Source organism: Durio zibethinus, chromosome 6 (genome assembly GCF_047325235.1).
Source record: "Durio zibethinus cultivar Kanyao isolate XHJ-2024 chromosome 6, ASM4732523v1, whole genome shotgun sequence".
Classification (NCBI taxonomy): domain Eukaryota; kingdom Viridiplantae; phylum Streptophyta; class Magnoliopsida; order Malvales; family Malvaceae; genus Durio; species Durio zibethinus.
This window is the reverse complement of record NC_143167.1, coordinates 8,852,995-8,925,083: the sequence shown is the minus strand read 5'-3', so window position 1 is coordinate 8,925,083 and position 72,089 is coordinate 8,852,995. Positions and strand designations below refer to the sequence as shown.

The 72,089-nt window shown below is 29.6% G+C and overlaps 2 protein-coding genes and 1 pseudogene across 8 annotated transcripts; 2 read left to right on the top strand and 1 right to left on the bottom strand.

Annotated features, from left to right (window-relative positions):
- Window positions 1-19,763: 19,763 nt before the first annotated feature.
- On the top strand, window positions 19,764-21,486 carry LOC111284311 (uncharacterized). Its single transcript, XM_022873019.1, has 3 exons — window positions 19,764-20,552; window positions 20,751-21,290; window positions 21,388-21,486. The coding sequence occupies exons 1-3, from the start codon at window positions 19,764-19,766 to the stop codon at window positions 21,484-21,486; spliced, it is 1,428 nt and encodes a 475-aa protein (XP_022728754.1).
- Window positions 21,487-42,047: 20,561 nt separating this feature from the next.
- LOC111284310 (uncharacterized) lies at window positions 42,048-44,018 on the top strand (annotated as a pseudogene).
- Window positions 44,019-46,009: 1,991 nt separating this feature from the next.
- LOC111284978 (NAD(H) kinase 1-like) lies at window positions 46,010-61,271 on the bottom strand. Of its 7 annotated transcripts, none has more exons than XM_022874155.2 (12): window positions 60,776-61,271; window positions 59,010-59,178; window positions 58,791-58,910; window positions 56,497-56,634; window positions 53,575-53,786; window positions 53,089-53,202; window positions 52,815-52,909; window positions 51,504-51,610; window positions 49,524-49,597; window positions 48,815-48,893; window positions 48,338-48,645; window positions 46,010-46,584 (listed from the first exon to the last, which is right to left on the bottom strand). In XM_022874155.2, exons 1-12 carry the CDS (start codon window positions 60,800-60,802, stop codon window positions 46,276-46,278), a joined length of 1,752 nt encoding a protein of 583 aa, XP_022729890.2. In that variant the 5' UTR covers window positions 60,803-61,271; the 3' UTR covers window positions 46,010-46,275. The 7 variants fall into 7 exon arrangements, with proteins under 7 accessions (XP_022729890.2, XP_022729891.2, XP_089618208.1 ...); XM_022874156.2 differs by having other exon boundaries at window positions 60,985-61,141; XM_089762082.1 differs by having other exon boundaries at window positions 56,497-56,656; window positions 60,985-61,099.
- Between the last annotated feature and the right edge of the window lie 10,818 nt (window positions 61,272-72,089).

The window sequence follows — 72,089 nt, the reverse complement described above, 5'->3', positions numbered from 1 at the left end:
AAAAAAATGTAGACACCCAATTTTGTCTAGCCCGACGCGAATTTATTTGATTTTTAAATTTAATTTTAACATTTCAATTTGAGCTAACTTAATTGAATTTAATTAAATTAAACTCATTCAGGTTTGTGCTAGATTAATCATTTTCAAATCAATTTGCATAATTTGAAATTCACCCTAATTCAAATCAATTCAAAATTTGATTATTCGAGCTTAAAGGCCCAAACTTCAATTTTAAGTCTGAATTAAATTTCAAAGCCAATTTTTTTTTATTGTTTTATTTTTGCTATTGTTCTTATCTTCTTTATTTATTAGATTAATTAAAAAATGAAAAAAGATTAAAAAAAAAGGGTAAGCAAACAAAGATATAGAACAAAAGGAATGGCTGGTAGTTTGCTGCCAGAACAAGCGAAATTGCCTAGTGTCTTTCTCCACTGCCCTACATTCTAAAAATTTTAGATGATTGTTACAAGTGACCAAATAAAAACTAAGGATGAAAAAACTAGAGTGGGGGAAGACCATTTTTTTTTTGTAACTTCATTCGTAAAAATCGAATCCACATGCACTAGCCCCGACTGACCCCCAACATGCACCACTAGCCTTTGGCCTACCTTTTCTCACCGAGCCGAGCACCTTGCCTACTCCAGAACCCCTAGCATGGTCCTTCTATTCCAATGATTTACCCTGCACACCCATTGTCCACCTTACGCACACCTCTTACCCATCAACATTCAAGCACCAAACGGCCTCCAACCAATTATTATACCCTCCCAAGCCAACCCTTGGAGCACCAACACCAGACCAGACTAACCAACAATAGCCTCAAATCGCCCAGCTTTATTGACAACACTAAAGCACTGCATCTTTATAGTCCTCTTCATTTCACTTGACCCACCTTCCTTTACCAGCCCCAAACACAAAAAACCACCTTATTCACTGCCAGTAACCTAAAAACACATAATACCAAACAACAACAAACGAACACCATAAAAAAAACCACCAGCTTTAAAGTTTCCTACCCTTAGCTAATGTCCACAATCCACCAAGCTCATTGCCAAACCAAAAATACATAAAAAAAAACCCTAATTGAAGCCAACCCTAGCCACCGTCATCAAATAGCACTAGTAGTGGCCACTCCATAACCCATTTTTCAAGCCTCACCACTATTTGAACTACTTACCAGCTACCAAGCCATCATCTATAACCAGAAGCTTTCCCCAAAAACAAATACCCACTATTAAAAACTAAATAATTAGCATAAAAAAACCATAAAAAACCCATCTGCAACCATTCAAAGCCAAAAAAAATAAATAAAAAAAGAGCCATAGTCCTCCTCTGACGGAGGAACCCAACGCCAATGCCACCTTGCGAAAAAAAACAAAAAAAAATCAATTTCAATTTATACAAAAAAAATCAATTTCAGTTTATACAAAAAAAAATAGAGAAATGAGATCTAGTAAAGAGGAAGTAGGGAGAAGCTATATTGCTAACTAAAAAAGAAAAGGAAAACCATCAAAGGTGGCGCTTGGGGTCAGTGGCTAAAAGGGTCTCTTGGTTGAGACTATCGAACCAAAAAAGAAAAAGAGAAAAGAGAGAAGAAAAAAAAGAAAGAAAGAAAAAAATGGAGAAAATAAAGCTTCAATGGCCAATGGTAATTGACAAAGTGGCAGCAACGACAAAAGATTGGCGATGATGATTCCTTTGTTAGAAGGTAGGCTGGGAAAATTTTTCTTTTGAAAAGAAAGTTTAGAAATTTTTTTAGAAAAATGAGATGATGAAATGATTTCATAAAAAAAATAAGAAAGCTTTTATAAGTAAAAAAAAAAAAAAAACAAGCAGTTAGGTCAACCTGTGTTTAACCTAGTGGATCTGGCTTGAATCCGCTTTAAAATTTCTTGTCTAAATTGGAGAAAGCCTAACTTGCCTAGGCTCATTTTTTGTGGTGGTTGGGTAGGCCCTTTTTGAGGGTTGTTGGACTTTAAGTGTGGAGGCCGTTTTCTAGATCTCTAATTTTGGGCTACAACATCAAAACCTTGTTTAGGTAATTTCTTTACATTTTTGGGTTTTTGATTGGAATATTTTTTCACACTACTCATTTTAATAATATTTTTATAAAATATGTATGTTTGAAATAGTTAATAATGCTTATGAAAATAAATACTATGGATAATTATATATATATTTGTGAGATCTTCTATTATTAAATGTTCATAATAAATAAAGATGTTTTTGATGATGAGATTTGAGAAGTCTGAATAGTAATTTTTGAGATTTTCCTAACCAAGAAAAAATTTATAAAAATTACCAAAGTATTGGAATATGTAGAAACTTTTTTTAATACAAAAATATTTATTTTACTTTAATTTGAATAATTTCCATCGAAAAAAAAAGATAAAAATATAAAATAGTTACAAGAGTATGCTTTTTTTTTAAGAAATAAATTTATAGATAATATTATTACATAACTTTCAAATATTAATAATTATTAAAAAAAAGTAAATGAAAAATTTTCAAGGGTAAGATCCAAAAGAAATCTAAATTGCGATTCTTTAGGAATCTTTAAGTGAGATTCCTCATTTAGAATAATTTATTGGAGCATTTAGAATAATTTTCAATAAAGATTTCTCATTTTTCTAACAAATAGAACAAGAAATGATTTTTCTAAAATATTATCGAGTTTAAATCATAGTTATCATATTTTATTACATGCATTAATTTTGAAGATAAATATGAACCACTGAAGATGAGACTTTTGAAAAATCTAAGTAGTGATTCTTAAAGAATCTTTAAGTGAGAAAGTTTCTTTTAATATTGATAAAATATTAGAATATTTTCAGGAATTTTTCAATAAACAAGGTTCTTATTTTTTTTTAAACTAAAAATAAAAAAAAATATTTTTTACAATAAAAAATAAGAAAATTAATTTTTAAATACGAAAATTAAGACCATGTTAGTAGAAAGTAAAGAATAATTCATAATTAATAGCTATCATTTTAAAACAAGTACTATAGGAGTGCTAATCTTTTTTCACGCGTAACCAACTCTCGAACCTAAACTATTCCGTAGATCCAAAAATATTATTTTTTTAATAAATTTTAATGGGTGACCAATCACACTTATCTAAAAAAAAATTGACGGCGACTCCTTTTAAATTTCAAATTCGTTTAGTAGCTCAAAAAATCATTACGACGATTTGACGACTCTACAAAGGATGTTATTTTTTTAGAGTCAGGCCAAAAATTAATTAGGTGTTATCTTCAATTTTGATTTAGTGGTCTTAATTGGTATCTAACTTTAATTTTTTAGATATTGATTTCATTTTTTTTAAATAACAATAGTAATAAAAAATTTATATGCATTTCATTTAAATTATGTCATTTGTCCATATTTTTTTTTATACATATTATTCTTAATAAATTGTGGGGCATGTAGGATAGAAATTGCGATGTTATTTTCTCTCACACATATAATGATACATTTTTTTATCATGCATGAGCTCTATACTTGGGCTTCGTCCTTTTTAGGAGAGAGTAGAGTACTTATGCTTTTGTAAGATGATAACTTCCGTAATGACAAGCGAAATACTCTCACTCAAATAGAACATTTTTCGTTCGTAGCCTATAATATGTGGGGATTAGGGTGCCTTACTAGTTTTATATGGATGCCAATTAGGAACAATTTAGGAACCTTTAAATGTATAAAACCTCACTCAACATATAGTGAACTTTAAAGACCAACCCTCGATAAAGTGTTGCCAACATTTTTGTAGAAATGACCTAAATATGTGTTAAAATATGAAAAAAAAGAAATAGATAACAAAAGAAAAGTATTTTCTTAAAAAAAAAAAGAAATAAAAAGAAAACATTTTTTGAAGGTGTTGTAAAATGAAATGAAGAAATCAAGTGGTTATCCAAAATTTACGTTTTCAGAAGGTGTTGTAAAATAAAATGAAGAAATTTTTTAGCATTATCCAACAAACATAAACAAACAAACAAACAAAATTTTCAAGCAAAATTAAAGGTTTTTCTTAAATTATTTGTTTATTGACCAAATAAAAATTAATTAATAAAAAAATCTTTAAATCATAATTATTTTGTGTGATAAAAAATGTACATTATTGAATTTTTTTTCTTTTCCTAAAAAAGAAAAAAATAAAAAGAGAGAAGTTTAAGTTTAAATGTTGTTTCATCTTTCACATTTTCATTTAATCTTTTACATACATTTTTATCATGTTTAAAAAAAAAAGAAATAATCGAATAGTATATACATCTCCATCCCATGCATAATAAAATAATACATGCATTCAATCTCATCTACATTAATAGATAGTATATAATAAAATAATACATGCATTCAATTTCATACACATGCATCTCATGCACATCTTAATAGATAGTGCATGCATTCCATCTCTTTATATATTTTAAGGCTGTATTAACCTCATTATGCCAACACGACATGTATTACGTTTGATGTAGACATATCTTATACACATGATAAATCAGTGCATTCCATACAAGTACATGGCATTATTCATAGGTATATATCTCATCACTCATGTAGTATGTTGTTGCATTTCATGTGTATGGATTCATGAATTTTAAGGTTTTATAAAACATGCCTTGCATCCCTTGCATACACATTCATGGATGATGATATTTTTATCATTTAAGGACTGTACATATAAAAATCCATTATCTTAGGCATATATGCATTTCATGATATTCTTTGGTCATCGTATTTATGTATTCATAAACATGCTTTATATGTCATGTAAGTTAGAAATTGTTTTTGTGGCATTCATTCAATAAGGGTAATAATATAGAATTTTTTGTCTAAGTCTTGAAATAAAATGTCTGTCTTGATGGGAATCATAATGGCAAAAATGAAAGATCAATTGGAAGCAAGAATTAGTACATTGGAATTGATTAAGAGGAATTTTGGTACAAGCTTCGAGAGATGAAATAACATATTGCTTAATTGATAGAAATGGTTAAAGATAGTGGTATGGTTAAGTTTGTTGCTCCTTAAGAGCCGTTATCACTTTCGATTTCATCAAATCAAGATTAACAGGCTCTTATTGATCCCAACACTTTTTTTGATATATTAAGGCATTGGGTGATCCGAATAGTGACTAAAGTTAACGCGAGCTCAAGAGAGATATGGGTGAATCAGCCACACAAATGACTAAACTCAAAAGTTTGATTTGCAAGATGGAGTCACCAAGCTTCAAATAGTCATCACTAACTATCCTAAGTCCAAATCCACACTTAAATCCTTCTCATGATTGCCTTCGACCTCTTTTCCAACCACCTAGGATTAGGCCCCCAAATTTCATGCAACCTGCGAGAATTCCACACTTGAATTCATGCCCACCACCTCACATTTCACAACTACTTGTTCAGTATACTATCCCATCACCACCTTCTCAACCTAATTTTTGACTTAGAGTTTCCTAATTCACTCTAACACCAACTATACCACCATTTTCTAGCAAAGCAACCCAACTATAAAATAGAAAAACTCTCGCATTACCAACACCAAAGGAAGAACCTTTATTGACCCAATACACATGTCTTACGTAGATTTATACCCACCGTTCTAAAAAAACTACCTTATTGCCCCTATTATTATTAAACCCTTCAAACCACCTTATCCTAAATGGTATGACCCTTAATGCCCGATATGAATACCATTTTGGCTTTATGGGCCATTTTTTGAAAGATTGCACATTTTTAAAATACAGGGTACAGAGATTGATGAAAGTTGAATATTTGGGTTTGACATCGAAATAAAGCCAATTGTTTACAAAAGTCTTTTATCGATCTATGTCGAGATAGTAAGCAGTGCTGTAGGCAATAGTCAAATTGGGCAAGACAATGAATAAAAAGTATAAGCTTTAAAGCAAAGGGTTATCCCCATCAGTAATCATAGTCAACCTTTTTTTTATTTTTTAGATGAGGCAAGAAAGAGTATGAGTGAATCTGACACTTCATAGCCCTAGTCCTAGGATGGCTTAGGATGTATAAATTTGAAACTATTGGGAACGAATAAAAACTTCTCTTGACTTGAATTTCTTATGGATAAACGTCTATGTTTGCATTTCATTTTTTTAAATAATGGTACACCTAAAGGAGCTCATGAAAAAGAAAGGCAGTTGTAAGTATGCTTTCATTAAACTTTTGAGACAAAAAAATGTCTTTAAATAAGCTGACTTGAATATAGGATGTGACTTAAGCTCTTTCTCAATAATAATAATAAAATTTGACTTGCATATAATGCATTATTCGTTTGAATTCACTGTTTTTCATGCCAGCTAAGGGCCAAGAATGGTGCTTGCGAATATACTTTCGTCAAACCTTTGAAACAAAAAGATATTATTGAAAGTTTTAATAATAGAATTCATGTCATGCATTTATGACTTTTGATAATAAAAGGTTCAAGAATAATGCGTCCCAGAAAACAAGAACTATTAATTTTGTGCATTTACTCAAGCCTGTACTAGAATCATGAAAAATAAAAATGCAAGTCGGATGGATAAATTGGAAAAGGCCCATGAAAAGATCAAGAAAACGGATACAAGAATGCAACAGAATATGAATCGAAAGTTGATAAAATTAAAATAGATGTTAGCATGCTTGACAAAAGGAAAAAATATTAATGAAACACATGGGACAAGGGAGGAAACAACTGTTAAAGAACCATCACATCCACATGGGTTCACATATCCATATGTTCGAGACCCTTATATGTCATAAGCACCTCCAGCATCTCATCAACCTTATATTGACACTTCCAGGTTATTTCCAATTCAAATAAATGTCAATCTCGAGCCTAGCCTCTATGATCCCATTGTGATACCCAACCTAGATGATCCAAAAAAATAGAAGAAGTTGAAAAGGATTTTTGAATGGGTTGAGATAACCAACATAAAAGACAAGTATAAGTTGCTGGAAAGAGACTCAAGGTAGTGGAAGAAAGTGATGTCTTTGAGAATATTGATGTCAATAAGCTTAGCCTAGTTCTTAACTTGGTTATCCCTACAAAGTTTAAGATTCTTGACTTTGACAAGTATGATGAAACGAAATGTCCCTTGACACGTATCACCATGTACTGTCGAAAGATGCAAGCCACACTTATGATGATAAGTTGTTGATCCATTACTTTTAAAATAGTTTCATCAAGTATGTAATAAAGTGGTATACCTAATTAGACCAAAGTAAGATATACTTTTGAAATGATTTGGCTAGGGCCTTCCTAGCACAATACAAGTATATTAAAGATATAGAGCTAGATAGGTTGTCTTTACAGAACATGGAGCAAAGGTTAACCAAAACTTTTAAGGAATATGCACACAGATAGAAAGACACGATAGCCTAAGTACAATCACTTCTATCAAAGAAAGAAATCATTGTTCTATTTGTCAATTCTTTGAACACTCCCTATTATAAAAAATGATTGGAAATATCTCTAAAAACTTTGTTAACATGGTGATTACTGGGGAAATGATAGAAAATGCAATCAAGAATGGTAAGACTAAGTTGAAAGATGCAACTAATGTTGAAAAGAGAAATGCATCAGAAAAAAATAAAAATGAGGTGTAAGTAGTCACACTTGAAATGCATTTACCTAAGAACTTCATCCCGTGCAATCCTTATCCTCTTCATCAACCTCATTTCTATGTTTTAGACAATATCTCTCAAAGCTCATATATTTGTAAATCGAGCCAGCATTTAGGTTTTATAGTGAATCCTCATCCTCATATGATTGTTCATGATCTTGTCCCTACACTTGAGCCTACCAACCGATCAACAAAGAACCAAAAAAGACTAAGAAATGATCGAAAAAATTTCTAATATTTTTTTCTCATCTTTTACATTTGCTAATAGAAAGCCGATACCTCACTTTGATGCCTCCAAAAACAACACCAAATCCATCGACAAGGAGTTATGATCCTAATAACAAATATGATTATTATATGAGAGCAATTAGTTATTTAATTGAAAAATACAGACAGTTAAAGGAAAAAATTGAGAATATAATCAAGAGTGGTATTTCGACTGTAAAATTGATAGAGTAATGGAAGTAGACTCTATCCAATTATGAAATGTGAAAAGGTGAAATGCGGAAGGAGGTCTTAAGTTTTGAAAAATCAAGATAGGATTATTTTCTTTTGAACCTTTGACCTTTTGTGTATGACATGTGTATGGTGTCTTTAGGAGTTATTTGAATTAATCTTGTTAAAATTTATTTTGGAAAAAATGAATGCTTTCAATTTTTTTATGAAAATTTATTTTTATGCATTTGTTTGAATAAAAGTCCCACATAATTAATTTCCAAAATCATAAAATGAAAAGTGTTTTACAAAAAAAAAAAAAGATTCGCAATTGTTTGAGAATAAAGTCCCATGTAAGCAGTTTTCAAGATCATCAAAATTTTTGAAAAAAAATAGGCTTTTTAAAAAGGAAATGTGTGTTTTTTTTTTTTTTAATGATGAGAATCTTGAAGTAATTGGTGATTACTATTAAAAAATAAACTCACTCAATACCTTCACACCTTTCCTTGACCACTCCCATGCTTTAATCATTTTGAATAACTTCATTCACCAATCAAAATCCTTTTAGAGGCATGGGTTTGAACTTACGAACCTTGTCATCATTTGATATATTAAGATAATGATCTTTTCTTGGGCAATGAACAAAAAAGGCCAATTTTGAAAAATTCATTTTGAATTTTGAAAATCAAGCAAGATACTATTTCAAATTTTTTAATTGGTAATTCAATGTGTCAAATTTTGACAATATGATTGAACTATCCAAAATTTTTCAATGACCATAGACACGAAAAATGCCTGAACTTTCTTTTTCAAGTAGCCATTATTTCACATCTTAAGGCATATTGATTAAAAGAAGCAAAATTCCTTCTCTCCTAAGACAATTTGTTTCGTGCATTAATACATTTTTCCCTCATTTTACCACTAATGCCTTACAATTTGAAACCAAACTAAGCCTTTTTGTGAACTGCGTGATCAAATTTAAGACATCTCATACAATCTAATTTTTATCGTCATAAGAACTTTGAGTGAAAAACAAGATGGGGCATCAATCACGCAAAAATAATTGATGGTTATAACAAAAAAGTAAAGTAAAATGAAACAAAAACAAAAAGAAGCCTTTGATCTCTTTATTCAAATAATTTACTCTTTTAACTAAGTTATCATGTTTAAAATGATGAATTGTCATCTTTCTTTATCCTTCGCATATAAAAAAAAAGGGAAAGAAAAAAAAAGAGCAAAAAAGAAAGAGCAAAGAAAGAAAGACATGTACATTGAAGATGAGAATTCGAGACAAAAAGTGAATATAGCTTAAGTTAGAATCCCAAGTAAAAATTCAAGAAAGTAGAATGCTAAAGTTGAAGTTAGATGTTTTCAAAAAAAAAAAAAAAGAGTAAAGAAAGAGAGACATGCACTTAGAAAATGAGGATTTGGGGTAAAAAATGAATGAAGCTTAAAAAAAAAAGATAAAATTCGAGAAAGTAGAATGCTAAAGTTGAAGTTAAATGTTTCCAAAAAAGAAAGAGTAAAGAAAGAAAGACACATGACTTTTCATCTAGAGAATGCTCTATAAGATCCTTAGCCTAATTATCTCAAATAACATATTTTGAGCCTATTTATCCATTCTTTCAAAATCCTGAACTTTGGCCTACATTACATACCTTGGAAGGCTTATTTTGATTAAATTTGGACACTTGAATTGAAGAGTTATGTCCTTGAAAGTTTTTATATACCTATTATTAATTGGCAAGATTTTAGCAAGTTTTTTATTGTTAGAAAATATAGCTCTAAGATAAAAGCCCAAAAAGAGCAGTTTAGAACTAGAACCACTTTTGAGCCCTAAAAAAATTTTAGAGTTCCAAAGTTATATCCAAAATAAAAAGTCACGATGCAAAACTTTTTTTAAGGATTAGTACCCATTAAAAACATTACATTTCACCAAAGAGTGAAAATAAAAAAAAGCCCCGTCTTTTTCTCTTTCCAAATCCTTTTCAAAAAATAATAATTATTTTTGATGCACATTAAAATATCATGTTTTCAATAAAAAAAAAAGAGTTTTAAAAAAATTATCTCTTTCATAAGCCCAAAAGAAATCCTTGCAACCCTCATTAATCTTTTTTTGAGAAATGCCCACTAGTGAAAAGAATTAAATTGTCAATTACCCTTATCCACAAGCATTTCAAATAGTAATCATCAATTTTCAAGAGATTCAAAAGTCACAAGTTTTTAACTTTTCTCATTGATTACAAAGATACTTTATGTGGGGTAATTTTGTGATCACTTTTGAGAAGCTCAAAGATTATTTGAGCATTTTGTATAGAATAAGATCATTATTAATGAAGATTTGAATATTGAAAATTTGAACAAAGACCTTTTGAAAAAAAAAACAAAAAGAGTTTTCTCGTTTGCATCACTTGCATTCATATTTACATTTGCATCACGAGAAATATATTTGACCTGTATGCTACAAAAAAAATGAAAAAAAATCGCATTTACATCAATGACATCTGCATCATAAAAAAATATTTGATATGTATATTGCAAAAACAAAAAAGACATTCACATTTGTATCAGTTACATGTGCATTATGAAACTGATTTTGACCTGCATGCTGCAAAAAAAAATCGTATTTGTATCAATTACACGTGCATCATCAGAAAGACATTTGATTTGCATATTGCAAATAACAAAAAAAAAAATTCGTATTTGTATCACTTACATTTGCATTGATATCTGCATCATGAGAAGGATTTGCATGCTATAAAAAAATAAAAAAAAAAGACATTCGTATTTGCATTACTTGCATTTACACTTGCATGTGTATCATAAGAAAGGCATTCGCTTTCACATCTACATCAGAAAAAGACATTCATAATTATATCACTTGCATCTGTATCATGAGAAAGACATTTGCATTTACCTCATCTGCATCATAACTAAGACATTCACTTTTGCACCATAAGAAAGATATTTGCATTTGCATCATGGCATATACATCAATAAAAAAAGTATTTATATGGGCATATACATGAAAGGAACATTGGCATTTGCATTATGAGAGAGGTTACCTATATTTGTTTTGAAAGGCAAAAAGAAAGAAGGAAGTATATCATGAAAACATGAGAAAAAGAGAAAAATAATTTGACAATAGACCAAAATGTCAAAATGGCTCAAAGAGTTAATAAAAAAATGATTTGCAAAAACAAAGGGGTTATTGAAAAAATAAATGAAAAAGATGAGATGTGATGTAAGATAAGATTTAAGTTCAGTTTATATGACATTTTAAGCCTAGTCTAGCTAGCATTCAGATCAAGTTAAGTCCAGTCTAGCTAGCACCTAGATCAAATTAAGCCCAGATTAGTTGGCACCTATAAAATTTAAGTTTAGTTTAGCTGGCACCTAAGCCTAGCTTAGTTGGCATTTTAAACCTTGTTTAATTGGCACTTTAAGCCCAGTTTAACTGACACTTTAAGCCCAGTTTAGCTGGCACACTAAGCCCAGTAAAGCTAGCACTTGGATCGAACTAAGCCTAATTTAGCTGGCACACAAGATAATCTTTAAGAGCTTCGAGCATAATTTGTAAGACCTTATGGCAAAACATTTTAAATTTTCAAAATTTCAATGCCTTTAATACAAGGAGCATTCAAAGATGTTGAGATTTATAACACCTCTAAGCATAATCTCTAAAACCTTTGAGGAAAACATTTTAAATTTTTAAAGTTTCAATGCCTTTGATTCGAGAAGCATTCAAAAATATCGAGATTTGCAGAACCTCCGAGCATAATCTTTAAGACCTTTGAGTATAATTTTTAAAACCTCTAGGTATAATTTGTAAAACCTCCGAGTAAAACATTTTAAATTTTTAAAGTTTCAATGCCGCAAATACAAAGAGCATTTAAAAATGTTGAGATTTGTAAGACCTTCAGGCATAATCTCTAAGATCTTCTGGCAAAATGTTTTAAATTTTTAAAGTTTCAATGCCTCTGATACGATGAGCATTCATAGATATTGAGATTTGTAAAATATCCTAGCATAATCTCTAAGATCCTCGAGCAAAACATTTTAAATTTTTAAATTTTCAATGCCTTTGATGAAAGAAGCATTCAAAGATATCGAGATTTGTAAGACTTTCGGGCCTCATCTCTAAGTCCTCCAAATATGATTCATAAGTCTTTAGAGCTGAATCTATTTTAATTTTAAGATTTGTAAGACCTTCAAGCATGATCTCTTATTTTATTTTCAAAAGTTGTTGTGTTTTTATTTAAAAAAGTTTTCAAATTTGTTTTCAAATAGTCAAGTTTATTAATTTAGAAAAAAAAATGAAATAAAGAAAAAACAAAAAAAAAATCTTTTGAAAAATCTTGAATCGTTACTCTAGACAAAATTGTTGTCTATATCTTTATCTTATTCTTGATCTCAATAATGTACAAAGAAAGATAGTTGTACACACCCAATTTTATCTAACCCAACTCAAATTTGTTCGACTTTTAAATTTGATTTTAACATTTGAATTTGGGCTAGCTTGATTGGATTTAATTAAATTAAGCTCATTTAGATATGCCTTGAATTAATCATTTTTTGAATCAATTTACATAATTTGAAATTCAACCTAATTCAAATTGATCTAAAAGTTGATTTTCGGGCTTAAAGGCTTAAACTTTGATTTTAAGTTTGAATTAAGTTTCAAAGCCCAATTTAATTTTTATTATTTTATTTTTGTTATTGTTCTTATCTTTTTTATTTATTGGATTAATTAAAAAAATTAAAAAAGAAAAAAAAGGGCAAGAAAGCAAAGATATAGATCAAAAGGAGTGCTTGGCAACTTGCTATCAAAACAAGCCAAATTGTCTAGTATCTTGCTTCACTACCCTATATTCTAACAATTTTGGATGGTTGTTACAAATTACCAGATAAAAACTAAGAATGAAAAAACTAGAAAGATGGAAAACCTTTTTTTTTTGGCATCCTCACACATACCAACTGAACTTGCATGCACCAACCCTGGTCGACCCCTAGCATGCACCACTAGCCTTCAACCTACCCTCTTTCGCTGAGCCTAGCACCTTGCCCACTCTAAAACCCCCAACACGGTCCTTTCATTCCACTGATTCACCCTATATACCTATCACCCACCATGTACACACCCTAAACCTATTGGCACTCAAGCATCAAACAACCTTTAACCAATTATTACACCTTCTCAAGCCAACCCTTGGAGCACCAACACCAGACCTAACCTTGCCAACAATAGTCCCAAATTGCCAAGCCCATTGATGGCACCTAAGCATCGTATCTTCATAGCCGCCTTCATTTCACTTGACCCACTAGCTTTTACCAACCCTAAGCACCAATAACCACCCTATCCACTGCCAATAACCTAAAAACACCTAATACCAAACAATAAGAAAAAAACACCACAAAGAAAAACCACTAGCTCCAGACTTTTTTACCCTTAGTCGATGGCCACAATCCACCAAGCTCACTGCCAAACCAAAAAACCATAAAAAACCCCAACTAAAACCACCCCTAGCCACCATCAAATAGCCAACAATAGCCATTCCACAACCCATTTTCCAAGCCCTGCCACCCATTTAAACTATCCATTAGCTACCAGGATACCATCTATTACCAAAAGCATTTTCCAAAAACAAATACCCACTGCTAAACTCAACAATCAACATAAAAAAAAACCATAAAAAAATCCATCCGTAACCATTCAAAGCAAAAATAAAATAAAATAAAATAAAAAAGCCATAGTCCTCTCTTAAGGGAGAAACCTAGCGCCAATGCCACTTTAACAAAAAAAAACAATTTCAATTTATACAAAAAAAAGATGGAGAAAAGAGATTCGATGAAGAGAAAGTAGAGAAAAACTATACTGCCAACCAAAAGAAGAAAAAGAAAACCATTTACGGTAGTGCCTGGGGTCAGCGACTGAAGGGCTCTCTTAGTTAGGATTGTTGAACCAGAAAAAAAAGGAGAAATGGGGTAGGAAAAGAAAAAAAAAAGAAAAAAATGAATAAAAAGAGCTTCAACGGTTGACGGTAGCAACCAAGTGGCAGTAATAATGAAAAATCGATGGCAGTGATTCTTTTGTCGAAAGTTGGGCTGGGAACTAGTTTTTTTTAAAAAAGAAGTTTATAATTTTATTTTTTAAAAAAATACAATGATGAAATGATCTTAAGAAGCTTTTATAAGTAAAAAAAAAAAAAAAAAAAAACGAGCAATTCATGTCAACCTATGCCTAACCTAATGGATCCCACCTAAACCCACTCCAAAATTTCCTGCATGACCCAAAGAAAGCCCAACCTACCTAGCCTACCTAAGCCAGTTTTTAGGGGTTGCTGGACTTCAAGTATGTAGGCCATTTTTTGCATTTGTAATTTTAGGCTACAACATCAAAACTTTGTTTAGGTAATTTCTCCACATTTTTGGGTTTTTCATTGGAATTTTTTTCATACTATTCATGTGAATAATATTTTTATAAAATATGTATGTTTGAAATAGTTAATAATGCTCATAAAAATAAAAACTATGGATAATTATATATATATTTGTGAAATTTTCTATTATTAAATGTTTATAGAAGATAAACATTTTTTCGATGATGGGACTTTAGGAAATCGGAGTAGTAATTCTCGAGAATTCCCTAACTGAGAAATGATTTCTAAATATTATCAAAGTATTAGAATATTTAGAAACTCTTATCAATACAAAGAATTTTATATTTCTTTAATTTGAATGATTTCCACCAAAAAAAAGAAAGATAAAAATATAAAATAGTTACAAGAGTGTTTTTTTAAGAAATAAATTTATAGATAATATTATTATTACATAACTTTTAAATATTAATAATTATTAAAAAAGTAAACGAAAAATTTTCAAAGATGAAATCTTAAAGAAGTCTAAGTAGTGATTTTTTAAGAATCTTAAGGTAAAAAAATTTATCTAAAATACCGTCAATGTATTAGAGCATTTTAAAATAATTTTAAATAAAGATTTCTCATTTTTTTAATAAATAGAATAAGAAATTAGTTTTTTTTAAATATTATCGAGATTAAATCATAGTTACAATATTTTATTACATACATTGATTTTGAAGATAAATATAAACTATCAAGGATGAGATTCTTGAGAAATCCAAATAGTAATTCTTAATAAATCTTTAGGTGAGAAAGTTTCTTTTAATATTGTCAAAGTATTGAAATATTTTTTAGAAATTTGTCAATAAATAAGATTCTTATTTATTTTTTTCAAACTAAAAATATGTTTTTTTTACAATAAAAAAAATTTTAAAAATTAATTTTTAAATACCAAAATTGAGATCATTTTAGTTGAAAGTAAAGATTAACACATAATTAATTGGTACCGTTTTAAACGAGTGCTATGGGAGTGTTAATCTTTTTCTTTATGCATAACCAACTTTTGAACCCGAATTGTTTTGTAAACCCAAAAAAATTATCTTTTTAATAAGTTTTATTTAATTTTAAAATTTTATTAAAAATTTAAGTTTTAATAGGTGACCAATCACACCTAGCTAAAAAAATATTGGTAGCGACTCCTTTTAGATTTCCAATTCTTTTAATAGCCCAAAAAATCATTACAACAAAGAGAAAATGGGAAAATAATGGAACGGGATGTGTTACAAGTGAGGAGAGCCAATCTATTTATAGGCATAGGTTTGGCTAAGATGGGGATAATATTACAAAGTCCTATTTTATCTCAAACACTTAAGAGATTACAATGTTATCTTAATCTTGATAGAGGTTGGCCAAATGTAGGAGTCTTCAAGGGTGAGATGAAGCTTGTATGGCCAAATTGGATTCTTTGATTGGTCCTCTATGCTTATGTGTCTTGCCATGTCATCATTATCTTGAATTCAAATGGAGTTTTAAGTAAAACAAAATTCCAAGACTAATCTTCTTAATGTGGTTGCATTGATTTCAAACTCTTGAGATAAACATTTAAAAATCCTTTTTAAATAAAAATTCTAGCCTTATCTCTTGCATAAAAACGCTTTCAAAATGATCAAAGAGTCTTTGCTTCATAAGATCTCTTATTGGCCAAATAGATGTAGGAATCCTTGTTACATCATAACTCTATTCTTATCCTTCTTTGAGATGTTCTTCTAGTAGTAAAACTCTTATAAGATAAACAAAGAGTCCTTTTACAGCTACAACTCGTCTTTGGCCTAATTTATCATTATCTTTTCTTGGATAAGTGGTTCAGTTATAGACTCCAATGCAAGGCCAAATATTGCATGGTTCATGCTCTTGGCTAAATATTGTACCATTTTGCATGAATTGCATGGCTTTCACATCCCATAAGCTTGAAACGTAAAAATTAAGAAAACATGCATTAAACGCACTATATTCAATCAAATTTAAATTTTTTTGAATGAAATAGAACTTATAAAACACTATATATTTTTTTACTATTAGTAGGATTCTACATTTGTTTCAAGATATCTACTCTCTTCGTACCATATTACAGCATTACAATAGGGATAGATACATTTAAGACCACCAAAACTAAAAGAAGCAAAACATGTTTCTAGAATAATAACAAAGAAAGCACACCAAAAAAAAAAAAAAACTTATTAGCATGATATAAAACAAACCCAAAATATTAAATTATAAGTTATTAAAATATATTGAATATGACCAAACTTACTTGAACACTTAATTGATATCTTCCCCTGCCATAATGGTTGGATTCTTCCTCACTTTTTAAGCTAACCATCATATCATGCTTTTCACATTCACATATTAAATAAAAAAAAAACACAAAACTAAACATAAATAAAACATTCTCATTATAGAATAACAATTAAAAAAATGAATAAAAAATTACCAGCAAGCTCTATGACAGCAATGTCTAAACCTCCACCAAAGCCAAAATAACTCATTGAATCATTTAATGAAAACCCAAATTTTCTTTTTCTTGACATATGAGTAACCAAATCTTTCAAAATAAGAGATTTAGATAATTTAACCATAAATGTCTCTAATTCCCTAATAACACCAACCCTTGAATGCAATGATGTATGAAACTGATATCCATTCTTTTTATCAGAATCAATAAAATCATCTCTCAAAACAACACAGGTTGATCTATCAAATTATCACCCAAAACTAAAGGTTTTCTTCTACTAACATGTTGATCATCACATCTATAATACCCATACCCTTGCCCTAAATAACAGCTTTATTATCCTAACATCTATTAATAACAAATTGAAAAAATCTACCTAAAGAAATACTATTATGCCTTCTTAACCTATTACACCTTAACCTTTCCAATCTCTTAATCATATTTTTCCTTGCTTGATTAACAGGATCCATAACTAAAATTTATTGTTCAATAAAGCAAACAACTAACAAATGTACACATAAAAAAAAAGGACCAAAAAATAACACAAAAACTTATGGCAATAAATAAAGATATCATAAAACAAAAACAAAAATGGCAAATAGTCAAAAACAACATAGTGAAGTAACCAAAACTTGGTTAAAAGCCATACAACATCACAGAGAAATAAAGAAAAAAAATAACAATAACAAAACAAAAGTTTAACCGTCAACTTACTTCAAATTGAATTAGCCAGCAACTTTCAACAAATTCTATAAGAAAAAAAAAGAAAATATATGATATTATAGAAAAACTCTTTTCAAACAATATAAAACAAAAATAATTCCATTCAAACAATGAATCTCATACACATCCTTTCTAGTATTTCTACAAAGCAATCACCATTGCTAAACCTTGCTTCATCATTTTTACCCAAAAAAAATTATAAATATATTTTGGATTTTACAATTCAACTAAACATAGATAAAATCAAAACCGAACTCACATCATATTAAAATAGCATAAAACCTCTAACAAATCTTGTGCAAAAAGCAAAATAGTTATTAAATTAAAGAAAAACTTTTCCAAACAACATGCAAGAGAAAAAAAAAAACTGTCCAAATAATTTTCTATCAAACATATAGGAAAAAATCAAAATTTTTAGAACCAATTTGACAAAAATGATAAAAAATCAACAGCTCGAACTCAGTAATTAAAAGAGAAACACCACTATAAAGATAAATCAAACAACATCCAAACCATAATTAAAAAAAATTGATGAAATACAAACTATATTGAGCTGTAAAAATAAAAACATTGCTAATAGAAATCAAATAAAAGCCTCATGCATAACAAAGATTAAATTAAGAACTAGAAGATCAAACACAAAAGAAATACTTAAGGGGAGAAAAACCTCAAACCTACAAATAGAGAAACACCACAAAAAAAAAAAGGAAAAAAAGCAACAAAGAACACAAAAACTCCAAAACAATAAAGAAATAACATCAAGACCAACATAGAGTTGACATCATTGTTCTGTATTTTGTGTCACCTTCCTTCTTGCATTTCTAATCTTATTTAATGTTGCCTCAACCACCAAAATAAAGTTCTAGAAATAAGAAAAGAAAGCATATAAAATAATCTAAAAAACCAAACATATGTCATGTTGACTCAGCCAACAAAACAAACTTCAACAATAAAAAAAAAAAAAAGCATAAAAAATCATTAAAAAAATGGGACAAATGTCAATCTCAAGATCTTTTGGGATCCTTTTAATTTATAGATGCATATATTTCTTTTTTTTTTTTTTTTTGGAAGGATTACCACTTTGCCATCCATTCTTTGGTTTACACTTGCTTTTTCCTTCCTAACAAACTACATGGCAAACTTAGTATAATGAGAAAAAAATGTATGAAATGATTATTTACTGTAGCCTATATTCTTTTTATTTAAATTTATTTAAAACATTGTAACTACTTTATGTACAATCTTAACTTATCAATGAAAGTTCATCTTTCTTTAGCAAAATTTTTTTTATATATGATTTATTATTTTAATAAAATAATTACATGATATAAATATGATAGATATCTTTCAATAATATGATTATGTGATATAATTTAAATAAAAAAATAATACAGTGATTCTTTTTCCTAGTTTTGTGGGCAAAACAGTCAAAAAGTGAATAGTTTTCCCTTTGAAACGCTCTTAATTGGCGTGGATGCTGTAGATACCATGGAGCAAATCACCACTTTCTTTTTTACTTTAAAATTCTCTCTCTTTTGACAATGTCAATGCGCAAAGCCCTCCCCACGTCGTGTGAAAAACTTGAAAAATGAAACCTCAACTTTCTATATTCAATCTAACAAAATACATTCAATTTTTCTAAGCTAGCAGAAGAAAAATAGAGCATTTTTCTTCTTTTCCATACATACCAGAAAGAAGAACAAATGTACGTCCATTTTTGTATTAAATAAGAAATGACCTTCCTTCAGTATACTTCTTTTCCAATCATGTAACTCCTATTTTGTTTATTTCATTTTTGTTGTTATCAAGATTTACAAGTGAATCCCAGTGAATTGAAGAAAATCTAGAACTTCCCTCATTACCATAACCCAGATTGTGAATATAAACCCATGAAGCCCTATTTTCTAGAATTGTAACAGCAAAATTTGGTTGCAGCTCAGCCTACTTAACCAATACCTGGCTCTACTAATTTCCTCATCAAAATTCTGGAGAGTGCAATTCCTTTATTCTAGAGGATCTTAATTACTCTTTTTTTCCACCCCAATACTCCATCCCATATTAAATTTCTTTCAAGCCTTGATAATTTGTTGTGAAAAGTACCAGCAATTCCAATCCAATGAAGCCAAAATTTCGGAATCCTTCTTTTGTAAATTTTGGCAAATTCCTAGCTATTTCGGGGCTATCTCTTTTGTTTTTCTATACATTCTTCTACAACCCTCCCTGTAATAAATGTTGTGATCTTTCCTCACCCGTTGAGATCAAATGGTCGAATTCATCTAAAAATACTGTTGATTACCCTACCAACATTAGCCACATTAAATTCGTTTTGATCGGCAGCTTGAAAACATGGAAGCAAAGAAGACCATACATTGAAGCCTGGTGGAGACCAAATGAAACTAGGGGAAATATCTTTATGGATTCACCTCCCTCCAAAGAATTTCTACCATGGCCTCAAACTGTTCCTCCTTTTCAGCTCAATGAAGATGCCACTAAGCTACCGGTATACCCTAAGCTCGCAAACCCAATTGAAGCACGAATATTCCGTTCTGTTTTGGATTCATTTAGACTAGGAGATAACGAAGATGTGAGATGGTTTGTTATGGCAGATGATGACACTATCTTTTTTGTGGATAATTTAGTTCAAGTATTAGCAAAGTATGATCATACTAAGCGATATTATGTTGGAATGTATTCGGAGGCTGTCATATCCAACTTTCTTTTCTCCTTTGATATGGCGTACGGAGGAGGTGGATACGCTCTGAGTTATTCCCTAGTGGAAGAACTAGCGCCATTGATGGATGATTGCCTTGAGAGATATCCGTTCATGCATACCAGTGATCATCTATCATCCTCTTGTTTGTCTGACTTGGGGGTTGGTCTAACCGTTGAAAGGGGTATTCATCAGGTAATTCATTCTACTTTCTAAAATTTTAGTCTGAAACAAAATTGTAATTGTAAACCATAGTTTGATAGCATAATATATAGTCATTAATGTCTGTCTAATAAAAACGAGATTAAACATCTTCAAATGATCTCCCCATTTATATGAATAACAAAATCATAAAACGAAACATTTGATGACAAGCTGAAAGATTTACTGCAGATTGATCTACTTGGTGATATATCAGGCATGCTATCATCTCATCCGCAGTCTCCTATTGTTACACTTCACCATTTTGACAACATAGACCCACTCTTCCCTTACAAGAACCGCATCGAATCAATAAATCATCTCATGAAAGCTGCAGAAGTCGATCAACCACGTTTGGTACAACAAACGATCTGCTATCATAGGCCAACCAACTGGTCTGTCTCGGTCTCGTGGGGTTACTCGGCTCATATATATGAAAATATCATCCCTCGGAGTGTTCTAAGGAAACCCATTGAGACATTTGCACCCTGGAAGAATGGTCCGCCTCCAGTGTACATGTTCAACACCAGGTTGCCTACAAACGATTCATGTCAAGCTCCGCATGTATTCTTCATGGAATCCGTCAGGAAAATCAAAGGGAATGCCTTGGTTCTTACTACCTATAGACGAAAAGCACCACGTCGACTGCGACCTTGTTTCTACACAGGAAATCACTCTGCAGATCGCATCAGCAGAATTCGAGTTTTTTCTAATGCAACAGTGCGCATGGAGGTTGGTATTACCATCTTTAGCTTGCATTAATTTAATTTATTTATTTTTTACAATTCATAAGTAAATTCTTTAAATGATGTCCTTATTTATTTTTCAGCCTGGAAGCATAAAATGCTGCAGTGTTAAATATATGGGTGGCATGAATGTTGTGAACATCAAGTTAAGGGATTGTAGGAAGGGTGAAGTAATTGCGTAAGTTGGTGAATATTAATTTTTTCCTTACTACTCTGTAAAGATTTGTTTTGGTTCCCAAGTATAGAATGTTGGAATTTCAAATTTCATTTTAAAGGTTTCAAACTCTAATTTTTTAAGATGGAAATGAATGTAATTTAAGAGACGAAATAAAGCTTTCTTCATTTCTCTATCTCAAATTCTAATGACTTCAATGTACAATAAGAAAGGGTAACATACACCAATAGTCAACCAACTATATAAGTTTTTTTTTTTTTTTTAAATGATCATCAAATTATTAATTTTTTTTATTCAATCACTAACATTTTATTAAATATTTCTTTATCATCCAACTATTAATTTCTAACAAAATCCTGATTGAATATACCACGTATAATTCAATGACAACATGGCATGTCCATGCCATAAAAACTGCCACATGGCTAAAGATGACATGTTCCTTGTTTTTTCTTGACCAAGACACTTCATTCCACACTTAATACAAATATCAAAATTTGAAACCATTTCCCATTTTTCCTTCCATCCTATCTCTCTATAATCTTCAACCATCAACTCTTTCTCTAAAATTTCAAACGCACTATATGTACATTCAAAATAAATCTAAAAGTCAGTGTGCTATGGGCATTTAGTGGTCAAAAAGGCATTGTGGTCTTTTCCCCTTATTAGAGGTTACCAATAGACAACCAATGGCATTTCATACATTTGAATTGACCTAACATGTTCAATGCCATATCAACTCGGCCACGTCACTGTTATCCCCCCTGGTCCCTTGCTTCTTACCTATAAATATGGACATCCATGTACTATATTTTCAAGTTCTATCTTGTTCTAATTCCTTACTTTTCTCTCATTTCAACTTTCCTTATCCTAATCTCTAACTTATGCATTAGAGTACAAACGCAAGGAACACTCCCTACTTTTGCACCTAACCACTCTATTTTTTTCCTTATCTTTCTAGGAAGACCCCAAAGTCAAAGCTCAATACAAATATTTGACGTGTCAAGTAGAGACCTTTCTATTCATTGGTTGAACCTGAAATTATGTCGCCCAGGAAGAGAGCTATGAAGAAAAGAGAGATGCCTGTCCCGACCAAAACATAAACACATAGCAGCCAACACACAGACCAACCTACCCCACAACAGGCCAATCTAACCATGAAAAAATTTCAAGTCTTAACTGAACAAATACAAGCTCTAAAACAAATGTTAGACACTATAATCTCACCCAAGCTTAAAAAACGCCTAATCTAGCCACCTCTAGTCAACAAGCTATAGAAAGGCAACCAAATTACAAGGAAATATAAGTTTTTTTAGCCTCCTAGGAAGAAGAACATGATGTTCCTTCTGCCTATCATTACGCTAGCCACAATTCAACACACGTCACAACCCAAAAATTAAAACAAATCGACCTGGAACCCCAACTGAGTAGAGACCTCAAAACTCAGATACAAGCTATGGAAAAAGAGCTATAGGGGAAGGTAGTTGCTCTTGAGGATGAGCTCAAATTCTTGAAAATCTCACTCTTCACTGAAGAGATTGACCATGCTATGCTTCCAAAGGGATTCAAAATGCCAATCTTGGAAACTTACAATCGTATATCTGACCCCTTTGATCATTTGGAGCTTTATAAACTAATATAATGATGTAACATGTAGATGAAACTTTAATGTACAAAGGTCTAGCTACCACCCTTAAGGGCATGGCTTAGTCTTGGTACAATAGTTTTAAACTGAGGTCAATCACAACATTTAAAGAGCTCAGCCACCCTTTTCTGTCCCATTTGTAAGGAGTAGAAAAACAAAAAAAATGACTTTGAGCCTAATGTCAATCCATCAAGGTAGAAATGAATCTTTAAAATACTATGTTATACGTTTTAACATAAAAACTCTACAAGTGAAAAACCTAAAGTAGACGACCGCTGTAGCTACCCTAATAAGTGGACTCGGTGATAAAGAGTACCACCGTAAACTAACCTTATCCTTGGAGCCACAAAAAACACTAGTCGACATCTTACTTCTGATCGAGAAATATATAAATGCTGAAGCTATGATGAGAAACAATCGAGGTGAGAGAGGTTCATCATCCTACATCGACAACTGAGGTAAAAAAGGCTCATCCCCTTCTTCAATTATAAAAAAAGCAAAGATTTCTATAACTTTTTCCCAAGAGAATGATGACATAGAGCTATGAGCCCCATTAAAGAAAGAAACTATTAAATACTTCTCAAGAGAGGATTCTAATGCAAATTCAAAAGAATCCAAAGCTCAAATGGCCAAATCCACTAAGGCAAAACACAAGAAAAGATTTGACCAAAAGATGCACATTCCATAGAGATATAGGCCACAACATCGATGACTATGTCAATCTAAAAAATGAAATTGAAGCTTTGATTAAGAGAGGTTACCTAGGAAGGTTTGTAGATTGATGAAGACAAGAGCATAATAGGTCAGACTATAAAAGAGATCATGGAGAACCCACAAAGGATAAAAAAGGTAATCAAAGAAAAATAAGAGATGGCAACAGGATGAAGGACGGGCTGCTGATAATAGACCAATTGTCGAGGTAATCAATGTGATTACTAGGGGAAGCTCCACTTTCGTTAAGAGAAAGTTTGACTAGAGTATAGTCATAGCCATCGATTTCTAAGCGAAGAAAGAAAAAGACTAGAAAAATGAATAGATCTTATTTAGTTTGAAAGATTTAAAAATAATCCAATACCCCCATGACAACGCCATAGTGATCATGACTATGGTATACAATTATGTGGTCAAGAGGATCTTATTTGATAATGAAAGCTAAATCGATGTCCTGTATCATGCCACCATAAAAAAGATGAGAATCAAGAAAGATTAACTACAACCAATCACTATAACTTTGATCAAATTTGAAAATTAATATGTACCAAGCAAAGGGACTATTAAATTATCAATCTCGCTGGGAATAAAAACGAGGACAATAATATCAGTCATAAAATTCATGGTCATAGATATCCCATATGCCTATAATATGATATTGGGCCCACCTATTTAGTTTGTTATGCTATTCAAAGGCTCAGTTTCCCATTTTAAAGTAAAGTTCTCAATCCCTCATAGGGTTGGAGAGGTGAGGGGAGACTAGTCTATGGCATGACAATATTATGTCATAACGATGAAAGAAAGGACTGGAAAGCAAATTGACAATTTGACTGAGACCATGAAGATTGAAAAAGATAAAAAAGTAATAATGACTGAAAAGAAGCAAGAAAGCAAGGGTAAACACCCATAGCAATAGAAAACCAACCTAAAAGAAAAGTGCTCTCAAGCCACTCTAAGCTCTTAAGCTCCTTATTAACAGAAAACCATACTTTTAATAATTTTTGAAACTTTTGAACAGATTCTACAAGTGACCGAGCTTTTAAGTCGGCACAAACATATACATGTCAATAGGACCAAACTAACACACTGGCCAAAGAAAGAAATTGAAATGAAAATACACTTTTTGTTCAACTTTATATTCTCATTGCTTATCATTTGACTAACAACATACTAACTACCACATCAGGATCTATCCCTACGAGAAAGGGTCCTCACTGAATTAAGCAAAAAGAAATAATTGACCAAAAACTGAGGTAGATAAGAACCAACCTGAACCAATAGAAGACCCTGTGTCTATACCATTATGGAAGAGCACCTTAAAATTATATATGCAAATCAAAATTAAACTTGAATACAAAAAGCAATAAATCCAACTCTTGAGAAATAATGCTAACCTATTTGCCTAAACATAGTGTAATATGCCATGATTAACCTTGAGGTAATGGTCTATAGGTTACACACTAATCCAAACATGAAACCAGTCCAATAAAAGAAAAAGACTTTTGCCCTAGAAAGGTAAAAGGTTATTGAGAAGGAGGTTGGTAAGCTACTACAAATAAGTTTCATCTAAAACGTCTATTATTTTGAATAGATAGCTAACATGTCAAGAAGCACAGTGAAAAGTGAAGAATATGCATTGACTTTACCAACCTTAACGAAGCCTGTCCAAAGAATAGTTTTTCTTTTCTCAACATAGATTAACTGGTGAACAATAGCACCAAACACAATCTTTTAATTTTATGAATGTCTACTTTAGCTACAACCAGATCAAAATATTGAAAAAAGATGAGAAAAAAATAGCCTTCATCACTGAAAAAGGCATCTATTATTACAAAGTCATGTCATTTGACTTGAAAAATGTAGAAACGACCTACTAAAAATTGGTCAATAAGGTTTTCAAGAATCAAATCGATTTAAACACAAAAATATACGAGGATGACATGATAGTGAAGAGTAAAAGCCTAGCCAAGCACCAAAAAAACTTAGATAAGGCTTTCAATACCTTGAAAAAATATAACATGAGGCTTAATCTGAGCAAATATTTTTCTAGGGTTACATTAAAAAGTTTTTTGGCTATACGATTAATAAAAAAGGGATAGAGGTGAACCCAAAAAAGGTTTAAACCATCTTAGATATGAAAGCATTAACTTTAATAAAGGAGATACAAAGGTTAACCAAAAGAATAACTGCTCTAAACAGGTTCATGTCCAAGTTGATAGAACGATGTTTGCCATTTTTCAAGATCTTCAAGAACATTTTCATCTTCAAATAGACCCCTCAATGCTAAAAATTTTTTAATGAGCTTAAAGAGTTCTTTTTCTCTCCATCTATCTTTTCTAAACTAAGGTTTAATGAGACATTGTACTTGTATTTGGCCACCACCGACCAAGCAATCAACTTAATTTTGATCCAAAAAAAAAGAAAAAAGGTATAGGTCAATTTATTTTGTAAGTAAAATACTGACAAGATCAGAGATAAACTATGCTAGGATAGAAAGCTGGCCTATGCAGTCATCATGTCAACTAAGAAACTCAGACCATATTTTCAAGCTCATACAATTCATATATTAACGACTAACCATTTAGGGAAGTTTTACAAACACTAGAGCTATCAGGTAGATTAATCAAATGGGTAGTAAAACTTAGTGAATTTGACCTATATATGCCTTTTAGGTTAAACCTAAAATATCAAGAACTGACAGACTTTATCATAGAATTCACGTCAGCTCAAACTGATGAACAACCTAAGAAGAACAAAGAAGTTAAGAAAAAGAAAATATGAAAATTTTTTATTGACAGATCGGTTACTAGCCATAATAGTGGGCTAATTTTATCTTGATCATCCTAAAAAGACTATAATATCAATAAACCTTTAAATTCATTTCCATGGCATCTAACAATGAGGTCAAGTATAAGGCATTAATAATATATCTAAGATTGACAGTCGAGCTAAATGTAAAGCATATAATTGTTTATAGTGATTTTGAATTAATAGTTGGCCAGATAAACGATGAGTTCGAAACTAAAGAAGAAAAAATTTGAAAATACTTGGACAAAGCACTTACCCTTATTATTGCCTTCTACAAAGCTGAAGTGAGAAAAATATTGAGGTTTGAAAATATGCTGGCAAACTCCTTGTCCAAGCTGGCCTTAAGAATGATAACGATTATTCAGGCCAAGTCCTAGTGGAAAAATTGGCGTAAAAAATTATTGAAAGAGAAACTGGTCAAAAAGATCAAGGAAAAAAAGACTTTAATGACCTTGATCAAGACATACCTAACCATAAGAGAGCTACCTAAAAACAAGGTCCAAGTTAAAACCTTGATAAGGTAGCCTCCTCGATACACCATAATCAATGGGTAGCTATATAGGAAATCTATCAACCTACCCTACCTAAGGTGCATGGATGACGAGCAAACTATATTCTAAGGGAAATCTATGAAGGGATATGTGGAAATCATCTCTACTGTTGGCTTACAAGATACTTGGCAGGGCTACTATTGGCTCACTATTAAAAAAAATGTAACCAACCAAATGACAAGATGTGAAAAATGCCAAAGATTCACCCATGTACAACATTTTTCATCAACCAAACTCACTACTATCATCAACCCTTGGCTCTTTATGCAATAGGGAATGGACATCTTCAAACTATTAACCCCAACCATAAGGCAGAAAAAATTTTTCCTAGTAGTAGACTACTTTAAAAATGGTTTAAAGTCGAGGCCTTAGCCAATACAATGAAAGCCTAGGTTAAAAAATTTGTATAGAAGGATATAGTTTGTAGGTTTAGCCCACATCGGTCTATAATAAAGAATAACGATAAATAATTTAAAAATTTAAAATTCAAGGAATGATGTTCCAACTTTCACATTGATTTAATATTCACATCAGTCACCCACCCTCAATTTAATAGCCAAGCTGATATGGCCAACATGACAATATTGTAGGCCTTAAAAAAGAAATTGGAGTAGGTTAAGCGCAAATAGATTGATGAGCTCCCTAGAGTACTATAAGTACTGAGGATGACCATAAAAGTCCCCATGAAAGAAACCTTTTTTCACCTAGCATTTGGGATAGAATTTGTGGTACCTATTAAGATTTGCCTCTCGAGCTTAAGAGTTAAACTTAGTTTAGATAAGGGAAATGAAGAAGCCCTAAAGACCAATGGTTAAAGAACAAATAAACATGGCTCTATCTCGGATAGTAGCTTATCAACATAGAGTATCCAACTACTATAGTAAGAGAGTCTAACATAAGAACATTAAGAACGATGACTTGATACTTAGAAAGATCGAAGCCTCAAGAGTTGATGGCTAAGGTGGTAAGCTAGTGCCAACCTAGGACGAACCCTATGTGGTTAAGAAAGTCATCCATGATGTGACTTATAAATTACAAGACATGAATGGTAGTCCCATCCCAAGGATATAGAATGCAGATAATTTGAAAATGTACTACTAATAGCTCAAACAAAATTGAGCTCACACTTGTAACTCAAAAATCATTAAATAAAGTTATGATGATCATGTTTATTGTGAGTCTTAAACTTGGCCTTTGTTCGACCTAATCCAACCTCAACTAGGTCTGACCTAAGATTTGCAGTCAAATATGATTACATTTATTTTAACTCTTGAGCTTAGACTTTGACCAATCTAACGAAGTCTAACCTAAGACTTGATAATCAAAATAAATTCTCAAGTTAATTGAAAATATTCCTAAACATATGGTTGAATCTTAAGCTCACTCGAACTAAACTGAAACTTTAATATTGGTTTGTTAAATTATTTTATACCATTAAAGCTAAGTCCATTAAACTTAAACCATGCAATTATGTGATGAATTGTTATCTGAGCTTAAACTTGGATTCTTTTATTTAAATGTTAAAGAGTTAAAAGGGAAAAACAAATCAAGTAGATCAAACTAAGACTTGAATAAAAATTCCATCTTTAATTAGTCATTATAAGGTTAGTAAAAAAAATATATGATTTACAAAAGGAGTATAGTGATTTTCATTCATGGTCATTATAAAAATTTAACCTCACACTTAAAAACAATAATTTACAAAATCAACAAAAAAGAGCCTTTCAGGCATATTCTTAATCAACAGTAATAGCAGGACCCCTCTTCGACTTCAAGTGCTAAGGTAGCCTCAAGCTCAGTATCTATAATTGTATATTTATCCACTTCTTCTTTCCTCTCAAAGTGGTGTAGAAGAGACCTTAACTTTATATTGTTTAGGCTAATGTTAGAGAGGTCAAGGTTGAGGTTAGCATACTTGAATAGCACCTCATCTTTTGTAAGGTTAAAGGCATTAAGAACATTCTTCCTTGAAAAATCCATCTGAAGCTAAGTGAATTCTTCAGTGGCTTTGAACTCTAGAATGACCTCATCCCTATAGACCTACTTGGCCTTTTGCTTGATTTATTCTTTTTCCTTCACCTCAACCACCAATGAAGACCTTAACTTGACAATTTTAGCCTGAGCTTCACTAAGTTTAGCTCGACCTGTCCTTTCATGGATTCTATTGAGATCTTCTCTATCTTCATGCCCTTCAACTTAGCTATCAACTAGTCTATCTTTTTTTTCTGTTCGATCTCTTTTTTATGAGAGATGCTGAAGTTAAACCTAAAACTGGCTAGGGACTCTGTGCTCTTCTAATGTTTTTCACCCCAAATAGTTAGGTCTTTCTCAGCCTTGAGCGTGTGAGTCATTGCTATGTAGCGTGGTGCAAAGCTTGGCTAGCACAGGCAGTAGACTGAGGTGAAAGCTTTTGATAAATTGTAAATGTAAAGCTTAGACTTAGAAAAACAATAAAACTAACAATGGTAAGAGAAGAACCGAGCTAAAATGATACTTATTACTTTGAGGGACTGTGACTTTACAAAACTTTCTTACCATATCAGCACTCATCAGCGAGTTCTCATTGGGAATGTACTCTAAATTGGTGTATACTCTCTGCAAGTTAGGCCTTAGGACCTTGGCCTCAGGATTTTTTAAGGTGAAAAAAGAAGCCTCGGTCCTTAATTTTTTGGCTAAAAAAAAAGCTACTGTGGGAGCTCTCTATACACCATCATTTTATGCTTGCTTTCGGTGATGGCGACAAGCTAAGCTAAAGAGCTCGACTATTTTTTAATAAGGTTTATTGGTTTATTTCCCCTCAAGAAAAGGCACTGAGCTAAATCTTTTTATTTGAGCCTTTCTTGGGCCTCAATTCATAGGAGTAAAGAGAGAAGTCAAAATCCTTAACTGGATTGAAAGACATCCCAAAAAAAAAAGTTGAGAGTTACAAAAAAATGAAATAAGATCAAGACTTTACGAGGTTATCTTACACTTACCCCAGCACTTGGACTTGTTTACCACTTCGGATAAGGTTAGCTTATAAGCATCTATGACCAGCTCTCCTATTTAGGTATATTCCATTATTTTATCCTAATCTGTAAGGTTTAGGATGGAGAGAGCAACAAGTACATCAAGAAAATTTTTGGGCTTATTTATGATCTCCCTAGCCTCAAACTCATCATCATTTTTTTTTCTCTTTCTAGAGGTAAAGAAAGAGTAGCTTCTAGTTTTTTTATTAAGCTCAAGCAATCTGTGAACAATTTTTTATTGGGCCAAGCTAGAACGTACAACTACCTTTTATCACTAAGGTATTTTTTTATAAAAAAAAACTCCTTAAATAGAGAGAGGCTGAAAAAAATACCTAACTGTTGGTAAAGAATTATAAATCCTACTATAAATCAAAATAAGTTAGGGGTGAGTTGGGTAATTATTAAATTATAAGAATTAAAAATTTTAACAAACAAAAAATGTAAAGGGAATCTCAGATGGGCAACCATGAAATCCCAATACACCCAAAGCTTATTGTAAGGTTTATGATGGAGAGAGCAACAAGTACATCAAGAAAATTTTTGGGCTTATTTATGATCTCCCTAGCCTCAAACGCATCGTCCTTATTTTTTTTTCTCTTTTTAGAGGTAAAGAAAGAGCAGCTTCTGATTTTTTATTAAGCTCAAGCAATCTGTGAACAATTTTTGATTAGGCCAAGCTATAACGTAAAATTACCTTTTATCACTAAGGTATTTTTTTATAGAAAAGAACTCACTAAATAGAGAGAGGCGAAAAGAATACCTAACTGTTGGTAAAAAATTATAAATCCTACTATAAATCGAAATAAGTTAAGGGTGAGTTGGGTAATTATTAAATTATAAGAATTAAAAATTTTAACAAACAAAAACTGTAAAGGGAATCTCAGATAGGCAACCATGAAATCCCAATACACCCAAATCTTATAAGGCTCTAGCTTATTAATAACCCTATTTGACGTGCTTAGCACATTATATTATACCCTTCTTTAGAGAGAAAAAATTCATTTCCAAAGAACAAAGGTGATAAGCTAAACACATATTTGGACAATCCTTAAGATTAATCTTGCCCTTTAAGTTCTTCATCATATCTTTTAGGATCATATCTAGGGGAAAAAAGGTATAAATAGGAACCACAAGCAGCTCATCTAGTTCCAATGAGATCTCTTCCTCACCATCGCCTTCTTCAATAGGGGTTTTCTCTTTTGCTTACTCTTTTTTAAAACCCTCTTCATTGTCAAAGTTTTGCACCATTAGAAGACTGAAACTCCTGAGTAGAAGCAAGATTTCGAGTTTGAATAATGGTAGAGAGCACCATGACTTTAAAAAAAGATAAAAGATAAAGAGACTTTTTTTTAAAAAAAGAAAACATTAACAAGAGTTAACCAAGAAAGAAGAGAAAAAATAACAAGAGAATTAATAGGTTAAGAGCAGAGTGGGAAGAAGGCTAATGAGACTGAACCCTAAAGGGGGAACAACCAAAGAGGAAGAAAATTCACTCATAAAAGATGAACCGACTTAGAAGATTAAAAAAAAAGGATTCTCTAAATCAAAATCTATTTAAGTGCACAGCTTGTCCATATTTAAGACCAGTTCTTCTCCAGTCTAAGGATTCTCGTGAACTTTTCACTATTTTTCCTTGGATATTGGGTTAAGCTAATATGCTATTTTTTTGTAATGTTGACCTCTAATGACCAATGGGACTAGATCATCATCATCGTACATAAGCCAATCTCTCTTTAACTCTATCCTAAAGCTTTCTTCACCTCTAAAACTAATGCTAGAAAACATGATGAAAAAAATACATATCAAAGTAAAATGAAAGAATGGTTCAAAAGAAAAAAAATTGTAAGGTCCAGAAAGGCTAAAAAGCTCTTAGGTCAGAAAGTTTAGGTCAAATTAAGAGTAAAAAAGTAGAAAGGTAAAAAAATAAAGGTCTCAATAGCCCTTAATATAGTCGCATCCTAGATCAAATGAACAGCTTAGATTGTATCACATGTTCGGATGCCATTAAAGAGCATCTTTTCACCTTTTTCACTTTAAATTTTACCACCTAAACAATCTCTCTCCTCATTAAATGCGATCCTAACCACCTAAATTGGTCAAACTGACCAAATTGAACAAAACCCAGGTTGAATTGATTTGGTGTATTGACTGCTAGGTCATCTCCAAAGCAAAAACAATGATTCAAGTTCCTAAAAATGTTTAAGTTTTACATTGGCTGGACAAACTCTGTTAACTTTTCCAAACTCTCTCATCTTCACCTCAGACCACCTAAGACAAAGTTACTTCGGCAACCTTAAATAATCCATATACCTAATTTAAAGCACATGCATAAGATCATATTCATACCAAATTGGCACATACCAGGATAACCTAGATTGGCAAGTATAACCCTTTGATGCTTACCTACTACATTGGGTTCATAAATTTACAACCTCAGCCTAAGGAGGTCGGATCCATGGCAATCCTTTAAACAAACAAACACATACAAAATAATCACCTACCCAATAGTTTGATACTTAAACTGCTCAGTGGGGGGATAAAATGTTGGAGGCATTTAGTGGTAAAAAAAGGTATTATGGTTTTTTTACCCTTATTAAAGGTTACCAATAGATAATTAAGGGCATTTCAGATATTTGAGCTAACTTGATATATAAGATCAGCCTAACATATTCAATGCCACATCAATTTGGCCACATCACTATTATCCTCTACTAGCCCCTTACCTTTTACTTATAAATATGGATATTGAGGTACTATCTTTCCAAGTTCTATCTTATTCTAATTTTTTACTTTTCTCTTTTTTTGACCTCTATTATCTTAATCTCTAACTTATGCGTAAAAGTACAAATGTAAAGAATACTCCCTATCTTTACACCTAATCACTCTTTTTTTTTCTTTGTCTTTCCAAGAAGACCCCTAAGTCAAAGCTCAACATAAATACAGTGGTTAGCCATCATTTTAATCATTGTCTGTCATCATCAACCGCTGCTAGCCAACACTGATTTAGCTTTCAAATCCTACCAAAATGTTCTCCTTAACTTTATAATCCTTTATATTAAACATGAGTTCTTATAAAATTCCCTTAGCTTTACAGATTTATGCCATAAAATCAAGAACACTCACTATTGAAAATCTCTTTTAAACTATTTCAAATCTCATTAACACTAACTATATTCATATCCTACCTCAAACCTCATTCTTTTAATGGTTTTGATCTCTAAAAACCTTAAGAAAACTTTGAACCTAAAACCCTTACCTTCTTTCCCATCATCGTTCTTTGTTAATAACCAACATCTATTTTTTTCCTCTTGTTCTCTAGCTGATCGACCCTAAACACCAATAGAACCTTAAAACAAATCAACTTAAAGCATTCACAACAATTTTTTGTTACAATTTTCTTGAATGCTTGCATTTTAAATTTGCGTCTATTAATTGTTGTTTATTATGTTTCTACTATATAGCTGAGTTTTGCTTTTATGTATGATTCTCACTAGATTTTTTGATGAATAATTATTGATGCCCAGAATTTGCTATCAATGATTACTGTTATTATTGTTGAGAGAAATTGTATTTGAATGGTTTGTTTAGTGTTAATTGATTATATGGTTGTTTATGTTTGACTCTAAACTATTTGTTTAAATATTGAATTTAGTTTTCTTTGGAATTGTGTTTTTTTTTAATTGCTTTTTTCCAAATCGTTTTGATGGCTGTTGCTAGATTTAGAAAGAAAAACTAAAGAGAAAGCAAAGAGAATGGGATGAGAGAGAAAAGAAAATGGTCAATTGATATGGCACTTAACAATTGACATGGCTTGTCTAGTCAACATTCTATTAAAGACTAAAGGCTAGGTGACTAAAAAAAATTTACTCAAACGTTAATGGCTAAATCAAAACATTTAATAGTTTAGTAACTATTTTAAAAACATCCATATAGTTTGGTGACTATTAGTGTATTTTACCCAACAAGAAAATATATATAGTAACTTTTACATTTGTATAAGTGTTATACATTTTTTTTACCCTTTAATTAAAATTAAATTCATAACACTTATACTTAGCAATTTTGACCCAATATATATAGATCTCTCCTATAAATATATATATATATATAAGAGATCTATTTACACTAATGTAACTCTTGCATTTTTTTTCACTTGGATCAAAATTAAATCCTTAACTCATTTGAATCTAAATAATATTTTTAAATTTAGTAATTTTGATCCAATAGTCCAAAAAAGGTAAAAGTTACACTAGTGTAAATAGATCTCTCCTCTTATATATAAATATATATTTATATTGTATTTCTTTTTTTTACTAATTATAGTACAATTACTAATCAATACATTCAATATAAAAAATATAAACAAATTAACCATACAAATCAAAAATTCATTATCTATACTACCTTATATTAAAAGTATCCCTAAAGGATTTACATAATAACAGTGTCCAATATTTGAAATGCTTATTTTACCCTTTAATTCTAGCAAACTTCTTAAATACATGAATTTTGCTATTGCAGTTTTCTGAGCCCTATGTATAAGATCAAAGAGGGAGTATAATTGTTGCAGACATAACTTGAACTAAAATTAGAATAAAAAAAATAGGAAGAAAAATGCTTGTACGGTTATGTTTGTAAAAAAGAGAAAAATACCATCAAATCCTCAAACCAAAGAATATATAGGCTTGAATTATGTACTTAACTCTCTTGCAAAACTTTAGAAATTCAACCTAATCTAAACTATTTTCTATAACATATGAAAATAGTTAAGATTTAAGATGAAAGAGATTATACGATCATAATGTTATAGAAAAACATAGAGAGAGAGAGAGACAGATTGAGCAACTCAAATAAAAAGGACGATGGTGCATGTGAAACACATAATAAAGTTGTGAGTAGACGAAATGATGGTTCCATCTACAAACTACATGCCAAAATTAAAGGGTTTTTTTACATATATTGGAGCTAATCAGGTGGGAGGCTTTAATGAGGTAAAATCATAATCTTATAGAGTAAATGTTATGGTTTTTAATTTTAGAGAGATGATGAGAATGGTGCTCAAGAAGAAGTAATGAAAGGCTAGGGTTTTTAGATATTTTAAGTCAAGTAATTTAAGTTGTTACTTAAGTTTTAACTAATAAAAGAAAAAGAATGTGATGGGTAGGTAACAAAATAAATATAATGATAATGTGCAATGGCCATGGGTAAAGGGTTGACCTATTATAAGTAATTCAGCCCAATTCAAAAATTAAATATTTTATTTTATTTTATTTTTAAAAAATAATTTTAACTCATTAGAAATATATTTTTTTACTTTTATTTAGAAAGAAAGTAAAGTGAAAATAAAAGGAAAAAAAAAAGATTTTGGGCTATTTAACTGGCACTAAAACTATGTAGTTTCATAATGTACAATCCACACAAAATCCACAGACTATTCGAACTCCAATCAAACCATTTATAATTTTTTTATTTTTTTAATTATTTTGATTTATTTATTTTATTTTATTATTTTTGTAATATTTTTTTATTTTAGTTAGCTATTTATTTAAATTTTAAATTAGCATAGATTTTTATTAGTTAAAAAAATAATATTTTTAAATTTAAAATATAATAGCATATTGAAAATAAATAAAAATTATTCCAATAATGAAATTCTTAGAAATCACAAATGCTTCATTTTCTAAGAAATTTTTATTTCAATAATAATAATTAACATTTATTTTCATTCAAAAACAAAATGTAAAAAAATTTTGAAAACAATTGAAAATTATTTCAAAGTTGAAATTTTTAGAACTCATTAATGATTTATTTTCTTAAAAATCTTTAGATGAGAATTTTTTTTTCTAAATTTTATCCAAATGATGAAAAATTAAATTAACTTTAGTAATAACAAACATTTATTTTTAAAAATAGTAAAATAAAAATAAAAAATTTATCAACTTCCCACAATGTAGTGCAAAAAAACAAAATCCTAGTAAAATTGAATTGAAACCTTTATACAATATGAGTTAAGCTTAACATTTAAAAGTTTGAGGGCCTCTTCCATGTGCCTTCATTAAACCTTTCACATAAGTCATCAAATATATTTTTTGTTAATAATTGAAGTAATTATTTTTTTTCTTTCAACCATAACTCTTTGTATGCTTTCTTTCCTTTTTTATTTAAAAAAATTGAGTGCAAATGTTGGCTTTTTTTTTTCCATTTGGTCTTATTGGTTCTTAATTGAAAATGTTATTTTTATTATCCTCTTACACATCATTATATTTTTATGCAACAATTTTTATGTTATTTGATATTCAAATTTGGAGGTATCAAATTTAAACCTTAAAATTAGAAAGTGGATTTATGAAATGAAAAAACCTACCTCTCATCTTGGAATTTTAAAAAATAGAATTTAATAAGCATTTTTAAAGTAAAATCTCGAATACATCAAGTCAATGTGTAAAAGTATACAGTTAAAATTGTTCAGAAGAGAATTAAAACTAAATACATTTTGAGGATATCCTTAACCGTCATATAAAAAAATATGGATTATAGTTTCTACTTTTATTTTATCATATACTTTTTCATGATGATAAATTGTTAAAAGTTAAAGATAAAAATAAATGAAAATTCTATTTACAGCCAGAATTTTACCCAATCACATTTTTTATTATAACATTACCTTTAGAATCATTTGCTTTATTATCTTTAATAAAATTATTTTGTAACCCTTTAGTCACATTCAGTTATCTTGCCCACCTCAAATTGCAAGTTCGTTTATGTAGTTTTTACACAAAAATGCATTTTCATATAAATTGAATTTGTACGAAAATGCATTTACTTTGTTAAAGTGGTATTATTTCAAATCAAATAAATAGGTAATTTTTTGTAGTTTTATATTCAAGTTAGCTCCTTCCACTTATTACCAATGGCTTTAGGTTAGATGTTAACATGGTATCAGAGCCAGAATTTTCTTTTTGTTGCTTGTTCCAAATTTATCACATGGTAAGCTTCTTTCATCTCTGTCTACAAGTGATAGAAAGCTATTAAAATAGTTTTATCTCACATCTAATAAATATTTTAATTTTTTGTAGTCTTATATTCATGTTAAATCCCTCCACTTACAGCCAATTGGTTTTAAGTTGAAAGCTTAACATACTTTAGGTATGTATCTTTCCTTTTTCTCATCTTATTTTCATCTCTGATTTAGTACTATTGGTTATTATGGCTAATTAAGCCAAGCCAAAAGCTAATTGAAGAAAAGGATTATGATACCTTACAGCATTACCTTTGATCTCTGTGCATAAAAATCTTTATTCAAGTGCTTTGTGTCAAGGCAACACAAAATATTGAAACCATTCAATGGTTTTAATAATCTCTAAGTGAAAAAAAGAGGATACTGGAAACATAGAAGTTTATGGAGCAATTGGCTATTACTTTATTGAGCTTGGAGACCATGAGAAAGCAAAGAAATTTTATGATAAATATATTACTAGGTTGGTAACAGAATGATGAAGCTACATGTCCAATAGTTCTTATAGACATCCCATTTTGTCTAAAATTTTTTTTTTGTATCAAAATGAGTTTTGATTTTTTTTTTATTAGGGCTTGATTCATATTGAATTTTAGATCCATAAATTAAAAACACACAATTTTATTTTTATTTTTATTTTTTGTTGTTTTTTTTTAGTTTAGTTTTTTTTATTATTTTTCTATCAAAAGTCAAAGAGTTAAAGCAAAAAAAAGGTTAAAAAGGTCAAAAAAACAAAAAAAAAACATGGGATTATTTTTGTAAAAGGAAATCCGTAAATTCGATGTTGGATCTAGTCAAAGGTTGAAATTTAAGGGTTCATTGCTTATGAAAATTCTTGAGCCCCAATCCATGAAAAAAAAAAAGGAAAGATTTCATAAAAATAAAATCTTAAAAACTCTTTATAGATTTAATTAAAGTCAGACTCTTTCCAAATTGAAAGGGATTTGATTCATATATAAAGAACGAAGTTGCAATCATAGGCATGAAGGAAAAAGAAGTAAGAAACAATTAACAAATTTCCAAAAGTAATTCGTCAAGAAAAAGTTTAGTTCAACAATCACAATCAAACACAACCAGAGAATTAGCAAGCATAATAATCCCGCGATCAATTTGCTCAACAAAGAGCTTCAACAGGCAATTCAGAGCCAACCATCAGCAAGTTCAAGCAACTAACAAACACCAACAGAATTGGAATCCTATAAACACTTAACTAGTTTCTTGCAATACCTAGCATACCCGTACCCAAACCATTCTCAATTCAACAAAAACAACCAAAATCCAAGCTTACAAACAACCCAACAATAAAAAGCAATATCTAAAAACCCAAATAAAAAAATCAAGACCCAACAAACCTAGAATTGACATGTTTAACCAGCAAACCTCCACACCAACAAAATAAAAAACTCATTAACAACGAACAAAACGCAACTATCGGCACACAAGCAAATAAGTAGGAAAATTAACAAAAAAATAAAAATTGCAAGAAGTCTTCACAAGGTTTTTCTGTGGATTTAGTTTTTTTTTTTTTTTTTTTGAAGTTATTGGGTTTTAAAATTGAGATAGAAAATGAAAGGAAGAGGCACTGCTAATGGTGAAATGGTGGTAGCATCCCAATTTTTAGACTTGGATCTACTTGGTTTTAGGGTTTCTTGAGAATTTCAAACCCAGAAAAAGAAAAAGGTAGCTACAAGGATTTAAAAAGGTTTTTTTTTTTTTTTTTAGGTTTTTCATTAGTGGTCACTAGCAATAAAGGAAGGAGTCAACGAATGACGAATTGTTTGGTGTTGTCAGATGCCGGATTCAAGGAAAGATAATCGGTTTCTAGGTTTTTTTTCCAATAAAGATAAAAAACAAAAGACAACAACAAAAAGTAAGGGGCAATTGAAAACTAGCTCAAAGTGCTGTGAAGAAAAAGAAGGAGGATTCATGCGAATTTTAACTTAACCCAGATTTGGGGATCCAGGAATCTTGACCCAACCCGTTTGGCAATTACAGATGACCCCATTTTTTTTTGTTTTGTGTTTTTGTTTTTGACTTTTGATTTTTCTATTTTATTTTATTTGGTGTTATTATTTTTAATATTTGAATTAAAAAGTAATGATGAAAAGAAGGGAACAGTCTTGATAAGATTTTTATAGTTTTATGATTTTTTATTATTTTTAATATTTAATTGTTTACTTTTATTTTTATATTTTGCATGAATATATATTTGCCTTATGTTTTGCATGAATTTGCATATCTAATTATTTATTTGCATGATTTATTTATTTGCATAATTATTTTCGCATGATTAATTAGATAATATTTTTTATTATATTTATTTGCATTATATTTTTAATATTTTTTATTATATTCATTTGCATTATCTTTTTACATGATTACTTACACAATTTTTATTATATTTATTTGCATGACATTTTGCATGGAGTTAATTTATTTGCATTATTTATTATGATTTATTTTTGCATGGTTATTTTTGCATGATCTTTGCATGTTTTAATTATGATATTATTGCATGATATTTTTCTATGATATTTTTATAGTAGTTTTTATATGATAATATTTTGTAAATGAATAAAATGAATTAATTTTTGATAAGATATTTAATGAATCAAATGACGAAACATTTTCAAATAAATAACGAGTTTATTTTGAATACTTTTAAGATAAGAAAAAAAAATTTTTTGTGCAAGCCTAAAACCTTTTTTTTCAATATTTAAATATCAAAATTAATAAAAAAATCATTTTGATTAAGACTTAAATAAGATAACATGTAATTAATTTAGTATTAATTTAGGGTGTAAAGGGATACTAATGCTTTATCTACACGTAATCGATTCTCGAACTTAGTTCGTAAACTAAAATTTATTCTTCTTAGAAATCCTTAGCTTACACTTAGAATAATCTTAACAAAATATATATTCACATAAGTGAACAACTACACCTATATAAAAAAAATTAATGATGATTTTATAATTTTTTTATCTAATTAGTAGGTTCTCAGATTTAAACGTAATAGCAGTTCTGTCTAATGTAATTCTAAATAGTTGTAGAGATTGCGGATGGCTGGCAGATATAACCTTTCCTTTCTGCCTATTCTCCCACTTTTAGAATCGGTGGTGGTACTTGCAGTTAACGGAGGATCCATTAATTTTTTGAGATATATTCACTTATAATATATATAATTGCATCAACGTTTTATTGGATTAAAAGACATTGTTTTATTTAATCGAAAACTATCGACAAATAGAAAAACATTCAGCGTTTTTCAAAAATTTTGAATTTTATTTCCAGATTGCAAATCCATTGACGCATTGTTTAAAGCATCAATCATTTTTGAGTTTACAGTGTCCATTGAAGAATTATTAATCAATTTACTAATTTTATGAACAGAAAAGATATTCAAAAATATTTTATTTTATTTTTTTAATTTTTAAATTGTACATACTTGGATACACCTATTTGTGCAGTCCTGCATATACCACGATTGTGAATTTAACACTGATTTGGTTGGAACATGAGTTGTGACTCTTATTTTTTTCCAATTACTCCTTTTCCTTTTTCTTTTTTTTCCTTTTTCTCTCGTCTTCAGAACCCATGTTTGTTGCAGGTACTGAAATTATGAAATTATTGAATGATTATTAGGTTTGTTCATGCGTTGTGACTGATGTACATCACTTCCATCATTTACGGTTGCACCATATTCGCGTTTCCAACCTCAACCAGTTGAAAAAAATATCTTTCCTAAATAGACGTGTGCATATAGAGCATTACAGGTGGTTTGAAAATCCCACGGATACCATAAAGTTTCAAAGCCATAGGAATATGCATATTTGTTCGTGTTTTGAAATTGATGAATATGTATATTTATAAATTTTTAAATTATATAGATATGTATATTTGTTAGTTTCAAAATATGAACTGGATATGCATATCTGCTTGCATATCCTTTTGGTTTTTAAATCTACATATATATATATATATATATATATAAACATTGACATTTAAATATAATCGAAAATGAGTTTTCATGAGATTTCAAATAAAAAAACATATATGGAAGAGTTTTTGAGATTGAAAGCTTAAAAGTAATAAGGGTGTAAAGATAAATAGATGTGATGAGATCTTGGCTGTAAAGAGCAAATTTTTTTAATTTGTGTTTAAATTTAACGTTTGTATGTGAAGAATAAAATTAAGATTGCCTTTTGAATTTTTTTTAATAAAAGTAAAGAGTAAAAGGGGTTTAGGGTAAAATTAAAATTTCAATTCGTTTTCATGACGATGGAAAATCACATATCTTACCATTAATAAAAGGGTTTTCCTTTTAATTCTTCCAATAATATACATTTTCCTGTATCCTAGCCTACTTTTTGTTTACCCTTTCAAAAGAAAAAGAAAAAAATAAAATAAAAATAAAAACCAAACATTTGCATGTAGTCTTAAACTTTTCTTCTTCTTTTTTTGGTTAGAAGGGTGGATGAAACAACAAAAAATATAATAAAAAATAAAAATTATGAGGTGCTCCAAATAAATGCCTTGAGGCTTGAAGCAATGAACTCGTTTTTTTCCGTTTTTTTCTTCTATTTCATGAGATCAATGTATCCTTATCACGAGCAGAACGGACAAAACTCCCTACTTTTACAATTTTGTGATCACAAAAAACTAGTTTAATTCACATGATTAAGCCAACTTAACCAATAAAAATGGCTTTATAAACAATTTTCAAGTGCAGAGAATCCGAACATATATCAAATTTTCTCTATCATTCCATTTACAATAAAAAAATTCAGCTCAATGCAGCAAAAGAATGCATATCTTTCTCTTGCAACTTTATGCAAATTTCTTGCTGTTTCAGGCCTTGTCCTTTTTTTTTTTTTTTTTTCAAGGGAGGGCAATGTCCTATTATATGAAAAGGGAGAGGGGATGACTTAGTTCGAAACCAAGCTCTAATATCTTTCTTAAGATTTCTTTGCCACTAGATCAAGAAGTAGAAGACAGGCCTTGTTCTTTTATTTTTATACAACCGATCTTCAGCTGGTCTTTTCAGTACTCCCTTTGAGCACAAATGGTCAACTTCATTTCAAACTACTAGCAATTCTCCAATGGATTCTCCAACCAATATCAGCCACATTAGGTTTGTTTTAGTTCGCTGCTTAAGAACATGGAAGTATAGAAAACCATACATCGAAGCCTGGTGGCGACCAAATGAAACCAGGGGCAATATTTTCTTGGATTCACCTCCTACGGAAGAATTTCTACCTTGGTTTTCAGATTCTCCTCCTTATCAGATTAATGAAGACATCACCAAACTAAGAATACACCCAAAACTTGTGAACCCTGTCGAGGTTCGAATGTACCGTTCAATATTGGATGCGTTTAGATTAGGAGAAAACAAATATGTGAGATGGCATGTAATGGCAGATGATGACACCTTTTTTGGTTGATAACTTAGTTGAGGTACTATCAAAGTATGATCATAATAAGTACTATTACATTGGGACGAATTCCGAGTTTGTTAAATCCAATTATGATTTCTCTTTTGACATGGGATATGGTGGAGCTGGTTATGCTTTGAGCTACTCCCTGGTGGAATCCCTGGTCCCGGTAATGGATGCTTGTATTGAGAGATATCCACACTTGTATGTCAGTGATCATCTATCTTCCTCCTGTTCAGCTGATTTAGGTGTTGCTATTACTATTGAAAAGGGAATTCATCAGGTAATTAATCTTAATATCCATATTAAAAATTTTGAAATTACTCTGCTTGCAACTCAAGAAAATATAAAGATGAATCCAAAAATTAATTCAGATATTTCAAACTACCTTTAAAGTGCATCCTGAAGTTTAGAGTTCAAATTTCAATACTTGCAATCTTTTTTTTGTTTTATCTCCAAACTACTTCCTTTGGTACCAAAAAAGGAAGAAAACATTAAGATCATAACTTTTTAGTTATGAAAATTTTAATTTTCTGATATTTTGAACGCAGATTGATGCAGTAGGTTATATATCAGGGCTCTCATCGTCTCACCCCCAGTCTCCTCTTCTCACACTTCACCATTTTGGCAGCATAAACCCGATCTTCCCGTCCAAGAACTGCGCCGAATCAATACAACATCTGATGGAAGCTGGAAAAATTGATCAATCGCGTCTGCTAGAACAAACAATCTGCTACCACAGGGCAACCAACTGGTCTTTTTCTGTTTGATGGGGATATTCTGCACACATATATGAAAAGCTAATGCCTCGAAGTCTTCTAAGAAAACCCATCGAGACATTTGGTCCATGGCATAAGCACGCTAGGCCTCCATTATACATGTTCAACACCCGGATGCCATCTAAAGATCCATGTGAAGCTCCTCATGTATTTCTTCATGGATTCCATCAAGAAAATGGAAAACAATCTTGTCCTTACTACCTACAACCGGAAGTCGCAACGAAATTTACAGCCTTGTTCATCATCTGGCAATCATTCTGCAGATTCTATCACCAAAATTCAAGTTTTCTTGCGGCCAACAATGCGTAAGGAGGTCGGTCTTCTCAGTCTTTGGATTGCATTTATAATTTTTATTTCATTGATCATTGATGTTTGTAATAATTTATTTCTCAGGCTGGAAGAATAGAATGCTGCGACGTTAGATATGTGGCTGGCATGGATGTTGCCAACGTTAAGTAGAGAGCTTCTATAAATGGAGAAGTTATTGCATAATTGTAGTTTGATTTAACCAACAGCATAATCTGGTTCATCTCCCATGGAGTATTTTGTGGCGTTTTGCCCAACTCCTCCCATATAAGAATCGTTTTCAATAATCAACTCATTAGTATTAATACATGTGGAAGCCGCAATGAGGATAAATCTTTTTTATGTTATATAAGGACTGCAGCTGGAGTAAAGATGATCTAAAAGCATTGTAAAAATAAATTAAAATAGTGTTTGATAAATTTAACATATAAATGCTTATGCCATAGAATGTTAGAAAAAAAAAAAATTTTATATTATTTTAATATTTTTAATAAATTAAAATAAAAAGATATTTTTATTAATTATAATAAAAATAAATTAATTCAATAGAAAATAGACAAAACAAAATAATATATATGAAATAATATAAGCTTTCTTATAATTTGGTAATCTATTTAAGAATAATGTGAGAATGTAAAAAAATTTTCATTAAATATTTATTATTAAAATTAACACTTTTTCAAAAGGCTACTTCGCTTAAAAGTTTAAATCTACTTTCCAATAAATTAAAACTTTTAAAATTTTGAGAGCAGAATATATGATTTTTGTTTTTACAATAGATAAACTCTTCATAAGTTAAGTCAAGACCTTACATTTTTTTTTCTCATTATTATTCCTTCTCAAAAAACATGCAATATTTAATTTTTTTTTTTATTTTGCTTGTCATAGCTAAAATTAGTGATTAGCAAAGAAAATATTTAAAATGAAAGCCTAATTAAATTTGCATGTGAAAAAACGAAAGAAAAAAAATTAAAAAATTAATGATATTTAATGTTATAGGTGATAAAATAAGCGGATAGTTATGGCACAACCAACACTACTTAGTGCATTGCAAAAGCCAACTTTTTGTCCCATGGCATTTTCTTTCTTGATCTTTTCAACTTCCAAATGTTGGGATTTCTCTTCTTTCTCACAAGCTCTGTTTGTTTTGTCAAGATTGGTTTTCAAAAATTTTTTTAAAATGTTCACTTTTTGACAAAAAGTAAAGATTTTTATTATTTAGATAATTAAATGAAATATATATTTTTTAAAAATTTATTCTTTTTTTAAATAGTAATATTGACATAACTATTAAAATATTTATTATTAAAATATTAAAAAAATTTAATACTTTAAAAGATAATATTTTAATCATAATATTTCATGTTAAAATATTATATTAATACTAAATACTTAAAACAATGCTAGTTATTATTAAAACATTTATTTAATATTTTAAATATTTAAATAGAATTATTATTATTAAAATATTATATCTATTAAAATAAAACGTTAAAAGTAGTACTAATATTTATTATTAAATATTAAAGATTTTTATATTATTAAAATAGTAATATTACTATATTAAAAATGTTTATTATTAAATTATAAAAAAGTATTATTTATTTATATTTATTAATAAAATAGTAATATAAGAAAATTTATCATTAAAATATTTTATTTCGCTCTTTTCTTCCTTAAACTTTAAAATATGAGTGTATTTTGATAGAACAAAATCATTGATCACTCAACAAATTTGTTTGCTTTAGTGACATGGTTTTATTATTATGCATTTGAATTTAACTTATGCTTGTTAGGTGTTTGATTTTATTGCTTAAGAATGTGTTTGATATATAAGATTATGATAAAATAAAATAAAATAATATTATGAATATGATTACATTAAGTAATGTCATCCTATTTTGTATTTGATATGTACAAAAATTAAAATAGAATAATCTATTTAGTAATCAAAATTATCCTTCTTTAAAATCTATACATTTAATTTTTAAGAATATAATAAAACATATAAATTTAATCTCACATATTAAAAATAATTCTCTCTATTTTAAAAAATTTGAATAACCCTATACTAAAAAGATAATTATCAACTTCTTTCATCTATCATCTTATATACTAGACGTAACCTCAAAAAATGGGATACGTCTGTGAATTGAGCTTGAGAAAGAACAAGTTTGAATCAAAGTGAAAATGAAGGCAGCTAGATTTTTCCATGTGTTTTCAGCTATTGTTATCAGCAAGATACCATAAATTTTGAATAATCCACGGCCTGGAATTTTGAACATATATGCTCAATTTGATAGATTTTGAATGTATAATACCTCTATTTATCTCATAGTAGCATACACAGACTTTTTAAATACAATTTTCGTTATCATCGGCAGAAGGACAAATAAAATGTTCCTTCCTACAACCATATGGGGACCACTTTCAAATTTTCAATTTGCTTTCTTACCCCTTCCCACAAAGACTCTTGAAACATATGACATGTATAAGTTAGATTCAAACTAGAAATGCTAAACTGAAGTTTGGAATGTCCTATAATTCCTGAGGGCCGTCAAACGACTGGGTCTTTCTAAGATTCCAATGGAGGCCTTCATGTATGCTGCGTAAAAAATCATTAGTGGAATCAACTTGGCATGCCGTAGGCACAGGCCAAGGCGCCATGCTGCACAAAAGAGCATCCCCAGCAGCCAACTGTTTTCGGTCCTTTCCATCAAATGATGCCCAAGCAGGACTTCTGCTATTAAAAGGCACCACTATTCGCACTGTTACATGCTCAGGCAATATCAGAGGTCGAAAGGATAATGAATGTGGACAAATTGGTGTGAACAAGATACCAGGGACCTGCAATTACAGGAGCATACACCAGCAAGATATTTTTTCAGTTATATGATCATAATTATACTCTGAAACTAGATGGAGAAACAAGTGATATTAAAACAATATCATGAAACAAGACCTAGGACAAAATCCCAAGTGTTATGTCACCAAATGTGTATCAAGAAGATCTAAACAAGCAAAAAAAAATCACTGATAATTTGTCAAAGATAGTAATAAACTGAGATCAATACTCCAATTTTAAGTAACTACAGATTTTTTTCATCCTCTCAATGATGCTATTCATCTCAAAAGATAATATTCCACAAAATCCCAACCTTGTGCCAATTCTATCGATAGATGCCCACCTTAAACCATTCTTTATGGCTTTGTTGACTAGAACCAGAATTAAGTACAGAACATCGAATTTTGCTTGATATCTCTATCTCAAACATCTTTTCTATTTGCCTTAGTGCTTCTATATCTTCAAAAAATGTAAAGTTTTAGGCTTCTTAGTGTTGCCAGGCATTCATCTTCAGGATCATTCCAAATATTTCATTTGCTAGACATCTAACTTGGTTGGATACCAATCTGCATAATCAATTACTGACGATCTGAAGGAGAAAACTTGCCAACCAAACAATCAAAAATGCTACTTTCATTTGTTAGTCTTGCAGTTAAAATGAGTCCTTAGCTGGGCAACCTATTAGTCCAAGAGAGTCCTGATTACATCCCTCAATTGTTGTTTCTTCTCAGTGAAAACATCTGGAATTCTTTAATGATATTATACCATGACGGATAACCAGATTTAAATGGACTTCATCATGGTCTTATTTTTCAAAAGGGAATTCCATGAGGATGCCTCCCCTCCCAAAGTTTTACTGGGCAGGTAGAAATACCAGTGAGATCATGAAAAACAAGTCCACAATATAACCATACATTACAATTTGCAAAACATGAAAAAATATTATTTATTGCTGGTGTCACTTTTTCTTACTACTGTTGTTAGCATTACTGTACAACCTGTAAAGAATACTTAAATACAGTTCTTGTGGGCAGTGCTATTCTCGTTGTTCTAAAAGGTCTGGTAATTGATGACCACCATCACCCGATTTAAAGTTGAATTTCATCCCTACCCCAATGGTTCGACTTGGAGGTCTGAAGTTCAAACGGCTCGGAGCAAACAAGAGGGAAGGGAGAGTTTATGAAATGGGGGAAGGCTGACCCATGTTATGCAATCCAAGACCTAATGGATCTCCTTATGTACCAAAAAGGAAAGTTGAATTTCAAATGAATGGTCATATAAATACACTATGTAGTCAGAAAATTTATTACATTGTCCTTGCTTCTCTACTGCATAAACAGACAAAGCAGCTGTTCGTTTCTGTGCAAAGGAAACCCTAGCCATAAGCTCTAGCAGTCTGAGTTCAGAGAGAATATGTTCGTCTAATTATTTCCTTTGAACAATTTATTTTGCTTAACGCCTTCATCACATATTAATAGCTAATTAGCTCTTAAACTATAGCTTATAGGTAACTGCTCACCTGAATCAGAGTTTCAAAAAAGCAGAGCAGCATTGACTAGTTGGAAAAATATTACTAGTATAAATCTACTCTTTTGTTTAAACATACTATTGCCTTTCGTGAAACCAATCTAAATGGAAGCAACAAACTATACTTTAGAAGTTTTAGTCATCAAAATTCTGACAAGTTCTCATTATATTTGGTAAACATGATATTTTTTCAAATTTAATGGCAGTTAAGATGATATCAGAATTTACCTGTGGGTGGACCATTGATCCTCCAGCTGCCAATGAATATGCAGTGCTACCAGATGTTGTTGATAAAATCAAACCATCCCCTTGCACACATGTGACAAAGGAATTGTCACAATAGCATTCCAGATTCGTGAGGTATGATGATATTCCACGGTCAATTGTAACCTCATTCAGAACAAGAATAGGCTCTTCTGCTTCACACTCATTTTTAGCTGCATCTCTAACAACACGGCATAGTAAGCGGTGTCGTAATGTTATACTGATGGGTCCCCTTAGGATAGAATCAAGGCATTCTTTGAAATGTTCACTATCTAGAAGAAGTCAAAGAATTTTCTTTCTAATTTCAATATGTGAGTTAGACAAGCATTCTCAATTAAAATGAAAAAATAAAAATAAAAAACAATTTTCAATATAACCATTTTCAATCATCAATTCATTCATCTTTCATTAAAGAAATACTTCAAAAATATTTAAGGATACGAAAAGGAGTCATAAAGCCCAAAGACCCTAAAGAAAATGGAACGATTGGAGGAACAGGTCCTTTGAACATTGATGCCGCCTGCAAAGAACAATTAGATAATAAATGATAATAAGCATGAACTTAGAAGAAATAAAAATAACTAGCTCAAAAGAAATTCAAAGGCACAAGATTTATATGCATTGATAAGTTCTATCCTAATGATTATAGTCATGTTGAAGAAACTGTATCCATATAAAAACATGATCGTATAAAACTTTGAGAAACAAATCGAGGTATGAATTCAGAATTAACGTTTAATGCAGCAAGTTTTGAATTTCATAAAAACAACCAAGAATAAACTAAATAAGTAGCTAACTATAACTCATAGAAATGAAAAAAAAAAAAAATCTTAGAAAATTTACTAACTTCCACTTACACTAATGCAAATGGTTTTCTAAACTACACATCTCTTCCCATGTTTTCATTAGACTCTAAATGGCATTCGCTGTTAGGATGTTTTACCACAATCTTCAAAATCCAGGCTACACATTTTAACAAAGTTTAACATCATTTGTAAAGATATGGTACAAAAAACTAAATTTAAAAGTCATTTGTTCTAACACAAAATGTGAATTGCACCAACCAAAGATCCAAAGTGATAATTTGATATGTTCAAAGGTTTGTCATTTCTTTTAAAATATAGGCTCAATCAAAATAGAAACAACATACCCACAGTACGGTTCCATCACCACCAAGAGTTATAACAAGATCAACTTTCGTGTGTAGGAGCAAAATTTCCCTGTCTACAAAGCAACATAATAAACTTCTAATAAGAAATCAGAATATCATCCAGAAGTCAAACATAGTTACATGATAAATACATCAAAATAATTTAGTACTAAAAAATTAAGTACAGAAGCATCAGCTCCAACTACCGATAAGCACTGAATTAAAAAACAATAACTGTAGGTTATTTTGCTGGCATTTGACCTGCAGTCAGCTCATTAGATAAAAAAAGGTACTCTGACCAATTTAGGCAAAAACAAAAGCAGTTAACCTATTGTGCCAATATAACAGTAATGTCACATCAGTTTAGATAAAACAAGCTTAGGTTAGCTGTGCAGCAATTTTTTTTTTTTGTTAATTAATATTAATAAATTGAAATGTTATTGAAATTAGATTTAAGTAAAAAATTTCTTGCTGACTTATAAGTGGATCTTAGTATCTAAAAAAAGTTTTCTTAAAATGCCCAAAATTTTAGTTTAGAAATGTTTATAATATCAAATACCAACTCAATCATAGATGTTCTTTTTCAAAATTGATTTTAGTATTTAATTTCATCACAAATAATCATAAATGGTAGGTTCATGTTATTTATACTTTGAACTATATGTTAATTAATATATGTATTAAAATGTTTATCAAACCAAAATTTATTAGTACAATTCACAATTTACACTTAATGGTTGTTTAAAAAAAATTAAAGTGAAAAGTTACACATAAAGTAGCCAAAAGAGTAATAATCCTAAAGTGTTAAGTTTAACTGAATTCACAAATTTAACATTGCAATTAATTCCTTCGATTAACATCATAATGGAGAAAACTATATTAGTTAATGAATTAGGTGAAAGACTACATTACTAAAGTGATGAGGCAAAAAAAAGAAAAAGTGAATAACACAAATTCAAAGTGTTAAAGAGAAATAAATACAAATTATATCTTATAAACAGCAGAAGAGGCAAAACAAAACAAAAAAAAGAACACTGTTGAATGAAGAGTGCAGTGGAGAGAGAGGTGACACTGTTCTCACAAAAGTGTCACTAAACTCTTCTTTAGTATATAGTAATAATTTATCCTCGTAGGAAGCCAAAGGCTAAGATCAGGGTTCTTCATCAGAAAATAATCCTCTTTGGCCCAAGGATGGGTATCTTTTGTGGTTAGCAGGTCATTAGTATATGAATATTTATAAATTTAGTCAAGGTTTGGCAATGTCAAGGGTATTTTGGTAATTTTTGGATTTCCCAGAACGAGCTTTAGTCCTGGTTGTTGGGGTATATATGTCTAGTTTGAGTAACAAGGGATTTTATGTGGTCTTTAGTTTATTATATGTTTTATTACTATGTCTAATAGTTTCAGGGTTTTAGAATATTTACAACAAGCTAATATTTGCAGATCTACATCTCTTTGTAGAATGTTTAGAAGGTTGATTTATAATAGAACACTGGAATTATCGAGGAGAATCTTTTATATTAGAGTAAATAGAGAATTTCCTGCCTCCGTTTCTTCTTCGCTCTTGGTACAATGTACTCGGGTTACTGTTCCACAACATGGAAACCTCTTCCTTAAAACTAGTTGTTTCTCCTGTTTGCAACCTAAATTAAATTTGTTCTTTCTTGACTTTCAGCCACAACTACAGATACAGTGTATTGACTCTCTAAAATCATGAGTTTGAAACATGACTTTTTTAAATAATTTATTTAAGAAAGCAAATCAAACTGAAAAAGCAACAAAAGAACGACCAAGAAATCTGACAACACTATAAGCAATCAGAGAGTTAAACAAAAACATCAAAAGCTTCTGTATAGGCAGCACCAAAGACATAATAAGCCAAGGATCAGATATTTGATTTGTAATGGATTAGGTATTAATGTAAAAGTAACTACTTTAATACGCAGATTTGACATTAAGCATAAATGACTAACTTCTCACCATCTTTCCATGTCTGTACATAGTTGAAGTTGGTTGACTCTGTCAGTAGTTCAACCCTCACACGTGGTTCAACATAAATGTTTATCTTTTTCTTCTCTTTCAACCATCTGGATTAAAGATGAAGAATGAGACAGATAAAAAGAAATATGCAACAGAAAATGAAAAAAAAAAATGTATTTGTTCTTTTAAGTCATGCTGGCATGCAACACTGTAAAGATAATAGCCAGCCAATATACTATCAAAGAAGTTAATGCAAACCCAGAGAACTAAAAATAACCAACAATTAACACAAAGTTGAAAGGCCCACAGAATATAATAAGTACAATACCCAGATATTGGAAACTTTATCTTAAAGCAATTGGTATCACATACACCTCAACCAGCCCAAACACCATCTTGTGTCCAGAACTAGGAAATCCTACAGTGCCTTATTTTTAAAAATACTTGGCAGCTTTAATATTTAAAAGAAAACAATTAAAAGCATAAATTTCTTCACAATAAACATTTGTTTCAACGAGGGAGGTCAAGGGACAGTGCAATCTAGGAAAAGCAACAAGCACCCCTCTAGACCAAGAGCCCTGACTGAGGCATATGCCCTCAAAGCAAACAGGTTCACAAAAAAGGCATACCTAGTTAAGGCCCCTTTGTCTTCTTCATTTTCTATTTTCTATTAGTTGTATTTTAAATTGAAAGAAGGACAATGTGTCATTATCAATAACAAGAAAATTTGATTTTTTATTCACAATTTCTTGTTGGATATAGATGCAACAGTTTGAACAAACTTATTCATCGAATAGAGTTTATAGCAGTTTCAGTAAGTATTAGGTAACCTGCAACAAATATTTCAAACAAACGAAAATCATTTTTAGCTTTAAGTAGCTTTAAGGATCGTAAATACATTTAAGGGCACATACAATTATAACCACTAATACCTCCTAGTTCCCAAAGTACAGGCATCACATAAACAGGAAAGGGCCCGACAATAAACCATAGGACATGGATGAGTCCTTCAGGGAAGGCACACAGAAGAGGGATGACTAGTGCATCAGAAGCCACTCATATTACAACCAAAAAACAGGATGCAAAAGAATTGATTAAAAGAAAGAACACAAGAAACTCCAAAGCAAGTGCTTTTTTTTTTTGGATAATTAACTCTTAAAGCAAGCAAAGCAAATTAAAATGTGCATTATTTCAAATGTCTAGAAAAGTTTTGCAGAGATTGGTTAAGGCAAAGATGAAAAGCATGTTGCATGAAAACTTGCATTCAGAATTACGCAATGTAAAACTAATTATCATTATCAACATCCGCACCTGACCATTTGTGCACAAAGAATTCGAACAGAAACTGAATTCGGTTTTGTCAAAATAAGCACAGTTTGTGGGTCAGATTCCCACTTCAGAGAAATCTGGAAAGAAACAAGGATTTACTTAAAATGACAGATATGAGGCACAATAAACAAACAATATCCAAACAATATTCTAAGAGAAGATTTAAAAAAAGCTTACATCAGTCCAAGATAGAAATTGAATTACTTATAAAATCGCAGCAAACAAAAGCTTCTTAACAGGATAGAGGAAGCAATACCTGTTTACTGCTACGTTCTGCCGTCGTAATATTCCCTTTTTCAAAAGAGACAATGTCATGCTTGTGCTGATCACCATTCTCACCCTTGCACCACCATGAAAGTTTAAATGATGCCTGTCACAGAATATAGTTTTCAATAATGTGATCTGAGCATTTAAAGTAGTAATAATTTCACAGTTGGAGTATTGGATAATGTTTCCTTGTTACTACAGGTTACAGCTGTAGGCACTCAAAATTAGTTTGAGAGAATGCCTAGGTTGTCATGGAAAGAAATATGGAAAAGCTGACTCCTGAAATACTAAAAAGACATGAAAGGAAAGCTTCCCAAAATTTTGTCCAAATAAAAAAATATATATATCGAACATCAGGAAACAGTAAAGATTTAAGAAAAAGATTAAAAAAGACACAAGCTAAGTGAACAAGAAAAAAAGTATAATAAGCAAGAAGGTATTGATTCAAAGTAGAAGGTTAATAAAAAGCCGATACCTTCCTCATCATCTTATTACAATCTACATTGGAATTCGAATCTGATTCTCTGTCACGAAGAACCTCATGAGAGCAAATCCCATGCTTCATGCAGCCTTTCTCACGATGCTCATCTGATTCATTCTGCAGCATCAATTGGTTGTCTGAGTTCTTTATTGTCCTGCAATCAATACCGCCATTTTGCTCTGCAGAGATCCGCTCTGCAATTCGAGCTAGCAAATTTTAAAGAAGTAAAATCATTTGTGTTAGACTTTAAACCAAAATAGAGAGGCCAACACATACAAAAGCACGTGCAATAGAGAACCATGATCATTACCATGAAGTACAGGAACTTAAAATTTAGAGCTCTTCAGAGGAAGTAAAAGCATGCATAACTTTAAAAATATGAGGAATTCAATAATACAAAAGCATAAAATGAGGAATGAGAACAATAGTGATTAATGGACATACACAAGCCCAAGCAAATAGGCTTTCCACAATTTTAAGAACTTCTCAGGTTTAAGTCAGGGCTTCCACGGCCACACTTATAAAACTCTATGTGTGGCTATAAAGCAAGCACTAATCTAGAAAGCGAACCTAAACCCCCAATCCCCTTTTTCTTTATTCGGCGACACAGCAGAATACTGTGATGAGGACAACACTGAGGTCTCCTAATCATATATTCATCTCTCAATCAGCTGGGAGGCTTTAAGCTGCTTCCTAACTTTTCTACAGAGTCAATATACCCTTCCACATTTGCCATATGCAGGCCAATTTCCATCCCAAACAAATAGGCTTCCACAATTTTAAGAACTTCTCACTTCTCAGGTTTAAGTCGGGGCTTCTGTGGCCATATTTTAAAAATTTTTAAAGCATGCACTAACCTGGAGTGCAAACCTAATCCCCACCCCTCTTTACTTGAATGTTGAGGAAGAAGAGTAATGTGATGAGGACAACAGTATAAGCTCTCCTGATCATATAGTTCTCTCAAAATCAGATGGGAGGCTTTAAGCTGTTTCCTAACTTTTGTATAGAGCCAATACACTCTTCCACATTTGTCTATGACATAAGGAGACCAATTTCCACTGCAAACAAAGCAAGTATCATGAAAAGTTTTCCCACCACCATAATTCCTCTCCAGCATTTACATAGAGATGCACTCAAGCAACAAGGACTCTTAACATCTCAACAGAAATCATGTACAAACAAGATCCTTTCCCCCACTAAATGAATTATTTTGGAAAGTCCCAACATTTTTTCCCTCCAGCCCAAACAGTCAACTCTATTTAACATATCTGCTACATCCCATAAGAATTTTCCTGAACAGAGGCATACAATCAATCATAGGCTTGACATCTGCAATCCATACAATAACAGAGAGAAGGCCCTTATTTTCATTTTCCGCTGACCCAGTCTACCAATAACCATCCTCATCCACTGTTATGTTTCCTTTTAAGTGTTCCAACTTTAGATAACAACATTTAGTTGGAGAAGAAGATACCAACTATTATATTGCAGAAGCAAAATAGGTGCCTCAATCAACCAGATTGCTTAACCATTTTGGCCAGAAGGATAAAAAATAAAAGAAAAATCAAAACACAAAAAATCAACAACTGCAAGTTGGTTCGGCAATATGAAATGTAGGAATGTGACAGGATTGACAGATAAAATGCTTAAATAAACTCAATGCTATCCAAAATAATCTACATATATTTTACCTCTGAAAACCAATTTAATTACATTCACTCTGATTCTTAGAGGTCATAACCTAGCTCAAGTACCCAACAACTGAGAGTAAATATTCACATGAGAAGATTTCATTTTTTATTATCATCAAATAGTCAACATTTTCTTGCCAGTATGTTAACGTAACTAAAACCTTAAGAAGAAAAAAAGAAAAAAGCAAAAAAAGAAAATTGGACCTCAGACAATGGCTTCTGCAATTCAAGATTGAAAAGTAATAATAAGAAATAAAAATAAAACAAATTGTAGTAACGAAATTTTATGAGATAGAGAAGCAGAAATGACTACAAGAATTTGAACAAATTATTACAGGAGCAATTCATTAAAATAGTTGCAACAGAAGGCATACTAAAATTTTGAACGCCAGATACATCACACAAAAAAAAAAAAAAAAATTGAGGATGGAATCCTTGATGCATAAGTACTTAGTTAAGAGCCACTTACCAATCTCTTGTATTTTAAGATTAAACATGAATCTGTGCTGATAAATAATGTAAACTCATAAGACAAGAGAAACAGAGAAGTCTGTGCCATTCTCTGATGCAATGGAAAACCTTCCGGAGCTCTCAAGCCCAACTAAGTGTGTTCAAGTAAATAGAGCAGCAATTCATGCAAAAACGTTGAGCATATCCAATAAACCCCTAAATAGACCATTTTGAGAAGATCAAAAATGGATGATGACAATGTCTATCCAAGTGAATGATGTCACATAAAATATGCAACTAAAACTCTGTTTGTCTATGCTAAGGCATCCTATATGGCTAATATATGTGTAAAACTCCATGGAAGTATTACCATCCAGATTTAAGCTTTATCGCAGGAAAGATTAAGTGCAAAGTTTATGCCTAATTTGCTTCACTTGACAAGTATCTCCAGATTTGGTCAGCCTCCGCAAAGAGATAAAAGATGCGACAACCTTCCTTTTACTTGGCTTCCATTTCAAAGAAAACATTTCTTAAACACCCAAACAATCTTATTTCCTTCAAACCATTTATACACCTCTAATATAGCTATTGTACCAAAAACTTGCATAAGCATCAAATAAAACCTTTAGCCATACAATCCCACAACTCTTGCAAGTGAATTAACTTTAACAATGTTTGTTGCTTTGACAGTTTTTCAGGACAGGATAGTACTGTGATGATTCTCTAGAGGAAGCAACAAGATGACTGATAGTACTGTGAAAGTTTAAGAAAATACCTTCTGATACTCTCTTTTTTTGTTCTTTCCAAACTTCCCAGAAGACAAGACATGGAAACATAATTCTTATCATTTCGATTGCATTATCTAGAGAAGTCCGAGTCCACCAACTTTGTAGCATTTCACAGATATTGTTGCCTGATATTGGAATAGCCAGAATCTGATAATGAGTCCAATTGATTAGCAAGCTCACCAAAACCAAACAAATTGTCTAATTTTCAATACTTGTGAAACAAGAATGGTCTGAAAGCTGCTCCAATGTAATGAAGCAAGTCCAACTTTATCCCTCCTTATGATAAACAAATTATCCCTCCTTACATAGAAAGGAAAATCATACAAAAGGATAGGAGCAGATCTTCAAAGAAGAGTGCAGAAGAAGAAGAAGAAAGCAAAATTATTCATCAAAAAAAAAAAAAAAAAGGAAAATGAAGACAATGTCCAAATATTAAGAGTGATGAAAATACTTCTTACAATGTTTTGCAAAATCAAGACTATTTGAACCTCTCCATTTCATCCAATCAACTTAATAAGAAATCAAAATGAAATTCTATAATATATTTCATATCAATTCAAAATATCCTTTTGAATTCTTGCTCCACTAGATTGAAATAGGAAACCTGAGAGACACAATCATAAGTTCATAACCAGGCTAGATTGAAAGCTTAGAAATCAAAGAGGCCGCTTAAGCATTTTCTGATCAGTATCACAATTTAGGCATGAAGGATGAAAACAAAGATTGGCAAAATATTTGATAGAACAATAGTTTGTTTGGCTGGAGTTGCAGCAAAAACTACTATTGAAGTAGAGCTTTTGGCAGTGTGCTGTCGTATTAAAATCATTTGAAATAACTAGAAATATAATTTGTCTATGAGAATACAGTATTATATTTGTCTATCAGCTTCACATTGTAACTCTTTTAGAAATTCTAAGGTTGAATTTTCAGCTTTTAGTCCGAAAACTCATTTTCAACTTTTAAAATACCTAAAAGTTGTTTCTCAAAGCCCTGTTTCACCCAGCTTTAGCATCATGGAGTGGAGAAGTTGGACCAAACTGGCACTACGAATTATATGTCAAATCGTAAACAAATAAAGTACATCAAAAACAAAGATCCATCTAAGAAAAAGGATGACGTGAGGAAAGGAAGCCTTCTCCTGATGGCAGTGCCAAAGAATTTCCACTGTGCAACAAATAAGTTATTGGTAATATCAACTTGCTTGCCAAAGCTAAACGATTAATAACATCTAACTGTATAGAATCTAAATTGCAGAACACCTACACCTATCAATGTCTAGTATCATAGTAGAATCCTTAAGGCACTAAATAGGTAAGGGGCATTAATTGGATTTGTTGTTTAAAAAACCCAAAGCTATGAGAACTCAGAAACTACAACATGAATATTGCTTAGTTAGTTTAAACTAGAAATAAAATAGCATCAAAACAAAAGCGGAGCTAACTTTTCTGCCCATAGAAAATTCAAGCCCATAAAAGATTCAACTTAAAAATTAGTTTCTCTAAAATAACACAGAATTAGTTTCTCTAAAATAACACAGAGAGACTTCTGACACCAAAGTGAACAACCATCAAATCATGCATGGAGATAAATACTAACTTTGTTGTAGAATATATGCTCAATACTTAAGTGAAGTACATCGCACACATAAAAATCATAAAAATAGCATAAATTAGATAAACGGCATTGCAAAAGTGACTCATTTACCTACCCTGTGCAGGGAAATTTTCAAGTAGAAATAAAATGACAGATGCATAAAGCTGATGAAGTGTTCTGCTACGAATAAATACATATAAATAGACAACAAAATGAAAAAAATAATCTTCACATGACTGCAAACTTTTGAGATGTTCTTTATTCCTTCTTAATGACTATAAGAATTACGAGAATAAACACCAAATGTTGTGTTGTGCCATCAAGAAACAAATTGTCTATAAACAATCTAGTAGGAGAAGGAGGAAGAACAAGGAGAAGTAAAGATTCAAACCAGGCATATGAAGTTCAATATGCACCATTCAGTTAAGCAATTGACAAGATCAGCAATATCTTTTAACCAAGCTAGATTAGGTTTTAGGTGTAAATCAAACAGCTAGCAAAAGAATCCTAATCTGTAGCTTTTTTCTGGTCAAACTCAAGCCTTCTTTTTTTTCCTCTTGTAGAGAAATTTGCATATCAATAATTATCTAAGAAATACCTAGCATATGAAACACACATGATGTGGTCAAAAAAAAAAAAAAAGAAACGCATATTGACAGAACAGCTATGCAGTTTAATCTTTAAAAACCTTTACGCTCCATCTGTATATTCCTGGTTCTCTCCAGCTCATATCTACGTTTCCATTCAGCAGCCTCAGCTTGTGCAGAAGCCTTTCCTTCAGCAGCACGTCTTAATGCCTTCGCAACAGCTAGTAATGTGTTCAAAATAATAAGCATAAAGAATGAAATAAAAAACAGATAGTTCAATTGGAAGACATGTATGCAGGGGAAGAATGAAATAAACATACTTCTCAAAGCTTCTGAGAACTCTATAAGATGTTCATCCATTCCTTCAACAGGAGTTTGTTGAAGAAGTTCTTCCACTGCCTTCTCAGAATGTAAAAATAAAAGTGAATCAACAAAACCATTCTCTGGCTTAGAGCATGAAACACTTGCATCCCCATTTCCAAAGGAAGCCTGTTCAAAGTTGATATATATGACATTGATTCCAACCAGAAAATGAAATATGCATTTTTAATATATATAAACCATTGATGAAGGACATAATTGATGACAGCAATCGCAACTGTAACTCATGGTAGTAAATGTTAACTTACACAAAGAACCCATTGATGAAACATGTTAACTCACACAAAAAACATTCATGAAGGACATAATTGCATCAAATTCTCTAAGGCCGTAGTTGATTGTTATTTTAGTTACTTGATCAAAAAAAGAAATTGGGACAAAAGTGATAATATATACTTTTTTCACACATAAAAGACAAAGTTTTGAGCTTATGGATTTTAAAAAAAAAGGTATGATTTCACATCTACATAGAAACATGTTGTTTGAATTCATATGACAGTGTTTAGCCATATATTCAGTTTCAATAAAAATATGGTTTTCTATTTTACTATGTGCTTGTACTTTATAGCAAAATGTATAGATGCAAAAAAGCAAGTAGTACAAAGGCAACAATCAAATAAAGCCTAGATTAACTAATGCATTTTAAAGATTGAAAATCATTAGTTGTTTCACCTGACCTCATCTTACTTTTTTTTTTTTTTTTTGTAATTCCTCCCCATGCAACACATCACAAAGTTAGCAGTGGCAACAATGCAAAACAGACTGCCTCAAAAATGCCCAAAAATATTTTGAAAGGAAAGAATACTGGCATTAACATATTTAACCAAATGAAGCACAATGATCATCAATCACTCTTCCACAAGCCTTCCTATATGGAAATTAGAATAGTTCTGGCAGTAAACTTTGGCCGATTCTTCCATAAATATGGCAATCCCTAATAGGATTCTAGAAAGTTCTAAAAGTAGGCTGTCTAATATGCAGAAACGACTCCAATGAGATAAGTACATGAATCCGACAAAAGAGACCAGGAGAAAGAACTAAACATCCTATTGCCTGTTTAACAGGCCAAGACACAATTCAGGTCAACCAAAGCCAGGTTGTTTTGAATAAACAGTTGGTAACGAATGTTATAGCAGTAATCCTACAATGCAACACGCGTGCAAGAATGCACAAAACTTCCATCTCCAATAACTAAAATTTCCAACAAGTTAATTGAATTTCATAGTTTATGAAAATCCACTATGAAATTCCACAAAATATTAGAAGTTCACAACACTATGTGTTTTACATACTCAATTCAAAATTTTCACCTGGATATCCATTTCTGATCAATTAAAGTTTCTAAAAATTTCTGTTTTGTCAGTTTCACAAGAAAAACCCAAAACTAGCTGTACCTACTATCCAAAAAAAAAAAAAACTGATAGAATTCTTTACCAAAGAAAAATAAACCCAATACAGAATAATAATAATAATAATAATAATAATAATAATAATAATAAAAGATATAATTCAGCAGCAACAAAACAACCCAACAGCAGAAAGACAGAGAAACAAACCCTAATGACACCAAAGCAAATAACCCAAGAAGCAAAGTAAGAAATTTTGCAGAATTAAAAAGCACCAAAGACATGTAAAGAAGCCATGTAAGATATGCATCATAAACAGTGCAGATAAAAAGGAAAGAGGGAGAGAAAATTATGATTACAGTGGAATCAAACTTGCTGGGAGACATGGTTGTGTGTGAATACGAGGGAGATGAGGGGCAGTTGAGAGAAAGGAAAAGGAGAAAAGGGCAGGTTTTTATAGGGATGGAAGAGGTGCAGCTATTGCGATCAGATGAACATGTGCCATGAGTTTGATTTGGTGAATTCTGTACAATTTGAAGTAATAATTAATACAAGATTTCTCCTTTACCTTTGCCATCCATTCCATTTTTCAACCCCATAATTAAATTGTTAGGCAGTCAGACAACTAGAAATGTTTGGTTAGGGGTCCCACTGACTTGGGTGTTCCCGTGTTCTTCTTCTTCTCTCTCTTCAAACTTGATCTGCTTCTTTTATTCTTTTCTTTTAATTATCAAAAAAAAAAAAAAAAAAAGAAATTGGCGAAAGCCTAACAATCTGATACTTGGTGGCATACGGTGGTCTGCCTCTTCCACGTGGAGATCATGTGTTGCTCAAACACTCAAACTCAAAGGTGGCGTAATAATAATAATATCATGAATTGATGGTCTTAACGATAATGAAATCCTCTGTTTATTTTCTTTCGATCTTTCTTTTTGTTTGAAAAATTGAAGTTGACTAATTGGATTTTTCAAACGGGACCATCCACCTATTTTAAGAAATAAATTTTTGTAAAACTAAATTCGATCATTAATATTTACAATTTTTTTTCCCAAATCTTATTAAATCTCGGCCTACTTTATAAAAAAAGTTGAGTATTAATTTATCATTATTTAAATTATTTAAATTAGTTCTTTTTCCCAAAAATGATTTTTTTAAGTTTACAAAAAGACTCATTATTTAAATTAAAGTAGTCATTTTTAAATAAGTAGTTCATTCACAATGATAAATTTGTTGAAATCGAAAGACATTTTCTTTTTATTTGTTGTTGAATTCAATTTCAACTTTATAGATTTTATCCTTTTAATATTTTTCTTTCCGCAATTAAATACATGTCAATAAAGTATATATTGTGAATTTTTTACTAAGTAAATTTAAATATATGAACATATAAAAATAATTATAAACTTACTTAACTAAATATATATAAATATTTATTTTTAGGAACATGGCTTGAATTTAAGTCGTAGATGAAATGCATTTAAGTAATTTATTATAGTTTATTTTTAAATTATAATCATAATTAAATATTATTTTCATATAATAAATTAAATAATTATATTATTATATTATAATAAAACTACAATCTAATCCTATTTAATATATATTATATAACAACATATACAAACAAATTTATCACATAAACACCTATGTGGATAACTATTTTAAATGACACATAAGATAGTTTTTTAAAAGAATAATATAATTTTTTTTAATTACAAATTAGATAATTTAAAAATTACAAAAATTAAGTTTATCTAAATCTTTTAACAATATTTTTTATTTTGATTTAAAAAATTATATTTTTAAAAAAATTTAAGTAAAACATTAAAAATTCAAGTAATTTTATGTAAGATTTTGAAAATTCAAAAAACTTTCATCTTAAATCTTTAAATAATAACATTATTAAAATAATTATATCCATTTGAATTCTAATTATCAAATTTATATTTCAAAAAAATATAAAAATTTTAATATTATCTTTATCACTTTATTATATCTATTTTAAATTTTAAAAAATTAATTTAAAATTTATCTATTTAATTATAATTGCCACTAAAGAATTTTTTTTACAAATTTAAGACTACAAATGTATTGCGTTATACATCAATTTTTTTTTTTTAGTAACTTTTTAAAGATATATTATATTACTATTGTAATTTTTTTTGTTTATAAAATTTTTAAAGGTATATTTTATTGTTATTACAATTTCATTTATATGAAAAATAATATTTTTTTCAATTTATTTTTTCTTTTTTTACATGTTTTTTAATATTTTTCATATTTTGTATAATAATTTTTTAAAGATTATTAAAGTGAAAATGTGTTAATACTTCTTTAATTATTTAATTTATAATTCAACAATATATATTTTTATTTTTTAAAAAAGATATAATTTATTTTTATTCAATATAATTTTACAGGTGTATAAATGTTATTGTAAACAAAAAATCTAAAGGAAAAAGAGTTTTTTTTATTTTCAAAAAATTTATTTTTAATAACAAATTAATATATTTATAAATTTTATATATGTCATAAGTTTTAAATTTTTTAATATAATTTAAAAAAGAAATCAATTTATATATATTCATATTAAATAAATAAAATTATTTCATACAACACAAAAGTTATAATCTAATTATTAAATAATCAATTAATAAATTAAAAATAACTATAAAATCAAATTTATACACAATAAAATTTGAAACTAAAATCTCAAAACTTTTAGATAGAAGAGATTTAAAAAATATAGACAAGAGTATAATAATATCAAAAGCAAATCCAAATTATATTATACATGAATAAAACTGTTGGTGGATCATCTGCCTTATTTTAAGACAAATTCATAGAAAAAAGAAATAGTTAGGTGGGTCCAGAGCGTCCAGGCAAGTTAGAGGTGATTGGAGGGGTTCCGTAAAGGACGGAGACAGGCGGATGGTCAAACGGGGGATTTAAGGCTTCAGTGCTTTACGTATTCGCAAACGTCACGGATCACCATTTAAAGATATAATTATTAATTAATTATTTACTTATATAAGTATTGATTATATGAATATAATATTTAATTATAAATATAATTTAAAAAATAAAATTATTAGATGAAGAAAAAAAATTTATTCTATTAGTTTGAGATATTTTTATTTTTTTAATATGAAATTTATAATAATTTTTGTATTTAACTATATAACAGTCTCATTGTATTAATTCTTGCATTTAAAAAAATTCATTTTAATCCGAACATATTTTGATTTTAATATTTTTATAAGATTCACATAAAAAAATTAAGCAAACTCTAATATTATTTGTTAAGAACTTAAATTTTAATTTAAAAGTGTATTTATTAAGTGGAGGAAGATTTTTAATTTATCGACTACAAAATCATCCCGTCTCTTGTGATCCGTAGCGCAAATCCCTCTCTCTAATTGGAGAGAGGCTAGGGAAAAAGTCAGTGACAAATAAAAAGCTAGCTGACTTTATGTTAAGACGGGGAACTTAATAACTTTTAAGGAAATATTAATATAATTTCAGAAAATAATGCGGGGTCAGGAGGATTTTTGTTTTTGTTATTATTATTTATTTGGAGAACGTTAGTCAAATAATACATAGATGTTTTTTATTATAAATTTTCACAATCCAATAGCAACAGTCTACCATAAGCCTGGCAACGTGCCCCATGCCTCTACTAGTATTCCACTTTACAAAATGCATAAAATATTTATGACGTAATCAACCAAATATTGCAACTTCAAAAGCTAGATTTTTTTTTTTGGTTAAAACGCAGAAGCTAGATTTTAAGTTAACATCCAATCATTTTCCAAATTTAAATCCTATGACCAATTAGGTTTTAAAGTTAGATAATATTTAGTATATACGATAATTTTAAAAATTATGAACATTTACACTCAATAATTAAATCATTATATTTGATAATAATTTAAAATTTTTACATGACAAAGATGTTAAATCATTGAAGTAATAAAATTATTTTCTTAAAAGATGATTCCATTCTCATTCAAATAAATAAACAAATTTTATTACTACATTTTAATATCTCATTTATTAAAAAAAAAAAAAAACGTAAGTATAAAATATTCAATAAAAAAGGGTTGAAAATCTTAAGTAAAAGCTAGTTAATGAATTCAACCATTCTTATTTAAAGAAAATTTTATTATTTAATTATACTAATCATATATTTTTTTCTTTGAAACTATTTATTTTTCCTTTTTAGCTTTTATTAATATAAAATATTAACAAATATCTATTCAATATTTAATTTTCATTAGAATACCAAATAATTTTTACACTAATAATGCAATACTTAATTTTTTTGAATTAAAAATTCAGTATTTAATATTTCACTATTAAAATTTTTAATTTATCAAACAAATTAGTTGAAATGAGCACATGGATACCATGTATAAATCTTTAAAACAAATTAGCTAAACAGCCCACCCACTGTTTGATACTATACCAAATCAAACAAATTTTGTGTCCTATTTTCTTTATAAAAAATGCCAGTTTTCTCTGTAGTTACATAGTTAGTAGGAGGTATATATTCTCAATGGAATTTGTCCAAGGTCTCCGCTAAAATCATTGACTTGCTAAATATTCTTTTTCATGAAAATGACCATATAGCTATAGTCAGATTTTTTTTTGGCTTACTTGAGCCACCCACGAAGACCAAGAACAAAATACAAAGTGCCAGTTTTCAGAGGGCTGGCAGAACTGGCAGAGACTAATTCAACATTTCCTACCAATTTTCTTTTTTCTTTGACCACAAAAAAAGGTAATGAAGAATTTAACTTTTATTTGGGTTGTTGCAGAAAGCGAGCTTTTGAAAAAAATTCCTCTCAAGCGATTATATATAAATCATATTTTAACTTGTTCTAAGGCAGTGACGGATTGATGACTTTTTTATTTACTTATAATATATATATATATAATTATTTAAGTGTTTAATAATTTTGTCAATAAAAATAATATTTATGAAAAAAATTTTGAGAGTGCTAAAAGAAACTTTTCTTTAATTTTTGTTTTTTACTTTTTAATCTTTTGGGGTGTTTATGAAAATTTTGAAGGTATTCAAGTAATTTTTTTTTTTAATTTTTTTGTTTTTCAACTTTTAAAAATACCCATAAGCCTAAATCTACTCATGTTTTAACATCTTGCGGAAAAAAAGTTAATATAGTCAATGAAACCATATCTTAATGGTAAGAGATTTCCAAACTTCAAGTCCTCAATTTGAATCAATATTTTTATTCACCTTTGTATTGATTTATTAATTTATTTAATATTTTTTATGCATAATGCAATTATAATTATGTTCTATAGTTTAAAATATTATAATTATAATTTTACTTATAAATATAATTTCATGAAATTAAAAAGGAAGAGAATAAATTACGATTAGTTGCAAGATATGGATAAGGTACAAATTTACAAATCTACTTATGTGAGTGGTCAAAGTTTATCACTAATCTTTCATTTGATACAATTTTACCATCAAACTTTTAATTTAAGAATAAATTTACTATTTTAAATTTTAGAGAAATTAAAGAATATTCAATAGAAAACTTTACTAAAAATTATTTTCTAACTCAAAAAATCTGAAAAAAAATGACAATAAAAAAAAAAAGATCTAGATTAACTGAAAGGAATATGATGTGATATTATATGTAATAGAAAATATCATGATAAAATTTAAAAAAAAAAAGAAAAAGAAAAGAAAATTTCAAATCATGTGGCAATTTATTTTATAAAAAATATCAAGATAAAAAACGAAAATAAAAAATCATATTTTAGTTTTATGATTTTTTTTTCGTCTGACATATCATTTTCAAAATTATCTTTTGAATTGTAAAATAATTTTTAATAGAATTTTGTACTGAATAATCTTTAATTACTTTAGAATTTAAATTATTATGATAAATTTGTTTCAAAATTATAAGTATGATAGCAAAATTACACTATTTAAGAAATTTATGATAAATTTAAAACATTAATATAATTATAATTTACACCTTATCCTTACAAGTTATTGTCGGTTTCGTAAATGTCACACCCTTTGTATGTTTGCGTTTTGCACCTAAGTTCTAGGATTCTTCTCACTTTTATGATAAAATATGGAAACATATTTGGAATTCCAAAGGAAGTGATGTATTATTGTAACAGGGAAGACTTGACTTTTTCATTGGGCAACAGTGCAAGAAAGTGACGTGGGGAAGTGTAGTACGTACCATGTATTAAAAAAAATTCTAATATTTGCAAACAATGCAATTTAGTCCCTTACGCATTTAATTGAATATTTCGCCTTATAAAATAGATAAAAATAAAATACTATGACTTTGAGGCAATGGCGTCATCATACCACATTAATTGTACGATTTAATAAAATGATATAATTTGCTATCAAGGAAATCACTTTTTTTTCTTTATTTTTGATATTTTAAGTTATCAAAATTTGAACTTAAATAATCAAAATTAAGATAATATTTAGTATGAAGTGATTATTTCAAAACTTATAATGATTAGATTATTGTGTTTAGTAAAAACTTGGTGAACCTATATGGTAATAATCTTAGATCATTGAGAGTTTATTAGATCACTGTATTAAAAGGTGATCTAATTCTCATCCAAGAGAGTGAAAAATTTTTATCATTGAAATACAGCGATCAATAAAATTAATAATAGTTAATATTATTTATTTAATATGTAAATTAACAAAAATTCTTGCTTTCTTTTAAAATTGTTATTATTTTTTATTATAAAGTTTTTATTTTTTTCAACTAATATTCATTATAACAAATTCAAAAATAATTTGAGTATTTTTTTTACTTTATTAATGTTTTATGTATAATATAATCTTTTTGTTTTTCTTTTATTATGATTTTGATAGGTTAGATTTATTTTTTAATTCAAAATTTATTTTTACATAATTTATATTATAAAAATTAGTTAACCTATCAATAAATATATTTATTAATTTAATAATTTAATTATATTTTATTATAAAATAAATAAAATATTACTAACATTTTTATAAATTATTATTTTAAATAGCATTAAAATCTTTAATTTGTTAACTATTATAATGTACATATGTAATTTTATACTTTTAAATAAAATAATATTTCATTTTTAATAACACAAAACATCGTGATCTTTAATTATTAAGAGTTAATAATTGTTAATCAAATTAAGTAATTTCAAATCACAAGTGATAAGATAACTTTGATAATAAAATCATCTAAATGTTATAATGTATCGGTTCGATACTCCATTGTTTAACGTAAAAATTTTAAAAATTATGAAAAACACAGAGAGTTACTATAAATCTTTTTTAAGGTAAAATTGACCACTCAAAAATTTATCCTTTTAATAAAATGATAAAAAGAATTTAAAGCTTTATCAAAAAGATAATTTGGATGTGCGAAAACAAGATCAAGTTCGGGAGTCGATTACGTGTGGAGAATAATTAGCACCCCATAACACCCATAAATTAGTACCAATTAATTATACACTATTTATAATTTTGGATAAAAATGATTTTCTATGTGAAATTTAATTAATTCCTTTTATTTTGTGAGAAATTAGTAAAAAAATATTTTTTTTAGGAATATTAAGAAAATCTTCAAATTAAAGAAATATCTTTAAAGTTTCCAACGTAAAGGTAAATTTTAAAGATAGTCTTTCCATTTAAGATTTATCATAACATTCATTTTAAAAATAATAAAAAAAATTCTTTGTAAATGATAATTATTGATGACTTTCTAGCATCTAGGCAGAATATCAATGAATTATATTTCAAGGAATGATATTTTAATTTTATTTATTCAAAACTAAAAATTTTAAGAAAAATTTTGATTTAAAAAAAATATAATACAATATAATTAATATTAAACATATATAACTAGAGCAAACAAATATATATACATTATTAATTTAAAAATGAAACATATGTAAAATGATGATCAAGTGTGATTTTAAGAATCGAGTTTTCAAATATAACGAAATCACCTAGACTTTTCAATATTTAGACAGAGTTTAGGTGCGTGTTTTTATATTTAAAAATCTTGTCATATTATTTTTTATTATAATGAATTTATTTCAAGTTGCAAAAATGTATGAAAATTTTTAATAAAATAAAATTTCCTAAAAGCCCTATTATCTAGGCAGCATTCAGGAACATATTATTTTATAAAAGATTTTCATATAAATCCTTTAAAAGCTTAAGATTTGTTTTTTTTTAAACTTCAAGATTTTAGAGCTTAGGTTTTTCATTTAGGGTGAGAATTAAGGTTTCGAGATTTTACTTAGGGTCACATTTAGGGTTTCAATTTTAAGGTTCGATTCATAGATTCATGAGCCTTTTTAAAAATCTCCAACATTTAGGCAAACTTTTGGAGAAAACTTATATTTTGTAATTTTCAAAATTTATTTCTTATACATTTTTTTAGTACAAACTCATTTTATATTAGTTTTTCTAAAAAATATAGATTTTTTGAATTTTCATATTTATTTTTTCTAATTCATTAAAAATTTATCTACAATTTATTAATCTTTTATTATTTTAATATTTAATAATTTTTCAACATATAGATAAAATTATTATTATTAAAATATGATTTTTTTACTCTATTCAACATCTAAACAGAGAATTTAAAAAAATTTTTATTTATTATTTATTATTATTTTTTGGGAAATTTTAAAATTGCAAATAACAAGCATGAATATAACCAAAGGCAATACAAACATGTCAAATAATAACATAATATCTATGCAAATCCATTAAATAATCAAGATCAAACATAAGTTAAAGATATTATATATTAGTAAAATAATAGCCAAAAATGATGTAAAACGCTATTTATTCATATTATTTAAGTTTTTATTATTATTTATAATATTTAAATTGTTATATGTGAAATGGAATGGCAAAAATGGTCTTTATGCAACAATACAAACTTTGTCAAAAATGACAATCATGACCCACATGCAAGAGGTGATATACATAAAATAATGAAATTTTGAGTTTCTGTGAGGAAACCATGCCGAACCAAAAAGAAAGAAAGAAAAAAGGAAAACGAAAAACAAAAATAGGCAAGCCTTGACTATTTTTAATCCATATTCTTTTTGGTATGAAAATAGATTATTTTAGGGTATGAAAACACTGTTTGAACCAAAAGCAATAACTTAGAGCAAAACCAACGATGAAAATATTATTTACGTTAAAATGAATGGCTTTACTCTTCTTTTTCCTAAGCTTTTTTTTGTATTAGTTGTGTCACTGTTGCTTCTTCCTTCACGATTACCAGTTATTTATGCTATTAGTTTTTGCATTCTCCACATCTGGTTTTTTTTCTTTTGTACCTACCATTTTTTTGGTTTTTTCACCTATTTTGCTTTTGGCTTTTTTTTTTTGGTTGTTTACTTCTGTATCTTTCTCTTTTTTCTGGTCTGCATTCTCTCCATTCATTTTCTTTTTTTTTTGCTCAATTGTTTTTTACTTTCTTGTTCACTACTTTGTTTTCCTTCATGTTTTTACCCCTTTTTTCCAAGTTTTCATTTCTATTGTTTACTAATTTTTTTGGTCTTTTTGTTTGCTATTACTTGTTTCTTCAACAACCACCATCTCCCTCTTTCTGTTTTTCATGTTTTGGAATTTTTAGTTTCTATTTAGGTTTTTTCCATGCCATCTTTTTGCTTCACGCCTCCTATTTTTCTAGCACCTTCATGCGACTTTTGTTTCTACAAGTTTTTTTTAGTTCATTACTCCACCTCTTCCCTATGCCTAGTTTTGCTCTTTTTCTTTGAATTCTTGTACCCTAACGCCATTCTTTCTTTTTTTTTTTCTTATAGTTGCTCTAATTTGCCTTTTTTTATTTTCTTTTCCCTTCTGCTTGCTTTTTCCTTGCTTTCATGCATGCATCTCCCATATTCATGTAGCAATCCTTCTCTCTTTTACTTTTTTCATTTGGTATTTCTCATTCCCTTCTTTTTTTTTTGATAGCCCTTCTTTTTTTATTTATTTTCTTTTTTTACAAGCTTTCTTTTCTTTTTTCAAAGTTCTTTTTTCTTTAACAGAAACTAGTTGCCCCCCTCATTCTCTACTTGACTGAAGCCTTCAGCCCCTTTTAATAATCATTTCCTAGATAAAAATCTGAATCTTGATAAAGATAGACCCTTTGATGAGATTTCATCCAAAGGTCAAAGCTTGTCTTTTTATTCATTTCAAGGAACCGCATTTGACCATTAGATCAAGATCAATAAAAAAATCTACTGGTCCATATTATTTACTGTAAATGTTAGATTTTTATGCCTTCCAAACACTTGAGCAGATTATTTTACTCCTAGTACAAAGTTTTTTACATTTAGATAAGTTTCTTAGAAATCAAAGTTTTCATCATATTTTTGAGATTTTAAAGTATCAAAAATCATGAAATATTATGAAATTGAGATTTGAAAAGTTTCATGAAAATTCGAGCTAAAAAAAACTAAATCACAAAAACACCCCTATAAAAGTATTTTGATAATTTCACACTTCTTAGGGTATTGCTATAATTTCAGATGAACAAAAAATCATGAAATATTATGAAATTAAGATATGAAAAGTTTTGTGAAATTTCAAGCTCGAAAAAGTCAAATAACAAAAATACTCATATAAGAGTATTTTGGTAATTTCATACTTTTCAAGGTACTGTTGTGACTTCAAATGCACCAAAAATCATGAAATGTTATAAATTTGAGATTTAAAAAGTTTCATGAAAATCTGAGCTCAAAAAGGTAAAATTACGAAAATACTCCTTATAAGGGTATTTTGGTAATTTTGCCCTTTTCAAGGTACAATGAAAATTTTAGTGTTTCAAAAAATCTTCAATTTAATTTTAAACCACAATGATTTCAATTATGTTTTGAATTTTGAAATTAACTCAGGTTCTATCCATTTTGATCAAGTTTTGTTTAATTTTAACTTAGTTGACTAGATTTGACCCGAGTTGACTTTGGGTCTTTGAATGGGCTAATTTATAGGCTGTAAAGGGTCTAGGTCCATGTTCACAAATGAACCCTAAGTTATCATATTAAAAAATATTTTAAAAAAAATTCAATTTTTACAGTTATCCCTCTTTGCATATTTTTTAGAATAAAAAATAATACAAACGTATAGATGACAATTTTATTCGGATGATACTTCCAAGTAAGAGAAACTTTTGTTCCCCCCTTTTTTTAGGCAACATCACAAGTTAGAAAATAAAGAATGATTAGGACAATACCATAAGTCGAAAAATAAAAAATGACCGAGACAACATCATAAGTCAAAAAATAAAAAATGACCAGGACAATATCACAAATCAAAAAATAAAAATGACTGGGACAACACCACAACTTAGAAAATAAAGAATGATTGGGACAAAACCATGAGTTGAAAAATAAATATAACTAGGATGACACTCCAAGTCAAAAAATAAAATATATTTGGGACAACACCATAAGTCAAAAAATGAAAATGGTCGAGACAACACCACAAATTAAAAAATAAAAAACGACCAGAACAATACCACAAGTCAAAAAATAAAAATGATCGGGATAACATTATAAGTAAAAAAATAAAAAAAAATGATCGAGACGATAGGATAAGTTGAAAAATAAGAATGATCGAGATAACATCACAAGTCAAAA

Coding starts and splice junctions, on each gene's coding strand:
- LOC111284978 (XM_022874155.2), bottom strand. CDS start 60,802: ATGTCTCCCAGCAAGTTTGATTCCACT. Junction 53,787..56,496: donor AAAAAAGAGAGTATCAGAAG/GTATTTTCTTAA, acceptor AAAATTTGCTAG/CTCGAATTGCAGAGCGGATC. Junction 51,611..52,814: donor CTTTGTGCACAAATGGTCAG/GTGCGGATGTTG, acceptor TCTTTAATCCAG/ATGGTTGAAAGAGAAGAAAA.
- LOC111284311 (XM_022873019.1), top strand. CDS start 19,764: ATGAAGCCAAAATTTCGGAATCCTTCTTTTGTAAATTTTGGCAAATTC. Junction 20,553..20,750: donor TTGAAAGGGGTATTCATCAG/GTAATTCATTCT, acceptor GATTTACTGCAG/ATTGATCTACTTGGTGATAT. Junction 21,291..21,387: donor ATGCAACAGTGCGCATGGAG/GTTGGTATTACC, acceptor TTTATTTTTCAG/CCTGGAAGCATAAAATGCTG.